Source organism: Schistocerca cancellata, chromosome 1 (assembly GCF_023864275.1).
Source record: "Schistocerca cancellata isolate TAMUIC-IGC-003103 chromosome 1, iqSchCanc2.1, whole genome shotgun sequence".
Lineage (NCBI taxonomy): Eukaryota > Metazoa > Arthropoda > Insecta > Orthoptera > Acrididae > Schistocerca > Schistocerca cancellata.
Window position 1 is genome coordinate 387,327,756 of NC_064626.1, and position 72,089 is coordinate 387,399,844.

Below are 72,089 nucleotides of genomic sequence, written 5' to 3' on the forward strand. Positions count from 1 at the left end.
AAGGTACCACGACGAGAATGCAAAAGAGATGCGCGCTCTCTGGAGGCAGCTGGTGACTGTGTCGACCGAGACACTACGCAACGGTCTGCACACGATAACTTTGGCCTCTGGGCGTCCAGTACGAACACAGTACAGATCGCACAGCACTGTGGCGTACGAAGATGGCTGGCAGGTAAAGGCATGGATCGAAAAACTTATCAATGGCGTCGAGTGCCCTGCAGCCACGAGTGCAGGATTTGCCTGACGATCGCCGCAGAAGAGGGTAGAGGCTCCAGGCGGCAGCGGGGGTTTCAGGCATGGACCCTGGCAGGTGAGAAAGACATGTTTTGGACCAATAGCAGGTATGGACGTCGGGCAGCTTTCAGCGGTGTGGAGGGACCTTGAGGGATGTGGAGTACCCTCCACCCTGCTGCCCAACCCTATAGTCAACATTTCGACGACGGGTTCGTCTCTCAATACCATAACGCACAAACATAGAACGCCCTGGTTTACACAGTGTAGTATAAAATAGGGATAGATGATCATGATTCTTTGAAATGCCAATAACAAGCCCTAACACATAAAAAACACTGGAAAATGTATATATGCTGCGACTTCTTTCACAAAGTTATACTAAATTTCAAACTAGTTTCGGTTTTTTGAGTTATGTAACAGGTGTCCAACCCATGTATCAGGGTTAGATGGCCAGACACGCAAGGGACACATGGCCAGCTGACAAAGCACTTAAAAAACAAAGAGGAAATCGTATTAAAAGAGTATACAATAAGCTTAACATGTTTTATTGAACTACCTGTAACAGGTAAGTTTTGTAGAGAAAATTTTAGGAAATCATTCAAGCCTTTCCTCATTGGCTAAACCCAAACAGGATCTGGACTCAGTGCTGTTTTTGAATCACAACCGGTTATTATATTTCGCTCTAGGGCTTTCCCTAGAATATTCAAAACTGTAAAACCTTTTCTGATCCAATAAGTGTCATCTTATATTTTATTAATAGCAATTTCAAGGTCTTCTTCTTCTCTTCATCTGACTTTAGTAGAACCTATCTTGGGATTGTACTTAGTTGGCATTTGTTAAAAAATCTTTTGCCGTCAAAACTAAAAAATAAACAAAGCTTTACGGGGTGGCTAAAAATCCCAAAGAAGGGAAGGCCAACTCTCTCAAACGGCAGGGAGAGATAGCCATAGCGTGTCATCAAACATGGTGGACGAGAACGCAGAGATAAACAACATGATGGTATGCAGATAGACCTGTACAGCCGTGAAATAAGTTTCGCAACTACTGACAGTCTAGCTTGCGGAAAAATGGAACAGTATTGACATGCTACATAACATTAAAGAACTAAAATCATTAAAATACTTACCTTTGTTGAAATAAAGAGTCAAGGGAAACGCCAACGTGTCACTCGTGACAGACTCGCTATTTACCAGACGCGCACACATTGCGCTTTCAACCCGCCCATGTTAACCAGACAGCCAAGCTGCCGCACGTTATTAGCAGAACGAGTAGGCTGCTTTACCCCCATCCAAGCCAAGCTACGCCCAACCCAATCAGGCTGGTGGAGTCGTGCTTGCCTGCCCGTCTTCCCGCTGTAATATGCTACGTAACAGTTTATTCCGTACGCCCTCATTGTAGTGTTCCCAGTAGGATTCGGAAGTTCATGAAAATGATCGAGTATCACAAGACAAGGTTCAGTGGAATACGTATTCATTTTGGGTTGTCGTAATCCAGAGGATGCTGGATTTTATTTATCCTCTCTTTTCCCTTTGCGGCGTATTTCGGGCTTATTTATTTGTTTCGGTATGAAAGCTTTAGATACGAAATCTTTTCTTTAAAATTTCACCCTGTTTCTGCTAGTACTGGCTGATCCCAATTCGAACCATCATCGGGTCACTTGCAGCACATGTTTTCTCTAGTAATGAGAACAATCTCTGAAAATCAAGATCCTCTGCACCTAACAACCTGAGACGTATTTTATACTGCACAACAAAACTAAGGTGTTCGAAGTCTAGTTTCTGTTATCTTAGTGTGTTCTGACCAAATTTGATCCTAGTTATACCTTTTTTATTACTTTTTACAGGATGCGTAATGCGGGTTCGCTGAATTCATCCTGAGTGGCCAAAACAGTTCATTCAAAGTTCCGCAAATGCATTTTAACAGCCACGAATTTCGTTTTTCTTATTATGTTAATTTAAAAAGCACATGACTCAGAGAAGAATCATTTCTTTCATACTAAGCTTTCTTTACATTACGTTGCATACCACCATAATTTGGTTTTTAATATCCACTAGCAACATTTTTTTCCTATTTCAGTCAATATTTGCCCTAAATTTAGGAAGTCTATATGCAGCTAAATGGCCTCAAGTCTTTAGCACACATTTCCACACATTTGTCAGCCATGGTAAAATGCACAAAAATTTCGCAACATGTTCCTAAATGAGTGTCTTTTCACAAAATTTCTATTACGAGATACCTACCGATTTCTTTGAAGCTGCCTCATAAACATAACTTTTCCGCTGCTAGACTTGCCCTATGTTTCGTGACTGGTATATATTAATCAATTCTTAATTTGTCTTAATCGCTCTTAAGTTCGATTTGTTCATTTTGCTGCTGCCACCATTATGATAAATGAGCTGCGTTGAAACTCCCTACGCTAACATACACCTAGTTAGTCACAATGGATTGATAGTGCAATCTGTTGTCAGGTGTAAGAGGCTAAACGCATCCCTAGCGGAAACCCAAGTTGACCTGCTTTAACCACAGTGCTTCAGTACACATGTACTCTTGTGACTCCGTTGTGGCAAGTTGATCTGTTTAAACTGTTGCGGCTGAGATAGGGGCAGGCAGGCTGGAAGGGGAATTTCCGCAGCTCTGTTATCAATTGACCGTTAGCGCTGTAAAGCGGCTATTTGGAGAACCACAGTCGTTGTCCACCCCCCTGAAGACTATCTATCCCTATTTTACTCTAAACTCGAAGTGTGGATTGATCATTACCAGGATTTCATTAAGTGCTATGTTTGTGAACACAGGTCTGCAGATTATGGACACGTAAGAGTATAAGTGAGGGGAATCCTGATACTTCCAGCCGTTTCCACCTGCATTCGAGAAGAAAGTCTTTCTGAACTTTTTTTTTTTAAATAGATGGTGTTAACCTTTTTGTCTTTCTTTACTCAACTTCCTGTGATTTTCCGGTGCTAGCTGTGGACTCAGCAATGGTTCCGGAAGCTGTTGATGACAACCGATACGGTGAGCCTGTGAATGTCCGCTTAGCTGGCTGTAATGTTATATGAAGGACCACAAGGGCCAGCTCGCGCACAGGCTCTAACGCTAGCAACTGAAAAGTATACTGTGTTAAACGTACGTTGTAATTTACAAAATTCCACTCAATTTTCGAGACTCTTAGTTTTCATTCTACTTTATTCTCCGACAGTTATCTGCAGAATCTGGAAATTAATATATGTCACAGCGTGAGAGTTCAGGAAGTAATGCAACATATTTTCTTCTGAAAGCAGGTTGTTTTTATTCAGAATTGCAATATATCATATTTTTCCCACTCTTCTTGCTAAAACCCCTCTTTTTTACCGTAATCTCCGTTCGGTGAGATGTCAGCTCGCTGGGAGATCCTGTATGCCCGGATGGTATCACTCTACTGGTCGACGTAGGAGCCAACGTGTTGCTCCATCAATAACCTCCCCATCATCCTCGTACTTCTTCCCGTGGAATCCGTCCTTCATTGGGCCATACAGATGGGGGTCGGAAGATGCAACATCCGAACTGTAGGGTGACAGACGAAGAGCAATCCATTGAAGTTTTGCGAGCTCCTCTCGGATGCGAAGACTTGTGAGGTCTTACGTTGCCAGGGAGAAGGAGAAGCTCATTTTAATTTTTGTGGCGACGAACAAGCTGAAGTAATTTCTTCAACCTCATGACGGTAGCACAATACGCTTCAAAGTTGATTATTGCACCATGACGGAGGACATCAAACAGAGTAATCCCTTCCGAATCTCAGGAGACCGATGCCACGAGGTGAGGTAGAGGCTTTGAACTTTTTCTTCGGAAGAGATGTGGTGTGACGCCACTCCATGGATTGCCATTTTGTTTCCGTTTCAAAGCGATGAACTCATGTTTCATCGCCTTTGATGAGCTAGAAAAAACTGTCATGATCAGCCTCGTAATGCGCAAACAGTTCCGCACACATGGCCCTTCATTGCTCTTTATGATCTTTTGTCAGGCGGGGAGAATCCCAGCAGGCACACGTCCTTGAATACCGCAACTGGTGGACGAGTGTGTCAGCCGTAACAACACAGGCGTCCTGTTGCGCAACCAAGTGTTTCATTACGATTTTTGTGTTAGCAGAAGAGCCAACACCGTGTTACAAGTGGAGGCCGAAGTGCACGCGTTTTAGCTCACACAGGCTGGCTTGAGGAGGAAGAACTATACTGACGTGAGGTCTGGAACACGACAAGGAATGAGAATTCAGAAAGCGGACGTAATTAGTTTGATACTTAACTTTAATCCATTAATGATGAACGTCGCTCTTGACGGTACATTATTCAGAATATTATCTGTTCAGAATACATTCATGAAGATAGTAATTATAGTAACTGAATAGGGCGCCTTGCTAGGTCGTAGCAAATGTCGTAGCTGAAGGCTATGCTAAACTCGTCTCTGCAAATGAGAGCGCATGTAGACAGTGAACCATCTGTAGCAAAGTCGGCTGTCCAATTGGGGCGAGTGCTAGGGAGTCTCTCTAGACTAGATCTGCCATGTGGCGGCGCTCGGTCTGCAATCACTGATAGTGGCGACGCGCGGGTCCGACGTATAGTAACGGACCGCAGCCGACTTAGAGGCTACCACCTAGCAAGGGTGGTGTCTGGCGTTGACACAACAATGATCTCTCGGTCACCTGGAATGAGAGCGTCGTCACGTTTCAACATTGTAGGTATCACAGTTTCTGGGGCCAGCCGGCACGCGGGAGATCTGACAGGTTTGCTTCGACTTACTGCCACGATGACAGAGGCCTCGCCCAACGACTCACCGTGCTGTTGTTCAGCGCCATGTCTCTGTAGACATTCTGCAGGCGCCTGTGAATGTCTGCAACGCTCTGGTTTTCCACCGAAGGAAAGTCAATGACTCAAGCTCTCTGCTAGGAAAGCACCTCCGAGACAGATGACGTTTTGAAGGCTACCTATGACGTGTCGCAACTACATGAAACTATAGCGCCTGACGCGGGAATATTCTACTATGTCCCACAACTTCCTCAATTTCTTAACCGAAATTGGCCGAGATAAAAAATGCGTCACATTATGCATTGAACGCCTCTCTTACAAACGCTTCTCGCAAATATTTTTTGTGGGAAGACGACCACCGTGACAGCTCCTTTCGATACGCCCCTGCGTCTAGCCACGTATGGAGGTGCGGCGCGGTTAGCGATTCCGGGCGCTGCCGGTCCCGGCTTGCTGCCACCGGCCGCCGCGTGTAATTGCGGCCGCTGTTCAAATTTGCGCGCCGGGCCGCCAGCCCGCCGGTAAGTGGTCCGCTCGTTACCAGCCATTACCAGCGTCGTTAGCGGCGGGCGCGCCGCAGCCGCAGTCGCTTGACCGCCAAGCTGCGGCCGCCGCTCCCCCTCCCCCGCGGAGACTGCCCGGTATCTCTGCGCTCCCAGCACTGCTTTTATTGCGCAGCCTTTATGCATTTCAGCGGCGTTGCGCTGCTTCGCTTCAGTCCACAGAAGCTCAGAACCTTCTATTTCAGTCGCAACCCCGGCTCCGGTACTTGTGAATAAAAATTGTAAGGTAGCAGATTTTTCACCTTACATGATGCTAAATCAATACTAATACACCGAATAATAATTGATAATTGCCCCACCGCTAGGAGAGAATGGACACAGAAAAGGAAGTTGTGTGTGTCATGTCAATCTAACGGGATGGCCGTGGCCGGACCCCTTTGTCGGCTGGCACTTCAGACCACCAAAGACGTTCGAAGAGGCTGGGCCATCACAACAAGAAGCGAGAAGGAGCTATATGCGAAAGAGAGAAAGACGATTTCGCGCCACAGTGGATTTTTTGCGGAAGACTGTGACGGGATTGGCGCAGAGCGCGTAGAGATACGTGTTAAAAGTTTGGCAGCAACAGTAACCGCGAGAGAATTCTGTGTCGTGGTTGGGTACAAACGCGCACGGATACATGTAAGTCAGTGTCGTGATTGGCTACCAACGCGCACGGATCCATGCGGCGAAGAACGGCCAGGTTTGAAAAAACTCTGAAGGTGGACTCTGGGGTCGGCTGTGGAAGAGAGCAGTCGCGGTGTCTGGCTGCCCTGCTTGGAGAGCGTGGAGAGAAGTAGCTTGAAGAAGTTACCGGCATTGAGTCCAGTGGTTACTCTCCAAGTCTGAATAGTTTACAGCATACGACTCCACACACGTAGCATTATTTGTTCCTCTGAGGAGAGAAACAAATTTGTACTAACTTGTAGCGTTCATATGCAATCTGAAGTGTACCTTTACTGCCGCGCACTTGAGTCGACCAACTACTCTTGGCATATTTGCGAGTAGCTTGAGTATTGACTAGTGACGGACTCCGCAATTGAACACTTACGTACAGGAGTCTAAGCGCGCAAACCACGCCCACGTTGGAGATTAAAGCCAAGCTCGCTCACGGGAAATACGGCAACACGACGTTGGCTGGGCCGACCGTCGTAATCATCACGGAGAATTACGGTGATATTAGCAATCATCAGCCAAAGTAGGGTACTGTAATTCTAAATGAGTTCGTATTCCGCTAGCTCTTTGACTGGTGCTCTCTGAGTCTGTGTCCGTTCAGGCAGAACTGCAATAGAGTCACTTGCGGGTTCAGTGCTGACAGAAGTAGTTAGGAAAAGAGAATGCATTGTGCCAATGATAGGCTAGTTAGGTTAGCGAGTGTATTGTTTTGTCATATTAGGCTAGAAATATTGCTCATCCTGTTTTCTGAATAAATCTTAATTTGGTATCATATGCTAATCACCGCATTATTGACTTCGTAGCTACCAATCACCATATTTTTGTTTAATAAATAGAGTGTAATGGTAATTTCGATGCAGATGATACTGGGGGCATAACCGCGCGTTTAAACAGAACCAACTTAAGTCAGATAGCAACTCATCGTCGACTAAGACTACCAATAGATATTTTTCAATATATCGATAATTTTACAATAAACCCCCGTACGTTGCAAAATTGCAACACCCTCAAGGACAAACTCATATTTTCATTGACGAGTAAGGTGGCAGGTAGGTAATCATTGTTGGACTGTACAAGTGATTCAGCTGCCCCTACCGTTGCCGTTCTATGCAATCCGCAATGTTATTGAATTGGTGCCTCAGTTCGTAGCGTTTCTCCATAACTTAGAGTATGAGGTGTAAATATGGACACCCTCTTTTGTTTTTGACTTAAAGGTACCTTCTTTTGTAAAAATTCTACATTTTATACCTTCATTAACAACTACACTACTGGCCATTAAAATTGCTACATCACGAAGATGACGTCCTACAGACGCAAAATTTAACCGACAGGAAGAAGATGTTGTGATATGCAAATGATTAGCTTTTCAGAGCATTCACACAATGTTGGCGCCGGTGGCGACACCTACAACGTGCTGACATGAGGAAAGTTTCCAACCGATTTCTCATACACAAACAGCAATTGACCGGCGTTGCCTGGTGAAAGGTTGTCGTGATGCCTCGTGTAAGGAGCAGAAATAGGTACCATCAAGTTTCCGACTTTGATAAAGGTCGGATTGTAGCCTATAGCGATTGCGGTTTATCGTATCGCGACATTGCTGATCGCGTTGGTCGAGATCCAATGACTGTTAGCAGAATATGGAATCGGTGGGTTCAGGAGGGTAATACGGGACGCCGTGCTGGATTCCAACGGCCTCGTATCACTAACAGTCGAGATGACACGCATCTTATCCGCATGGCTGTAACGGATTGAGCAGCCACATCTCGATCCCTGAGTCAACAGATGGGGACAACAACCATCTGCACGAACAGTTCGACGACGTTTCAGCAGCATGGACTATCAGCTTGGAGACTATGGCTGCGGTTACCCTTGACGCTGCTTCACAGACAGGAGCGCCTGCGATGGTGTACTCAACGACGAACCTGGGTGCACGAATGGCAAAACGTCATTTTTTCGGATGAATGCAGGATCTGTTTACAGCATCGTGATGGTCGCATCCGTGTTTGGCGACATCGCGGTGAACGCACATTGGAAGCATGTATTCGTCATCGCCATACCGGCGTATCACCCAGCGGGATGGTATGGGGTGCCATTGGTTACACGTCTCGGTCACCTCTTGTTCGCATTGACTGCACTTTGAACAGTGGACGTTACATTTCAGATGTGTCACGAGCCGTCGCTCTACCCTTCATTCGATCCCTGCGAAACCCTACATTTCAGCAGGATAATGCACGACCGCATGTTGCAGGTCTTGTACGGGCCTTTCTGGATACAGAAAATGTTCGACTGCTGCCCTGGTCAGGACATTCTCCAGATCTCTCACCAATTGGAAACGTCTGGTCAATGGTGGCCGAGCAACTGGCTCGTCACAATACGCCAGTCGCTACTCTTGATGAACTGTAGTATGGTGTTGAAGCTGCATTGGCAGTTGTACGTGTACATGCCATCCAAGCTCTGTTTGACTCAATGCCCAGGCGTATCAAGGCCGTTATTACGGCCCGAGGTGGTTGTTCTGGGTACTGATTTCTCAGGATCTATGGACCCAAATTGCGTGAAAATGTAATCACATGTCAGTTCTAGTATAATATATTTGTCCAATGAATACCCGTTTATTATCTGCATTTTTTCTTGGTGTAGAAATTTTAATGGCCAGTAGTGTATAACAAGATTAAGAAATTATGAGAGGCGAAACAGTGATTACTATTCATTATTTTTATTCGAAAACAAAGATGTACTAAAAAGCTTCTAAAATTGAACTTAAAAAGGGGGTGCAAATACGGGCATCCATAAAAAGGTGCAAGCAATCTTTTGAAATATTTAAATGAAATGGGTTAAAACAATACAAATTGGTGGACTAGTCTACAAAACCGCGTGACCGCTACGGTCGCAGGTTCGAATCCTGCCTCGGGCATGGATGTGTGTGATGTCCTTAGGTTAGTTAGGTTTAATTAGTTCTAAGTTCTAGGCGACTGATGACCTCAGAAGTTAAGTCGCATAGTGCTCAGAGCCATTTAGCCAGTCTACAAAAAGCAACTTTCGTACGTTTATGCATAAAAACGCAAGTAGCTCCTTCAGTGCCAACACTATCCAAGTGTACCCACATTTCGCACGTAACACATTTAATCCACACCTCTCCTCTCCTGTCTTGAGAGAACTTTTCATCACAGAAGATGCAGCTTTCATCGCTTGAGTCTGGTGTATACCCATCATTCACATCAAGCACACAAGGTGAAGGCTGCAGGAGCCTGAAGAGTCAGATGATGAATCAGATGCTTTTGTGGAACAAATTTTCTTTTTTTGAAGGCCTTTGGATTTTGCACCTCCATCCGGAGGCCGGCCTCTAACCCCAGAGAAACCCAACGACCTCTTCTTGACAACGCTTTTGTCAAGCGGCTTTGTCAACTGTATGGCATTCCAGTGATGTGGCAGGCGGCTGCTGCTTTTCGTCCCCCGTGTTGTGGTTCTCTTTTTAATGTTGGAGACAGGAGATATGTCGAATGGTGAAACTGCATTTGTTGAAGTCCCTGGAGAACTTCCTGGTGTTTCAGGGGCTTCATCAACTGGCGCAGGTAGTGCTTGATGTGACTGTACATCACGATAACTTGAAGAAGAAGCAGATGATGTCGATGGTCCAGAGATGGCAAATAGAGGAGCTGTCATTCAGAAAAATTACCGGAATGTCTATGTTCCTCTGTGGAGCAAGGTTTTCCTGTAACCAACTCAGCATCTCCGAAATCAGCGTCGGTGAAGATGTAACGGTTCATAGGGTATAACGCAGTTACTTTGAATCGGTTTATTGCTATCTCGGGTGATTAAGTACGAAGGTAGGCTTGGACAAAAACCTCCATAACATCGTAAGGTGTGAGAGGATGCCCATTGTGATACAACCATACTCTCACTGCCTCGCTATAATACGTTTTCAGAGGTCCCATGAACATCTTGTCTAGAGGTTCAAATGGCTCTGAGCACTATGGGACTTAACATCTGAGGTCATCTGTCCCCTAGAACTTAGAACTTCTTGAACTTAACTAACCTAAGGACATCCATGCCCGAGGCAGGATTCGAACCTGCGACCGTAGCGGTCGCGCGGTTCCAGACTGAAGGGCCTAGAACCGCTCGGCCACTCCGGCCGGCTCTTGTCTAGAGGCTGAAGTCTTTGGGTGCAATGTGGAGGAAGTGAGATGATAGTCACTTGGTGTTCTGTCGCCAAGTCAATCAGTTCTGGATTTCGAACATAATTATAATGACCATTCAAGATGAGGAGAACAGGCCTTTGTTCAGTCGGACATGTCTTCTCAATGAAGTAAACGAACCATTCAGTGAATAAATTGTTTTGAACTGATCCTGAAGGATGGGCTCTACGAATTGCTTGGAACATGTTGGTTCTAGGAAAAATTATCATTGGCGGGACATGATATCCCGAAGCGCCCATGCATGCGATAACTGTGATTATAGTCCCTCTTTCTAGATAAGTTAGAGCTGCAATTTGTTTCTTCCCTTTCATCCCTTTCACTTTTGGAATAATGCTTTGGTCTGTGGACGGGCCTGTCTCGTCCACGTTATATACTCGGTCTGCTGGATATGAGTGTTTGTTGAAGGCGTCTGCCAATAAATCAAAGAAAACCATCAAATTCTCTTTCTTGAAGCCTAAGGCTCTGGCATGTAAAGTTCCAACAGTTTTGCGAATTGACAGCTGATCCTTGTTTCTCTCAAGAAAAATCTCGGACCAAGCTCGCCCTGCTTCTCCTCCTTTGAAAGGTGCTGTCAAACCATTTCTCTGGGCAAGTAAAAATGGCATTCTTCTCAGATCCGCCAAAGTGCACCCAAAGATTTTTTCTTCCATTTCAATGAGATAAGAAACTAGCTGCATTTAAAATCGGTTTCCTTACAAACTTTGTCTCTTGCACCGCTTGCTCAGGGACTTTATCAAGTTTCAGAAATCTCTGCAAAGTGGTACGGGGCACTCCGAGTGTTCTTGCAGCACCTTTCACAGAAGCCTCCTTTGCTTTCACAGCTGCTATGGCATGTAACGTCTGAGATTTATCTCACTGGTGCCTCTGGTTCTTACATTCATAGCGCTTCTTCGTTCTCGGCATTCTGCAAGGACGAACAAAAGCATTAGGGTCTATTATTGCAATTTGGAAATTCTATTTGTTTGTTTGTTGCTGTGTGAGTTGTATATATGAACTTTAAACAAAATTCTACCAAACATTTCCCCCATAAAATTATTTAAATGTTTTACATTGTTAAGAGAAGAGATGGTGTAATTATAGGCCCTCCTTAAATAGGGGCCCATTTCTACACCAGCTCAATGGGCCCATATTTACACCAACCATTCTTAAGCAACATGGCCACTATCACGTCTAATCTAAACGCATGTGTAACGTAAAACGTGCTTCTAGAAGTAGCTTAGAATTCCGTTATTGCGGATATCACTGAGAAATTGTTTGAAAATAACCAGAAGGATATAAAAAGAAAACGGTTTCACATGCCCGTCAAACGTTTGCAGTTCTGAACATACACCAATTCACACAATAACCGACGCTGTAACTACACTCCTTAAAACAATGCTTCCAACTGTTCACTGCTACCGTCTATCAACAACAGGCACCGTTTTCAGTCCTGATCGCCAGACTGCAGCAATTCCCATATCCTCTTCATGAAGGATGCCCATAATTACACCTTTGCCCATTTTTACACTTTTTTCCTGTAAATTAACACAACAGATACACATAACAGAGACTTAAGTCATCAATATTATATCCTTCTCCACTATTTACACAAGTCTCTCAATGCTGGGGTAACTTTTCGATTCCACGACTGTATAAATCACATGGTTTTTAGGCGAAAGAGTCGCTGAACCATTTTCGCAGCGCATTTTCACCCAGAAAGGAAGTTCCTTGAAAGTCGTTCAATAGAGAGCGGAAAAAGTGAAAATCTGAGGGCGAAAGATCAGGCCAATAAGGTGGGTGGGAAATGACTTCCCAATCCAAATAGTGTTTTTCGTCAGTCTAGTAGAAAGCGGGCTGACGTTGTCATGGAGTAGCATCACTTCATGCAGTATTCCTGGTCGTTGTTCCTGGACTGAGTCTGCATGACCTCTCAGCTGTTGAAATTAAAGTCTGCAACGATGGTTCCACATCGGGGAAGATATTTGTAATACACCGCACCGTCGCTGATAATCGGATGCATACATTATCTTCCCTGGATGTGCGCAGGTCTTTATACAGGGAGTTGCTACTTTGTCTGGGCTCGGCCATTCCTTTCTCTTCCTTAATTTAAAATAAAGACACCATTTCTTGTCACCAGTAACGATACAGATAGGAATGGTCGATGCTGTTTACGAGCCAATTGATGACGAGCAAGCAGAGATGCAGACCTAGCCACCCAATGATTTCTTTGATTTTGGCTTAGGGCATATGGTACCCATACATTCGATTTTTGGACCTTCACCATTGCAAGCAAATCTCGCACGATGGTGGAATGACAGAGGTCGTCACATTTGATAATTCTGAAGTACAATGAAGTGGATCATTGTCGATTAATATGTTCAGATGATCTTCACCATCTGAACCTGGAGAGTCAGCAACGTCAAAATGAGCCTCCTCAAAACGAGAAAACTATTTTCTTGCTGTGCTCTGTCCAATGGCATTATCCCCATACACGGCGCAAAATGTTTTTGGCTGCCTCCGCTGCTGTCACCCCTCTATTGAACTCAAACTGGAGAATATCTCGGAAATGTTCCGATTTCTCCGCTTGGCACTCTATTTTCTAGCGTCCAAAGTTCCACTCAGTATCTCCAAATGACAGAATGACAATATGTCTTCAGATTGCAACAGTGAACTACAAATAGAAAATGACGATCGATAAAAAGCCCACAGCAACCTAAATACCAACATGCAAAACGAAAACGCTACGAATTTATGCACAAACCTAATACATCTGGTCTTAAAAACCATGCGAGAAATTTCTATATTCTCTTGCTCGCAAAGGGGAAACTAATACTCGTAGAGAAAAAATGAACAGGATCTTTCTTGTAGGAAATTTAATTTGGTGAAATTCTGAAAATAGTACGTTTCCGGTAGAGGCTGCAGTTATAGAATTATTCAAGAAAAACTTTAAAAAATGAGCTTCGGACGCACCTCCACCACCATACTCAGACCCTATCATTTAGAATTTCTAGAATGTTGTTCATGGCACTCCCTCCTGCCACTGTACAGAAGTTTGCGACTGCACGAATAATTTCCTACATTCGACCTTTTTTGGTCTTCATTCACTGAACTTATTATGCCAACGGCTTAGTCGAGCACTTACAAATTGTAAAAAACGCGTTTCTATAAATTTTATCAAACAGTTTTTTTTAATTTTAATAGCATAAAATAAGCAATTACATTGTTGTATTCGTAAGACCCTTTGACTGCGAGATTACGTTGCTTCTAAGAGCTACATGTAATTCTAACTGCCAACGCAATTAGTTAAAGCGCAAAGTTTACAATAGTCATATTTCTTTCTTTAACATCACGGGCACGTTTAAATTAATAATGTTCACGAAATAGTCGACTATGCTCGTGGCGAAATACCTCACTTATAATAGACCGAAAAATGTCGAAAACTGGGAATAGTTTTTGCAGATGGAAATCTTTGTACAGTGGTAGGAGGGAGTACCACTAACAACATACTAGAAATACTGACTGGTTAGGGATGACTGTGGGAGAGCTTTAGTACGTTTTTCCCGACAAACTCAAAAACCTTGAACCCCCGCGAAAAATTACGTCAGTGCAAAATTTAACTACATTAAATTTCCTACAACAAATGTCACGTTCATTTTTTCTGTAGGACTAATAGACTGCGCGTAGTAAGCGAGAGAATACGAAAAGCTCGCGCGTGGTTTTTGATGGCCAGAGACATGTGTTGTTGGTTGCATAGAACTACAGCGATAGGGGCAGCTCAATCACCCTGTAAAACAATTTCAGTCCATATCAAACACTCATGTCACAGTAAATGGCGCTCAAAAAGTCACATCAATACACAGAATTACATCCCCCCTCCCTCACCACGAAGCATGGGTTGGGACCTTTGCGTCGTGTACGAATACAAGCTGGTATAGGCAGCTCTCCAAGTCTATGCTGTAGACGTGAACGTCCATCACTCGCATACAGACATCACTGAAAACACAGCACCATTCACACAACTCTGTCAAGACACCAGCGTAGCCACCGTTGGCGGCGTCATGATGTCAGTAGTAGCCTGGCCAGAGACACAAGTGATGTTAATCCCGGTGTAAGCAGACAGTTCCCAATGGCCCTGATGGTACAGCAGGTGAGCAGGTGCAAGGTGTGTCCCTGGATGACTTCCACTCAGCCACCGCTGCTTGTACAACGTAAAATGTCTAATAATCTGCAAGTGTTGATCGAAGTGATCACATTGTTAAAAAGAAATCTAAAGATACCGGTAACTGTATGCTAATCCATGTTTTGATTACACAAGATGTAGGAATCTTCCTACATGTCTGTCAGAGGGCCTGAAGATTATGTAGTACGATGCCGAAACTGGTAGCAAAATAAAATAAAACTGGAAGTATAGACGACTGAAGGTGTTTCTAATTTGACATTTATACTGAGCAGCAGATGTTCCTCGATCATCTTGAACAAAGATGGACTTTGCCGCAATGCGTCCACCTTTGACGTTCGCCTGTATTACTCGAACGTCCAGGATCTGGTTTACAGGAGTGGCAATGTTTCACAGACTACCATTGTAAGCAGCAACACACTACCGTTCCATTGTGCCCAACATGTGCAGCAATTTGTCGATATATCCATCCAACTTCCCGCAGGCCCACAATGCGGCACCCTTCAAAGGTTTGAAGCAGTTCAGCAAAGGTACGTACCGGCTAGTGGGGCATGGTTGTACCTTAAAATGAGTGTTGCAAACACTTTTCACCTCTAAACTGAACCCAGATAGTGTCTGCACCGTCAGAACAGACATACCTCCTGAACTATGTCTTATCGCCCATAACGTGACGAATAAATCAATAACACTGCACCTCTTCAGTAGGCACATATTATACCCACTGAACACACTTCTTGAGGGTGTTGTATTTTTTTTTCCGGTGGTGCAAGATTTACTGAAGGTGAAGCATCCATATTTGAATTGCAGACTTCAAAAATAAAAACGTCAAATAGCAGTTTTCTGTGCTGAGCAGGACAGGTGTCACGAGGACGACTAGCGGTGACACTTGCAGGTCAAAGACGTCTTGGATTCTTGGAGGTGACCACCCAGAATGCCAGAAAGTTTTTGCAACTGGGATTTCCTCAGCTGCAAGAACAGCTAACGCGTTTCACCCAGAGAGTGACTAACAAAGCTGCACTCCAAATACTGCCTCAACAAATCACAGAATAGAGATAACTGGAGTAATACACTAATGATTAAGACAATGGAATGAAATTTAATATATGTAATTACATCTACATCTACATCTACATCTACATCTACATCTACATCTACATTTATACTCCGCAAGCCACCCAACGGTGTGTGGCGGAGGGCACTTTACGTGCCACTGTCATTACCTCCCTTTCCTGTTCCAGTCGCGTATGGTTCGCGGGAAGAACGACTGTCTGAAAGCCTCCGTGCGCGCTCTAATCTCTCTAATTTTACATTCGTGATCTCCTCGGGCGGTATAAGTAGGGGGAAGCAATATATTCGATACCTCATCCAGAAACGCACCCTCTCGAAACCTGACGAGCAAGCTACACCGCGATGCAGAGCGCCTCTCTTGCAGAGTCTGCCACTTGAGTTTGTTAAACATCTAACCTGGTTCTTGGAGTGCTCACCTCTTAGAGGCTGGGTCATAATACGAATATTAATGGAACTGTCACATTTTCATCCAGGTTTCCCTTGTTGCACGTCGGCCGATGCGTACACAAACCAATCCAGAAACAAACATATGTACGAAGGCATGTTCAAAGAAATTTTGGGCTCGCAACTCGCAACCGGTCGCCGTTAAGTACGGTCCACGATATTTCGACTGGGCACCTGCCAGCCATATTCAGGTGAGCCATCGAAAAGTGACAAGGACTTTTCCCGTTCCACAATTTATTAGAGTGCTGACTCTACTAGACTTCACTCGCCGAAATCAGCTTCCTTTACCTACTATAACAGAGAGAAGTAGTCTAGATATGGAAACTAATAAAACGCCATATGGCTAAAGTTACAAATGTTCTTTCAAGTCAGTCTTTTAAGTGCAGTCGTTCATATCTGTTCAGTTACTCCGTGTGTGAGGTTGCATTAAGCAGCCGCTGCTGAGCCTGAAAAGTATTCTTAATGAAGCTTAAGAGAAGTGAAATTACCTTGGTCAAATAGACACAGATACTAGGACGTATAAACTTTGCGAGGAAAGATGTTCAACAAAAGGCGGTACAGCTACAGATACTACAGTTACAGTGAAACTCGCTACTTGAACCAGTGTAGACGGAAGACTATTTCCCGCCTGGGTAGACAATTGTGTAGAAATGATGTTCAGACTGTAAGCTGCAGGATTTTCGTTGTTAGTAATGTCGCTGTCATGACTTGCCGTTAGGCGCAGGTACTGGTACGTCGACTGGGACCTGGAGAATCAACGTCGTGCAGTGCGAACGGCGAACGTTACTGCGATCTGCTTCGCTAACATGAGATCCCTGCTCTCAGGGAGAGAGGTGCTTTAGATTCAACTGTTTTTATGCACGATGGAGCTGCACTTCACATTGCTCATGAGGTAACTCGGTTACTCCAAAACACATTTGAAGAAAATCGTATGATTGACCAATCGTTCCAAACTGCTTGTACACCAAGATCACCAGATGTGAACCTATGTGAGTTCTGGCTGTGGGGTTACCTGAATGGCAGATTTCCCCAACGGCACACTAACGCAGGTTGGAGATTGCAAATGGTTCAAATGACTCTAAACACTATGGGACTTAACATCTAAGGTCATCAGTCTCCTAGACGTAGAACTACGTAAACCTAACTAAACCTAAGGACACCACACACATCCATGCCCGAGACAGGATTCGACACTGCGACCATAGCAGCCGCTTGGTTCCGGACTGAAGCCCCTAGCAACGCTCGGTCACAGCGGCCGGCGAGATCACAAATGTGTTTCGTGAGTGAGGCAGCCAACATCCCACTTGAGAAACTGGGCAGCACCAGACGAAACTGTAATGCGGTTCCAGGCAGTCGTCGATGCAGACGGCCGTCACATTCAGCAACTTCTGCAACCTGGACCATAAACATGGTACGCAATTATCAAATGGCTCTGAGCACTATGGGACTTAAATTCTAAGGTCATCAGTCCCCTGGAACTTACAACTACTTAAACCTAACTAACCTAAGGACATCACACACATCCATGTCCGAGGCAGGTTTCGAACTTGCGACCGTAGTGGTCGCGCGGTTCCAGACTGTAGCGCCTAGAACCGCTCGGCCACCCCCGGCCGGCAACGCAATTATCAAGTGTTACCCTCTCATATGGAAATTAAAATCTGTTTCTTTAACTGGTTTATACCCTATTTCTCTTACTTTCTCCTTTCAAATGTTTTCAAAAAGTTTTATTGTTTTACGAGCACTCGTTTCCCACGGAGGCCCTCTCAAGTAGCGGAAGTGTAATTAATAACACCCTGCACTTTCTCAAGAGGTATTTAAAATCTTTACCTACTGCTCAGCGTGTGAATGTGGGAAACGTGAAAGTCAAAGCAGTGTTATTTCACCAGACTTCAGAAACTAAGAAATGAGTAACGATGGAAAAAAAATATCGGAAGTAAAAATGGCTCTGAGCACTATGGGACTTAACATCTGTGGTCATCAGTCCCCTAGAACTTAGAACTACTTAAACCTAACTAACCTAAGGACATCACACACATCCATGCCCGAGGCAGGATTCGAACCTGCGACCGTAGCAGTCGGGCGGTTCCGGACTGAGCACCTAGAACCGCGAGACCAAAGCGGCCGGCTCGGAAGTAAAACTGGTAAAAGTCGAACTCTAAATTAAAAGCAAGTAACAAGTTGATTTGTATAATGATTACCTTCAGAATCTTGCATTTAATTTGGTCGTATCTAACTTCGGTGGTTATTAAAACTTCTTTTCACTATTACAAAAGATCGTGGCTTGTGTGAGAAAATCCTAGTATGTCTTGTTATATTTAAGTTGATCCATGTACGCAACAGCCGACATGCTACGAGAGAAAATTAGCTAGAAATATGTCAGTTACATTAAAATTCGTATTATGACCGCATCGCTAGGAGAGTGAGCACACCAAATACAGCCTGTCGTTGCATACAATAAAGTTTCTTACGCGGGGCTTTAGAAACTAAGTCCGCCCCGATATCTGAGTGGTCAGCGTTACGGATTGCCATCCTACGGGCCCGGGTTCGATTCCCTGTTGGGTCGGAGATTTTCTCCGTTCAGGGACTGGGTCTTGTGTTGTTTTCATCATCATATCATCCCCATCTGGCGCGCAGGTCACCCAATGTGGCGTCGAATGTAATAAGACCTGCACCAAGGCGGTCGGATGTGCCCCGCAAGGGGCCTGCCGGCCAATGACACCAAACGCTGATTTCCATTTTTCAGAGACTAAGTTACACACGTCTTCTGTGCTAAGAACATTGTGCAGCCGGCCGGTGTGGCCGTGCGGTTAAAGGCGCTTCAGTCTGGAACCGCGTGACCGCTATGGTCGCAGGTTCGAATCCTGCCTCGGGCATGGATGTGTGTGATGTCCTTAGGTTACTTAGGTTTAATTAGTTCTAAGTTCTAGGCGACTGATGACCTCAGAAGTTGAGTCGCATAGTGCTCAGAGCCATTTGAATCATTTTTGACATTGTGCAACAGGAGTGGCTCATTTTCAGAAGAGAGGACATGGTCCATGTTTCCTGCAGATACAGTTCTGTTTCGGGTACGGATATGAGGTGTACCACATTGCGAAAATGAAAAGACGCTGTAACTGGAAACGTACTCCAAACTTGAAGTAAGCGGGACAGTACAATTCTTGTGGCCAAAACGACTAAATTTCACACTGATCCGCCGTGAAATTGTAGTGGTATAGAAACCAAATTCAGTGTCTCCTCCAACCATAATGAAAGGTGCCAACAATTTGGTCAGGCCGCACAGGCATGGATGATGCTGACCGGAAAGTCCAGACTTTGCACCAAGCGATTTGCGCCTTTTTGGCATGATCAGACAGCATCTGGGGAAAGAGATTTTCGAAGGAAGAAGACATTCACATGATCGTTCAGTAACCAAGAAGCTGATTTCTGTCGTCGAGAAACCGAACATTGGTAGAACGTTCGACTGTCATTTACAGAAATAAATGGTAACCTGCATATTTCTCACTTTGAAGTGTAGAGCTGCATTCAGTGAAAATTACTTGGCCTGCCGTAATATTGTATAGCTTTCTTTTTGAAATCCCGTAATAAATACTCAAATATAATGGGCGATCAAAAATTTTCCATTTGAGGGTGTTGCTACAGCGTGTATGAAACGTAGAGTGACTCCAATGCATGTATATCAGCACCGACATGTAGGATTAGAGAACCATTCGACGTGTGTACAGTGAATGCGGAAACGTGAACTATGGCGAACAAATACGTCCAAACAGGCCAACGTGCTATCATTCTTATCTTGGATGCCGAAGGACAAACACCGCAGACATCCATCGGAGTATGAAGAAGGTGTATGGGCAGCACGTCTGTCGAAAAGCAACTTTGTGGAATGGAGCGCCAAGTTCAGTGGTTGTCGCGATTCGACGCAAGACGCTGGACGGTTTGGGAGGCTGGACGTTCGACAGTGGGACAGTGAGACACTCGAGCGCCCCCACTGTAGTCCTCATTTCTCGCATTGCGACTATCACGCCTTAGGTCCCTAAAAAGGCCGTGAAGGATTGTCGCTTCCTCTAGGAAGAGAATATGCACCAGGCAATTACGGACGTTGTCATACAGCAGAACATGGTACTTTACCAAACGGGTATATTCAATCTGGTGCGTCGCTGGGATGTTTACCTAAGTGCTCACGGCGATTTTACCTGGTTGGCATACCGAATATGGATTATACGGCCATCGAACGGAAACTTTTTGGTCGCCCCTTATACGCTCACGAACATTGAAAATAGCGGACCCAGAGGGAAGAAATGTACAACCGCGAAACTTTTCAAACAAATACGGTGAGATCCGATATGCAAATGCTCCAAGTTAGGTGCCAATGCGCACGCCCACAGACCCTGCACTGGCGCTGCAATCGGGCATGGGGCCCAATTTAAAAGATGCATAGTGGAGATCACATAGGCTCATAAACTAGGGTAGATGTATCCGACGGCATTTCTCACAGTTAAGCAGCTTGAGAGGGGTCTAATCATCGACGTGCAAACCGCAGACTGGTCAACACGCCGTGTGGCTCGCCGGGTCGATCGTTCTGACGGTTCCGTCAGACGATGTTGGGAGCCGTGGGCACGAAATGGCACCCAAGTGCGACGGACCGGGTCTGGAGAGACCAGGAAAACCAAGAGGCGATAGGTTCGAAGGATCGTGTGATAAGCGATCAGGGATTCTACAATGACTTGCTCCATGATGCAAACAGACGTACGGGTGTCAGTTGTTCCACAAACCATATCCAGATGTCTTGTGGAAGCGAATTTGCAGTCCAGGCGACCTTTCGTGTTCTGCCGTTAACACAAATACATCGGTGACTTCATCTGCAGTGCTGCAAAGCCAGAACAACGTGGACTGTCACAGATTGGCAAAATATGGTGTTTAGTGATGAATTCCAATTCGTTTTGGGGACGTAGGACACCGCATATGGGAGCGGAGGCAGCCAGGTGGACGGTAGAGTTCTGCCCACGCTGTCTCGAGCCATACCGCCCGCAGAGCTGGCGTTATGGTCTGGGAAGGGGGGGGGGGGGGAGGGCGGGAGGGGCATAGCCTACGATAGCGGTCCCCTCTAATTGTGGTACGTGAGACCTTAATGGCGCAGTGTTACGTTGATGGTATTCTTCAGACCCATGTGGTATCTTTTCTATTCTGTCTATGAGGACCAGTTTACCACATTTCGAACCGATGCTTCCCTCTTGATGCGCTATTTTCAATATTCCTGACTGTACATTACCAACGCCTTTAGTGAAGCATTGGCAAAGCATTGCAAATGTCAGCATGTGTAATATACCTCTGATTTTAACATAAACTCACAGTAAATCTTTCCACAAAAAATCTCACAACTGTAACAGAAACATAAATCCTTCTCACTTTTAGCGGGCAGAAAGGAGTTTTAACACCACTGTCAACTACCGGCACTGCACGCCACTTCGTCTCCTTCTGTCCATCAAGTCTGCATGAGAAGTAAAAGCCACCAAATCTCCGCATCTCCGATACTCGTAAACTTCACCTCGTCGCTGTGGAAAGAATCCTGGGCAGATGGCACGCTCTGCTGAATCATCACCTCTTAAGAAACATGAAGCAATCACAGTGTGCCTATCTCTTCCCCCCCCCCCTCCCCCCCCCCCCCCCCCCCCCCGCCAACACTTTGTCTACGTTTGCTTTTGCATTTCAATATTTGCCTGTATTAAGTATTAGTTCTCTTGACTCAGACTTGTCTCTAACCTAAGCTACTATTTCTCTCTTCTGACCGTTAGTGTAATTACTGGTGTATGGCTCTTGATATTTCTGCTCTGTTACGATGGCTGTTCAATAAAGAATGATCATAATTTTTTTATGGTCACAATTTCTCGCACTAAAATTTAATCTTGTGATATTCTCTTAGCTTAATGTGCAACAATCACGCTGTAGTATTTTCACTGTTGGTACTCCGGGTTCCCACCTGTGAGAGGCAGGCAGGTCAGACAAGTTCAGTATCGCCTACCGCTGCAATGGAGGTAACACGCGAGGAACAATATGCGGCTTTGAAATTCTGCCTTCGTCTCAACAAATCTTCAGCCGAGGCCTATGCAATGTTGCGACAGACTTATGGAGAGTCTGATCTTCCTTACAACACAGCTCGAAGGTGGTTCACAATGTTTCAAGAGGGGAGACAATCAATTTCAAAGGAAGCTGGACCCCGGTCCTCCAATTACAGCTCTTACGGAAGAAAACATCAACACTGCTGCTGTCATTGTGAGAGAGGATCGATGAATAACCTTAAGATCACTTTATGAAATACTGAACATTTCATTGGGTGTCACCCAAACCTTGGTGCCAGAAAAATTACACATGACACGTGTTTGTGCCCGATGGGTTCGCCGGCCACAGTGGCCGAGCGGTTCTAGGCGCTTCAGTCTGGAACCGCGCGACCGCTACGGTCGCAGGTTCGAATCCTGCCTCGGGCATGGATGTGTGTGATTTCCTTAGGTTAGTTAGATTTAAGTAGTTCTAAATTCTAGTCTAGGAGACTGATGACCTCAGATGTTAAGTCCCATAGTGCTCAGAGCCATTTGATTTATTTATTTATTTATTTATTATTTTTTTGCGATGCGTTCCAAGACCGTTGATTCCCGAGCAAAAGGACATTCACGTGCAGGTCTGCATGCAGTTAGAGTTGATGTTAGAGGAAGATCCGGAGTTTCTTTCAAATGTAATCACCATCCGTCACCCTCCCTATAATCCGGATTTAGTCCCATATTACTTTTTTCTATTCCCTAGCATGAAGAAACACCTTCGTGGGAGGCATTATCAATCTTCAGAAGCAGTGGTGAAGGCTGCGGAGGCGATTTTGAAGCACCCCTCAAAAAATTGTTTCCAGCATGTATTTTGAGACGCAGATACGCTGAGACAAGTGCATCGCATTCATTGGAGACTACTTTTAGAATAACCAACAGAATTATGAGGATGAGTATAGGTATGTTGTCTAAAAAGTTATGATCATCTGTATTGAACAGCCCTCGTGTCTCTGACCCGTGATTTGCTAAGACAGTACGTAGCAGGCAGTCTTTCCTAGCCTGGTTGGGCCATTAGGCGTCCTCTCCGTTCGCGGGAACCCACATGCGGCAATGTTCTGGCCTTCCGGGTGGTCATCTTCGAGAATACGTACTGTCATTGATCTGCAGGAGACAGCAATGTCCGCTCGGAGTACGTGCTGTGCCTAGCGCAGATAACTCAACAAACAGAATACGAGTTCGTATTTTATTTATTTTAATAGCTGGGTGAGAGGATAGTATCGTTACACTGCCAGTTAAGGGAACTTTATTTGTTTGTATTTTTCACTATACGGCCTCTCACTGTATCTTGTAATCGTTAGTTACATAATTAACACTACCTGTAAGAAACAAAAATTCAGACTGATTGTAGTAGTAATACTAGCCGCATCAAAAAATGTTGTCCGTGCTCTGATAAAAGAAATTTTACTATACCAATAAAAGTGTTACACGCATTCAAAGCAGTCTCCCTTGACGCTATCCTCCTGAAATAACATTAACAAAGTTACCGCAAATTCTCATTGGACAGTCATTTTGTATTCAATCCGTCACGTCCTTGGGTGCCCATCGAATTGTTCTCAAGCGCAGTAATGACGGACTTGCAGTGTCAACAAAAGTTCCTGTAGTTTCCACCCTTGTTGTCATGTATCCGTGAGCCACTTTATGTTTCACAGCTACGGAAAGGATCTTGCGCCTTCCTAAGTCAATGTAAATTACGGCATTAGTACTGTGTTTATCTGTCGCCAGCTTCTCCGACATCAATCTCAGCAGCCGATGTTGTGGCTGCATCTACAGTTCCCTGTCCTCTGTCGCTACACTCTCGACGGCTTGTTGATGGCGGGCAAACTCAATTTCACCTCGAACAATTACGTCTTATAATGATACAAACAGGACGTTTGTCTAACTTCATAACAAGAGTTCTCTTTTACGAAGACTTGTGAACCTACTCATGGAACTAAGAGGTATTCTCAGAGAAAAACAGGCCCTAATTTTTAAAATATTGTGCATTGCAATTCCTTTTGAATGTTCGTATTTATCACATTCTGTTAGTATATGCACAGTATGTCCTCTTTTCGTTCTGAAAGCATTAAAGGCAGCCAGAAACATATTTCTGCTCACTGCTTTTCTTCCGCAGACACGCATCAGCAGCCAAGTACATAAATAAAAGTAACTACCGACGTGAAACGTGTGAGTGACAGGCTTGAAGCAATTTCAACACTTGTTGAGTACAGCAAGGCTTCTGATACTGGTTGTTTACGTATGTATGCCGTATGTTGTATGTGAACCGGGGACCTAGAAACTTCAGAGTGGCTCCGTCCCTGCCGCAGCCGCAGTGGTCCACAACCCCACGACGACTACCGGAGTCCACTTCACCCCTCCGCCATCCCACACCTTACGCAGGGTTATTGTGCGTTTCGGCCCCCGGTGGACCCCCCAGGGAACGTCTCGTACCAGACGAGTGTAACCCCTATGTTTGCGTGGTAGAGTAATGGTGGTGTAAGCGTACATGGAGCACTTGTTTGCGCAGCAATCGCCGACATAGTGTAGCTGAGGCGGAATAAGGGGAACCAGCCCGTATTCGCAGAGGCAGATGGAAAACCACCTAAAAACCATCCACAGACTGGCCAGCTCACCGGACTTCGACACAAGTCCGCCGGGCGGATTTGTGCCGGGGGACCCGGCGCTCCTTCATGCTCCGGACGTTTCCATATACTACTTATGAAAATAAAACAGTTGACTTTCGCAGAGGTCCGAAGCTACTTTTAAAACAGACGCCAACGAGTTGTCTGTGGGTCGGACAGGCCATCATGGAAACAAGTTTTCTGAGAACTCCGTCTGGATTCAGCCCGTTCCACTGCTTTTCTCGCTATATATCAATGACGTTTCATCTGTGCTCCATTCCCGTAATTGCTATTTATGTATCTATGACGTTCAGGTGCATACAAGCTCCAACGCTAAGAATATAGTTATTGCCGCGTCAAGTACAAATGCCATTTTTAAATACCTGGATCTTAAACTTAACCCTAAGAACTCACAGGTCCTGCTCATCCACCTAATGTTAAACAATTCCGCCTGTTTTCGGTGATGTTATCCCATCACCCTGGGCAAAAACAATGAAATACCATGGCATAATCTTGATTGGGTACTTAAAATGGAAAGAAAAAATTGTCATAGAATGCAGAAAATTTCTCTCTTGCCTCCTTGTAAAAGTTAGAAAATTATTTTCACTCAAAATGAAACAAACACTAGCCAAACCTTTATCCTACCAAAGTTTTACTACTGTGGTGTAGTTCAGCGTAGAACACACAAAGGAAACCCCAGACGACTACAGCTAGCCATGACTGATTACGTAAGACGTGTGTGTATCGTCGGGTTTTCGTCTCGCTAATCCTTTCTATACATGAACTACACGAACAACTATTAGCTGTGCAAGGGAATGACGACAACGAAAATTTGTGCCGGACCGGGACTCGAACCCAGATTTCCTGCTTTATGCTGAGCGGCCACTAACAGCTTTGGCTATTCACGCACGACCCACGGCCACACACAAATCTTCATGTGTCGTCGTTCCTGAGTGTCTTTACTCGTACGCACATTATGTAATTGCCGTACAGGGGAGGACATGTAATAGAAAGTCGCTGCTTGGTATCGGCAGATAAATACGGTACTGCAGTGCCTGCGTTACGAAGAACGTTGCAACGCTCTTCTTAACAACAGAGCCGCTGCAACAACGTAATAACACCCCCTTCCTGTGGTCAGTGAAAATGGATGCGAGTGGATGTGTAATGTGATTTTGCATGATCTTTCATCGATGTCGGATTGGAGGCAGTGGTGTGTTACTTAGATCATGTGAGTAATTGCCGGCCGGGGTGGCCGAGCGGTTCTATGCGCTACAGTCTGGAACCGCGCGACCACCACGGTCGCAGGTTCGAATGCTGCCACGGGCATGGATGTTAGTTAGGTTTAAGTATTTCTAAGTTCTAGGGGACTGATGACCTCAGAAGTTAAGTCCCATAGTGCTCAGAGCCATTTGAAACCATTTTTGTGAGTAATTAAGTAACAAGCGTGAGATGCTATCTTTATTACAACTCGTTGGTTAAACGCCATCAAAACCAGACGGAGCCAATAACACACATAAAAAACATTGAGTGACGCAGAACAGTCAGCAAGGTGCAATGAAAACAAATTTCTTTGTGTACTGAAGCATGATTCATGAGCTGCGATATGTTCATACGTTCTGTTCTTTTGTACGAACAAATAATAAGTCACATAACTAGCGTGCTTTCGATCTGTTCTAAGTATATTGGCTACACTTCGAGCATGATGGTCCTTCCAGGTTTTGCAATCCATGTGAGGAAGCATCTCAACCGCTTTTTTTCCTATCGATGTATTGTTAATAGTCGTGCTATATGTAATATGGGCGCCGAAATCTGTAGGCTTGATAATGTTGTTGTTTGTGGGGTTGAAGGGATATGTGAAAAAGAAAACTATAAGGTAGATAACCTGCTAGGTTTCATCAGGGAACAGCTGCCCTCGCATGAGAACATACTCTGCAGTATGACATGTAACGCAATGTTCTCAGAGTTTTAAGTGCTTTGAAGTAGATGGTGCGTTATTTGAAAATTTATTGTGAACATTTGAAAAGTATTGTGAATTTTTCTAAATGTACTTCTCACAATATAAGTTTGTGATCTCGACAATAAACAACCAAATAAAACCATTTCGTAGTGGTTCTAAGCATTTACAGGTGCTCATCTGGTTTACAACTCAGTTTAGAGCCAATTCATATTTGAACACTTTTGGTTCAAGTAATCATTTCTGTCATCGCATGAAATTCGCACTTTTCTCTTCAGGCAAAATATATTACGACATGAGGAAACTGCAACAAGCGATAGCTCAGTTGAGTAAGCGATTTCAAATGGTTCAAATGGCTCTGAGCACTATGGGACTTACTATCTGAGGTCATCAGTCCCCTAGAACTAAGAATTACTTAAACCTAACTAACCTAAGGACATCACACACATCCATGCACGAGGCAGGATACGAACCTGCGACCGTAGCGGTCGCGCGGTTCCAGTAAGCGATTTACTTACCCGTAACTAGTATTGCACCTGGGTCCTCCATCAGAAGATGGCATACGTTGTGTGATCAAAAGTATCCGGACACTTATTTGTGCACACTAAAATGGAGCGTATTCACCCTTCATTTTTATGACGGCTTGAACTCTACTGCGGACTATCAGTGAGGTGTGTCTGTCGAGCAATGGCAGCCCGCTATTCGTCAAGAACCAAAACGAGAAAAGTTAGTGATGTTAGGCGCTGGGATCCGGAGTGAAGTCGACTTTCCAACTCATACCAACGGCGGTCTATTGGGTCCACGTCGGAGCTCTGGGAGGTCACATCATTTCAGGAATGTTACTGTCAACGAAACATTGCCTCACAGATGCTGCTTTATGACACGATGCACTGCGATGCTGATACAAACAATAATGGTATGCGAGCTGGCCCTTTGCTGTGCACGGTACACAATGGTGTAAAACATGCTCATATCCTTTCGCATTTAGCGTTTCTTTAAGCTCAATAAAGGGACAAAACCCTAACTACGAAAAACACCTCCATATCGTAACATCACCACCCACATACAAGGTGTACAACTTTGCTTCCGCCGCTTTTTCCCCAACATTTGAGGCTTTATTGTAACAAATTGGTTACACATGCATCATTCAAAGTATTTTCCTTCGCTGGTCACTACTTTCTCCCATCTTTCGGGCAGTTTACGAATCCCGCGTCGAAAAAATTGTTAATCTTTTGAAGCGATCCACGAATCGATGCAATTTGTGACTTCTTCATGAGATCGGAAGTGTTGGTCAGCCAGGCCATGCGCCATTGTTCTAAATAGGTGATAGTCAGAGGGAGCAATGTCTGGAGAATACGGCGGGTGGGGTAGGACTTCCCATTTTAACGTTTCCAAGAGCGTTTTGACCTCTTTTGCAACGTGGGGTCGAACGTAGTCGTGCTGCAAATATCACTTTATCGTGCCTCTCGCTGTATTGCGGCCGTTTGTCTTTTAATGCTCTGCTCAAACGCATTAATTGCGTTCGATAACGAGCACCTGTGATTGTTCCACTTGGTTTTAACACCTTGTAGTACACGACGCCGAGCTGGTCCCACCAAATGCACTGCATGATCTTGAAGCCGTGAATATTCGGTTTGGCCGTCGACGCTGAAGCATGGCCGGGATATCCCCATGATTTTTTGCGTTTGGGGTTATCGTAATGAACACATTTTTCGTCCCCGGTCACAATGCGATGCAGAAATCCCTTCCATTTTTGCCTCTGAAGCAACTGTTTACAAACACACAAATGTCGTTCAACGTCTCTTGGTTTCAGCTCACACGGGACCCAAGTTCCTTCTTTCAGAATCATGTCCATAGCCTTGAGACGTTCTGAAATGGCTTGCTGTGTCACTCCCACTAATCGTGCCAATTCTTCTTGAGTTTGACGCGAGTGTTCACTCAGCAATGTCTCCAATTCTGTATCTTCGAAAACATTCTCTCTTCCATCACTATGCCGGTCCACGACGTTAAAATCACCGTTCTTGAAACGCTGAAACCACTCACGACACGTCCTTTCACTAATAGCGTCCCTACCATACGTACTTGAGAGCATTCGATGAGACTCAGCCGCTGTTTTCTTCGTATTTAAACGAAACAGTAACACCTCCCGCCAATGGCCTGGAAACCCCCATGATTTTTTGCGTTTAGGGTTATCGTAATGAACACATTTTTCGTCCCCGGTCACAATACGATGCAGAAATCCCTTCCGCTTTTGCCTCTGAAGCAATTGTTCACAAACACAAAAACGCCGTTCAACGTCTCTTGGTTTCAGCTCACATGGGACCCAAGTTCCTTCTTTCTGAATCATGCCCGTAGCCTTGAGACGTTCTGAAATGGCTTGCTGAGTCACTCCCACTAATCGTGCCAATTCTTCTTGAGTTTGACGCGAGTCTTCACTCAGCAGTGTCTCCAATTCTGCATCTTCGAAAACGTTCTCTCTTCCACCACTATGTCGGTCTACGACGTTAAAATCGCCGTCCATGAAGCGTTGAAACCACTCACGACACGTCCTTTCACTAATAGCGTCCTTACTATACGTATCAGAGAGCATTCGATGAGACTCAGCCGCTGTTTTCTTCATACTGAAACGAAACAGTAACACCTCCCGCGAATGACGAGAATTAGGCTTGTAAACTGACAATTTCAATCAAGAACAGCTTTATGATTCAGACACAAATCGACTAATGTTTGAATGAGGTTATGTTGACCGACGTCCAAACTAACTGCCTGACGGCTGCGATCTGTTTCTTTCGACCTCTGCTTACCGTTGTCGCCACCTATCGGCAAACGGCGGAAGCAAAGTTGTACACCTTGTATTTCACTATTGGCACTATACAAGATGCCAGGTAAACTTCCTGGCATTTGCCAAACCCAAAACTTTACATCGGATGCGACAGGGTGTAGAGTGATTCATCACTCCAAATCACTCATTTGCAGTCACCTGTTGTCCAACTTTGCTGTCTTTAATAAGATCTTTTCACGACAATATGCGTGTCTCTGTAATCTTCGATGGCAGTACATCTAAACCATTCAGTCTGAGCTGTGGCGTAAGACAAGGCTGTGTGACGGAACCTACACTTTTTGGAATTTTACTCTCGGGTCTGCTCCAAGTGGCTTTCGGGAATTGCAATGTTTGAGTACATCTGTATACTAGGAAAGATGGACGGCTTTTCAATGTCAGTCTTCTGAAGAGTAAGACAAAGCGCTACGAGATAGTCGCTCGTGAACTCCTGTATGCTGATGATGCTGCAATTGTTGCGAACTCCGCAGAAGAGCTGCAAGAGATAGATCAAGATTTAGTCACGCATGCAACCTATTCTCGATGAGTATAAACAGCAGTAAGACCGTAATTATGGTTCAGGGTGCCAACACAAAGCCGAATATCACACTAGATGGCATTACTCTGAAAGTCGTAGATAACTTCTGCTATCTTGGATCTACTATAGAATCAAACATGTCTGTTGACAAGGAAATTGATGCTCGCATTGGAAGAGGTGCGACAACTTTTGGCAAACTCTCTACACGTGTTTGGAAAAACAATAAACTCTGTTTGACCACCAAAATTCTTGTATATCAAACTTGCGTCCTCAGCATCCTTTTGCATGCATCGGAGACATGGACTACCTATGGCAAACAAGAACGTCGCCTTAATGCGGTGCCTGAGATCCATCCTCGGAGTAATGTGGAAGGACCGAGTGACCAACGAAAAAGTGCTATCTAAAACGAACTGCAACAGTATTTCAGCTATCTTGAAGCAGAGACGACTCCGCTGGCTGGGATACGTCCACCGTATGGATCCTGACAGATTACCACCACGTGAGGTGATGCCTGGAGAGATCTCTATAGCCAAAAGACCTGTAGGACGTCCTGTATTCAGGCTCAAGGACTCCTGTAAACGAGATATGGAGAGCTTTGGAATCGACACAAACAGATGGGAGGCACGGGCTAGCTTGAGACCGGGATTGGCGTGATGATATATTATCTGGAATGTCGAAGTGTGATGAAGGCTTGATAGACAGATTAAGGCAGAAAAAGCTTCGCAACGCTACCACTGCTCCTGCCTCAGCAGCCAGATACACTTGTGCCAATTGCGGCAAGAGATGCCGTGCTGCCATTGGCTTGACAAGTCATATGAAAAAATGCAACCCATAAACACACAGACACTGCAACAATCATCTACCAAGATGTCGTGGCCAATATATATATTGTCCAGTGCCATCTCTCCTAACACAACCTCAAGCGACACTTGGCATCGACAATAGAAATGTGTGGTTCGGACGTGCTAGACGACTGTGCCACACATTCTTTCTAACTTCCTAACCACAGTCACTGTGCTAGCAGGACTGCTGCCAGTAGTTTGCAACTCACGAGTGATTCCTTACGCTGATTTCATGCCATTTTTAACGACCACCCTCCGCAATGCGCAACGATCCCTGTCCGTCAGTACACGAGATCACTGTGTTCTTGGTTTAACTGTTATTGTTCCTTCGTGTTTTCCCTTCACGATCGTATTACGAGCAATCGAACTGGCAGCTTTAGAAGTGTTGAAATCTCCATGATACATTTGTTGCTGAGGTGACATCCAATGACTAGTCCTCTCATAACGAACCCGTTCTGTTGTTGATGCTTCTCTACTGACAACAGAATACTCCCTGCCTTCTTTTATATTTCCAGGTCCACCTCTCGTGACACCTAGTGTCCAATTAGGCATTACAGATAATTTTGATCAGATAGTATACTTTGTTTCTATGGGAGTTGGAACTTTAATATTGGCAACTATTTATTTACAGCTCGTACAAAATAGATACGTGTTTCAAAGTTTTCTGACCTTCAAAGTAGTTACTAGCATTGTGTATAACCCATTGCCAGCGGTGTGGAAGTTGTACGACATTCTCAGCAGTGCTAGTTGTGTTGACAGTTCGAGCGTTGCGGTCTACTGCCCGACGAATTTGTAACAGTTCTGAAGCGAATGCCGTGAAGAGTTTTCTTCAGCTTAGAACTTACGAGGGCTTAAGTCAGGGGAGTGCAGTAGGTGGTATAGCACTTACCAGCCCCATCAGTCAAGCAAATCAGTAACAGCTTGCACTTTACCTGCTTGAGCATTGTCCTGCTAAATGATGGTCAGGTCCTGCAGAAAGTGTCATCACTTCTAAGCTGGGCGTATGTTGTGTTGCAAAAATGGACAGCATAGAGACAGAAGTGATGACACTTTCTGCGGGACCTGACCATCATTTTGCAGGACAATGCTCAAGCACGTACAGTGCAAGCAGTTACTGTTTTTGTTTGACTGTTGGGGCTGCTAAGTGCTATACCACATACTGCACTCCCCTGACTTAAGCCCTCGTAAGTTAAACTCGACTTCTAAACTGAAGGAAACAAAAAAATGTTCAAATGTGTGTGAAATCTCATGGGACTTAACTGCTAAGGTCATCAGTCTTTAAGCTTACACACTACTTAACGTAAATTATCCTAAGGACAAACACAAACACCCATGCCCGAGGGAGGACTCGAACCTCCACCGGGACCAGCCGCACATGAAGGAAACACTTCACGGCATTCGCTTCAGAACTACTACAAATTTGTCGGGCAATAGACCGCGACGCTCAAACTGTCAACACACCTGGCACTGTTAAGAGAATCGTACGACTTCCACATCGCTGGCAACGGTTTATACGTAATGCTGATGACTACTTTGATGGTCAGTAAAACTTTGAAACACGTAACTATTTTGTACAAGCTGTAAATAAATAGTTGCCACTATTAAAGTTCCAACCCTCGTATTTACAAAATAACAGAGCCATTGCATAAGTAATTTAACAGTTTTTTTGTCTCGGCCAATGTTGGATATCGTGGGATATCGTGGAATATTCCCGTTTCAGCTCCTACACTTTCATCACTTTCCGATAGGTGGCAGCTATATCCTTCAAAATGGCGTCTATAATGGAGGTGCCTTCCTAGCAGAGATCCATCACTGAGTTTCTTTTGACGAAAAACCATAAGATCGCAGATATTGGCAAGCACCTGCAAAATGTCTATGGAGATCTGTCAGTGAACAAAAGCGCGGTGAGTCATTTGGCTAGGCGCTGTTATCGTGGCAACAAGGTCGCGCAAACCTGTCCAATCTCCCACGTGCCGGCTGGCTTCAGAAGTTGTGACACCTGCAATGTTAGAACATGCGGACATTCTCATACGGGGTGATAGCGGGATCACAATCAAACACCACGCTGCACAGTTGCACGTAATTGTCGGTGTGCTGACACACTCGTCCTCTGGTTGTGGTACTAAAAAATGTCTGCGCGTTGGCTTCCTCGCTGTCTAGCAGAACACAATAAAGACCAACGAAGGACCATCTGTGAGGAATTGCTTGCACGTTACGAGGCTGATCGAGTCAAATTTTTGTCGAATATTGCCACAGGGTGTGGAACATGGAACCTTCAGTTTGAACAAAAATCATGGCGACTGTCTTCTGAGTCTCTGAAAGGGCTATTCTGTTTGATGTCCTCCCTCATGGTGCATCGATCAGCTCCAAAGTGTACTTTGGTACCCTCAGGAAACTGAAGAAACGACTTCAGCGTATTCGTCGCCACAAAAATGCAACTTAACTTCTCCTTCTCCATGGCAATGCAAGTTTTCACACAAATCTGTGCACCAGAGAGGAACTCGCAAGACTTCATTGGACTGTTCTCCCTCATCGATCCTACAGCCCGGATCTCACACCTTCCGATTTCCATCTGTTTGGTCCAATGAAGGATGCACTCCGCGGGAAGCAGTACGTGGATGATGAGGAGGTTATTGATGCAGGAAGAGGTTGGCTCCGACGTCGGCTAGTACCATGCGGTCGTATCGGCTCGCACCCAGTAAAGGGCCGTCAGACCGGCCCAGTGAACGGAGATTATGTTCAAAAATTGGGTTTCGTAACCAAAAGAGTGGGGATTAATATCACGTAGAGAAATCCTAAATAAAACCAGTGTGTTTTTGGAAAAGAGTCTGTTGCATTTATTGTAAACCTTCATCGCCAGTTTTTGTAAAGCCCATGTCGCTATTACTGTGGAGGCCGAGTTGCCGCTGTTGTTACGTACGGCACGCCGAATTTGAGTTCGTGAAACGGTGTCTGCCACTATTATACATCTGTTGCCCAGGGTCAGGTAACAGGATAGGAGGACGAAGTTTCCGCAAGCACCCTCTCTTCAGGCCACAAGTGGCCCATGGGGATCATCCGACCGCCGTGTCATCCTCAGTTGAGGTTGTGGATAAGGAGAGCGTGTGGTCAGCACACCGCTCTTTCGGTCGTTACGATGGTTTTCTTTGACCGGAGCCGCTACTTTTCCGTCGAGTAGCTCCTCAATTGGCGTCACGAGGCTGAGTGCACCCCGATAAAAGGCAATAGCTCATGGCGGCCCGGATGGTCACCCATCCAAGTGCCGGCCACGCCCGATAGCGCTTAACTTCGATGATCTGACGGGAACCGGTGAATCCACTGCGACGAAGGTTCTACAACACTCCAACAAATTAGTAACAAAGTCACACAAACGAATTAAAAAGGTTTACTTATCTTGGTGACTAGTCGAATGGTGATGTCTGCAATACACAACAGTCTGTTTACTTCTAAGACTTCGGTAAATGACGTTCGCTGTCTAAGTCAGCCGGCCGCGGTGGTCTAGCGGTTCTAGGCGCTCAGTCCGGAACCGCGCGACTGCTACGGTCGCAGGTTCGAATCCTGTCTCGGGCATGGATGTTTGTGATGTCCTTAGGTTAGTTAGGTTTAAGTAGTTTTAAGTTCTAGGGGACTGATTACCTTAGAAGTTAAGTCCCATAGTGCTCAGAGCCATTTGAACCATTTTTTGTCTAAGTCAGTCCTGGACGATGACCTATAAAAAAGGGACGAGACCTGCTCCTTTATCTTCCGTTGTCGTCCGGTCGTTAGTGGATTATACTCGGCCGCAATTGGCCGAGGCGAAGTCGATATGTTCATCCTCAGCGCTGCCCGTGGCGCTGGTGGAACTCGTGCAAGTGGCGGGTTGCAATGGCATTGGCACCAACTCGCATCACAGCACAGAGTGTAAGTAGGCTGTTTACGTTTTTATGTTGGTGACGCGACGTAGCGCTCTGTATGAAAACTGTCCTATGTGCAGTCTGTGGCTGGTTGGACTCTTCGTTGGAATATTCGCTAGTGTAGTGTTGGGTAGTTGGATGTGAGCAGCGCATAGCGTAGGGCAGTTGGAGGTGAGACGCCAGCAGTGGTGGATGTGGGGAGAGAGATGCCAGAGTTTTGAGAGGTTACTACGAGCGGACGAAATGGACGTGTGTCCGTCAGAAAAAGGAAATATGTAAGACTGGATGTCATGAACTGATATATATATTATGACTTTTGAACACTATTAAGTTAAATACATTGTTTGTTCTCTATCAAAATCTTTCATTTGCTAATTATGCCTATCAGAAGTTAGTGCCTTCAGTAGTTAGAATCTTTTATTTAGCTGGCAGTGTTGGCGCTCGCTGTATTGCAGTAGTTCGAGTCACGAAGGTTTTTGTGAGGTAAGTGATTCGTGAAAGGTATAAGTTATTGTTAGTCAGGGCCATTCTTTTGTAGGGATTATTGAAATTCAGACTGCGTTGCGCTAAAAATATTGTGTGTCAGTTTAGTGATGATCAGAATAAGTAAAGAGAGAACTGTCTGAGTACGTTCAGTTTTGCACAGCTGTTTGAAAATCAAAGAACATAAGTTTTTGCAGTACTGTCATTCTTTACATTCAAAGGGGAATGTGATGTACCGACGGTAGCAGAGCCAGGATGGGGAAGGTGTAGGCACATTTATTTGGTCCAAGCCTTGTTGACACAAATTTATTATTTAACACTAATTGGTTATACGTAGCCCGCATCTCGTGGTCGTGCGGTAGCGTTCTCGCTTCCCACGCCCGGGTTCCCGGGTTCGATTCCCGGCGGGGTCAGGGATTTTCTCTGCCTCGTGATGGCTGGGTGTTGTGTGCTGTCCTTAGGTTAGTTAGGTTTAAGTAGTTCTAAGTTCTAGGGGACTGATGACCATAGATGTTAAGTCCCATAGTGCTCAGAGCCATTTTCTTTGGTTATACATCCAAGTTAATAGAATTAACAGTTTAAAAGGAAATTTCAGCAATAAAAAAAATTTTTTTAAACATTCTCTAGCAGAACATGCAGCCCCACTCCGAAACATTACATAAAGGTATTGTTAGTAAAAGGTATATTATATCGTACAATAGTGCAACATGAACAAATATTAACAATTACACCAGAAAAATATTGAACTTGTGACTTGTACTGCATGTAAATCAAACCTTAAAAAACCCAATTTGGCAAGAGCGCAACAAATTCCCTAACGCCTGCTAAAAAAAAGTGACAATAATAATCAGTTTTTTTTACCCCCTGATTTCACTTAAGCTTACGTAAACGCTACACAAAGTCAATGTCATTTGACATCAGTTCACCTTTCGTGACAAGTACATAAAACTTCTAAATTATTTTATATCAGTTAAGTAAGCTACAAGACAGAAATAACATTAATGACTGGTGACATGAGTAAACACTGTCAAGTTTTCAATTTCACGACGGTTGTGTTACCTAGCAAATTTTCATTTAAATACTCCACCCACGTGTTCCAAAATCAATTCAGTCAGTCTGGAGAAGAAACACAACTTAATACACACATATGGCAATATCCAGAAGTAGATGGGTTTATCCCAAGCAGTATTGGTAGAATTACGAAATTTGCAATTTAAACGCACCAATTTTAACAAAGTCTAATGTAATAATAGTTTGGACAGAACTTTCATAAAATGATCGATGATAGTGGATACCGTGCCATGACTATGATACAAACTAATAATTATTCACAGTAAACACCTGGCACATGATGATATTCTCTGAAGTATTTCAAATCACGAAATGTTGTCTACAAGTACCAACCCCATAATAAAGTAATGATCATGAAATATAATAAATATGAAAATTTCGGCCTTAGCCAGGTGACGAGAACCACACCAGTGCAGTTTCCTGTTACACTCGAGTGCTAGGCCCAATAAACAACAGCTGGTCATGGAGAACCACGCTAAGCAAGCGAGCATTCCGTCCTCCCCACATGCTCGCAAACAGCCACACTCACCGCAGTCCTTAATCGGCAGGCACCAGTTGACTCCCAGCCGCTTCCGTCCTGTCGCCATATACCGACCGAGCCGTCCTCCCAAAACTGTCGCTTCGCGCACCAGCGCCAACAGCGCTCAGCGATCACGCCCCCTATCGCTGCGGCGAAAACAAGTGAAATAATCTCGCGGGTAAATCAGAAATACTGAGCCTTGACACGGCTCAGGGAAGTTTCAAGAGTGTAAGCTGTTCTCTGTGACAGACTGCCGCAAACCTAGGTCTGGATGAGCGGGTGAGGACCTGCGTACGAATCCAGTGCACATACAGTCTGTGCACCAGCTAGGTCGGTAATAAAGGCGATCGCTTTATGAGCAGGGGTCCCATACACTGTGTCCCGCTTGTTTAGGGCAGAGAGGCTGGGAGCTTTATTCGAGACTCGGCCAGAAGCGCCGGCGGGCCCCGCTTCCTTCCTTCCTCCGGCGGCGCCGGCCTATCGACTGGCGGCGGCTGGCGGCGCGTGCGCTGCGGGCCCGCGGCCCGGCCCGGCCCGGCCTCTGCCGCCGCTTCGCCTCCGCCGTCCTTGGGATTCCCTGCCCGCCTCTTTTGTTTCAGCGGCCGCCACGTTCTCTGGGCGCACAACACAGACTGCAGCTTAACCGCGCGCTCTAGGCTCCTGTACTTCAGTCGTGGATTGTACTTTCAGCGGCTGTTTGTGAGTCGCTCACTCATCTCGTCAAACTGCAAGTATTCAAACAAACAGATGGCCACTTTTCGTACGTACATACGTGATTTTTTTTAAATTCATGTTCCGATATTTCGACTGACAACCTTTCAGCCATTCTCAGCGCGAGTCGCTTGCAAGTTTTTGAATCACTTTGCGGGCTGTGGAGTAAGCGCGCATGCATCAGAGATAACACTGTTGGTAACAAGAGCGTCAGTCATAGATTAACCCTGAGGCGTCTAAGAGCATAATCAACGAATCCACAGAGCTTACGAATATTGTTGATAATTATAGCTGGCAGGAGGACACAGAACATTTTCTTTGAGAACGCGGGCGTAAAATGATTTGTCGGCTGCAAACGCTATCTCGGTTGAGAAGATTGCCTACTACAGGGGTTCCCAACAAAATTTTCTCAAGGACCCCCCTCATCGAGCATGATTGGTACCTTGCCACATCACAGTATCAAGTACTAAAAAAAGCCAAATTAAGAGTCTTTTTATACGTTTTCTATATGTCAGTTGGCTGTAGGAAGACGCTAGACGCAGAAGTTAGCGTTCGCTATAGCTCTGCTCATGCAGGAATCGGCCAAAACAAAAAAAATCTGTTAGAATCAAAAATATGTTACATATATTTCGTATCATAGTAGCTTCTTGCGGACCCCTCTGGCATAGCTCGAGGACCCCTGGGGGTTCGCGGACCACCTGTTGGGAACCACTGGTCTACTAAATGCATTTCCACAGCTTATTTGGCCACTGAATCCCAGTAGGATGAAGCTGTAGCCACTGTCTTAAATTTACCGTAATCCATGGAGTAGTCAGTGGAAGTGCACTGGTGTCCAGAATTAAACAACAAACTGTTATATCCCCGTCCACTGTCTAATTCACGATAAAATGACAAACTGTCAATGACATACCCGTTCGATCGTGTTCTGACTGAAGGTGGTATTCCGATCAACGGACAACCACGCCAGCAATGACGTCAGGGCACCTATCAAGTAGGGTAGTGTTTGCAGGGTAGTCCCAAATCCACAATCACTGAGTACACAGTTCAAATGGTTCTGAGCACTATGGGACTTAAATCTGACGTCATCTGTCCCCTAGACTTAGAACTACTCAAACCTAACTAACCAAAAGACATCACACACATCCATGCCCGAGGCAGGATTCGAATCTGCGACCGTAGCAGCAGCGCGGTTCCGGACTAGAACCTCTCCGCCAGAGAGGCGGGATGAGTACACAGTCACAGACGGTGCAGTGTGCCACATAGAAGACGCCCACAGACAGGGCGATAGGAAGAATGGAAGCAGGAGAGTCGCAAACTGATGTAGCCCGATGGTTTCATGGTAATCGTTCTGTTGTTTCTCAGATGAGGTGACAGTTTATAGAGACCGAAACTGTATCCCGTAGACCAGGACAGGGTCGACCACATCCGGAAGAACGGACCGTTATTTGGCTGTAAGGGCAGGAGGGCAGCGCCTTAGTACTGCAATGCAACTGGCATCTGACCTCGCAGCATCCCCTGGACGAGTGGTATCCAGGCAAACGGTGTACAGAAGGCTTCAGTGGAGTGGCCTTCATTGTTGAAGACCTGCTGCCTGTTTACCCCTGACGTATCTTAACAGAAGGAAACGTCTACAAATGGAGCCGTCAACATGCCACCTGGATGGTCCAACGGTGGGCTCACAGATGAGCCCCGATTTGGTCTGGTGAGTGAGTCTCGACGGATTCGCACCTGTAGGGCACGTGAAACACGATTTCGGGACCCAGACATTGTGGAAAGAGATCTATATTGAGGAGGATCCCTAACGGTGTGGGTAGGAATTATGATGACCACTCGAACGCCTCTTCATGAAAATTGTAAGGATGAATCACCAAGATTTAACTGCTGTCAGGTATTGTGAGTAGATTTTGGGATCTCATGCACGGTTGTTGCGAACTGGTGTGGGCTCTCGTATTCATGGACGATAATGCTCGACCTCATAGACCACGGGTGGCTGATGTCTTTCTGGAAACGGAAGATATTGCATGCGTGGTGTGGCCTGCTCGCTCTCCCGATTTGAATCCCGAAGAGCATATCTGGGCTGCACTATGGAGACTGGTTGCACCCCGTCAGCATTCACCAACCATTCTCCAAGATTTGCGAGCTGCTCTGCGGGAAGAATGGGCGTTATTGTCTCAGTATTAGATTGATGACATCATTCACAGCATGTCCCGTCTTGTCATGCCTGTATTGGTGCCAGAGGTGGTCACATCCCATACTGAGCACATTAACCATTAGTCAGAATGTGTGTGCAAATCCGTAAAGTTGGAAAAAACGAAGAACACTTTTGTCTACCGTTGTGCATGTCGCAGGTCATTACGTTCTGTATTCTTCACATTGTTTTTACTTTACTATCACCTGTTTACACTGCTTTGTGGCAAAATAAACGCAACCTCGCAAAATTTCCGTTTGTTGCTTTAATTTTGGACACCACCAACCGAAGATTCATTAGACTGTAGAAGGTGAGTTCATCGCTTGTTTTCAGTGCAACGATCTCTACAGTGCGTATTGTTTGTCCTGTGTACGTAGATCTAACACACCAGCGAACAGAAATCCGATATCGCTGCAGGGTTATGTCCCAGCCAATTCTTGGGACACCAAGCCGTCCATAGTATGGCTACGTCTAACATTTTTATTTCAGACCTTTGTGGTTTGCATGTGGAAACAGCGAAGAAAGTAGTTACAGCCGGTGTTAAATCCATCACTCTGAATGACTCTGTGAAATGTACCTGAAATTGCAGATTTATGTTCTCAATTTTCACCTCGCGGAAGAATATATATATATATCAAAAATAGGGCTTCATCACTTAATAACTATGTTCTTACAAACTTTCACACCCCTAGCTTGACAGGTAGTTTCAGAGGGCAATTTAATGTGATTGTTTTGGCAAAAAGGTCGCCAGAGCAGCAGCTTCGCGTCCCAGAAGTCACACAAGCTAATGGTGTAGCTGTAATTATGGCAGATTCTGCGTGATGTATTTGCAGAATTTTTTTTGCGATTTTGTTTTGAACTTTACAGTCGTTGGCGTCAAAGGTGAAAGCCCTATGTCAGCTATGACGGTAAATAGTGCAAAGGATGGGGAAAGATTGTTGGTTTTCGTCGACGACGCACGCCTTCTCTGCGAAGACCGTGACTTCGTTCAGTTCTCTGAGATCGAAGGAATGACAGAGCTAAACAACTGCGAAGACGAAAAATACGTATTCCTCGGCCTTACACTTTCTCATTTGACGATAGAAGTAACTTTAGTGACAATAATACACACATCGAAAAAAATTTTGCATCGCCCCAGTTCCCAGGACTCCTGAAGATAGACGTTGACTGTGGATAGAGTATCACACACACAGTCCCTTTGTCTGGTCTGTTCAGACATCGCTAAACCCGCCCAAAGATGTAAACAACCATGCATGAGCAGCACCTATTAGACGGGGGGGGGGGGGGGGGGGGGGGTCAGACAGCCGATTAGTTCCAGTCACTCCAACAGGAAGGAGGTACACGGCTCGTGTTGTCTGTAGTTCAGCCACACATAGGCGGTCAATACCGCGGTTTTATCGCGTCCGCATTGTTACTTTGTACCAGGAAGGGCTCTCATCAAAAGAAGTGTTCAGACATCACGGGAAGCGTCCAGGCGTCTCGGAGTGAACCAAAGCGATGTTGTTCGGACATGGAGGAGATACAGACAGACAGGGACCGTCGATGACATGCCTCGCTCAGGACGCCCAAGGGCTGTGAATGACCGCTACCTACGGATTATGCCTCGGAGGAACCCTGACAGCAACGCCACCATGTTGAATAATGCTTTTCGTGCAGCCACAGGACGTCGTGTTACGACTCAAACTGTGCGAAATAGGCTTGCATGATGCGGAACTTCACTCCCGACGTCCATGACAAGGTCCATCTTTGCAACCACGACACCATGCAGCGCGGTACAGATGGGCCCAACAACATGCCGAATGGTCCGCTCAGGATTGGCATCACGTTCTCTTCACCGATGATTGTCGCATATGCCTTCAGCCAGACTTGTTTGGAGGCAACCGGGTCAGGCTGAACGCCTTAGACACACTGTACAGAGGCTGCAGCAAGGTGGAGGTTCCCTGCTGTTTTCGGGTGGCATTATATGGGGCCGACGTACGCCGCTGGTGGTCATCGAAGGCGCCGTAACGGCTGTACAATACGTGAATGCCATCCTCCGAGCGATAGTGCGACCATATCGGCAGCATATTGCCGAGGAAATCGTCTTCATGGACAACAATTCGCGCCCCCATCGTGCACATCTTGTAAATGATTTCCTTCAGGATAACGACATCGCTCGACTGGAGAGGCCAGCATATTCTCCAGACATGAACCCTATCGAACATGCCTGCGATAGATTAAAAAGGGTTGTTTACGGACGACGTGACCCACCAACCACTCTGAGGGATCTACGCCGAATTGCCGTTGAGGAGTGGGACAATCTGGACCAACAGTGCCTTGATGAACTTTTGGATAGTATGCCACGACGAATACGTGCATAAATGCAAGAGGATGTGCTACTGGGTATTAGAGGTACCGGTGTGTACAGCAATGTGGACCACCACCTCTGAAGATCTCGCTGTATGGTGGAACAACATCCAATGTGTGGTTTTCATGAGGAATAAAAAGGGCGGAAATGATGTTTATATTGCTCTCTGTTCCAGTTTTCTGTACAGGTTCCGGAACTCTCGGAACCGAGGTGATGCAAAACTTTTTTCATGTGTGTATTTTTTTATTTGTGGTAAGTTCCTATGGGATCAAACTGCTGAGGTCATGGGTATCTAGGCTTACACACTACTTAATCTAGCTTAAACTAACGTATGCTAGGCACAACACACTCGCATGCCCGAGGGAGGACTCGAACCTCCGACGACGGGAACCGCGCGAATCCTGACAAGCCGCCTGAGACCACGCGACTACTCCGTGCGGCATTAGTCCGTCGTGGAATACTTAGCCAAGCTATCTCTGATAATTCGGCGGGCTGCCAGTGTGAAACCAAAGCTTTTGCCTTCCGGAAGAAGTATGGCTGCAAAACTGGAGGGTAAAGGAACTGGCGGAAGTACACCAGCAGAAGGGGAACTTGCAGCTTAATCTGACGCAGCACGGTGATCTTCATCATGCCCAGACACCAGACGTATTGACCGACTGATAGCTCTTTCTGAGTCGGTGGATTGTGGTGCATAGTCGTTCAGGGCGATTTTTCTGATTAATTCGGATAGCGCACTAGACTCTAACCTGATAACTATTCAAGCGACATCCTTCATGTCACTGATTACTCTTTTTTTTTTTACAGGGACAGACTGCCTTCAGTCATACGAGAGTGACGAATAATGGGCCTGTTCAAAATCTGTTTTCATTTTCTGTGTATATTAAATTCTTCATTATCGAGTCACACCTTCAATGTAACAGCTGGCATTTAAGATTTAGGACACCGGGGACGATATTAAATAACGAAATTTTACTTATTGTGCATAAACAGTATAGTTGGACAAATAAAAGAATAAATACGTACTACGGTCGTAGGTTCGAATCCTGCCTCGGGCATGGATGTGTGTGATGTCCTTAGGTTAGTTAGGTTTAAGTAGTTCTAAGTTCTATGGGACTGATGACCATAGATGTTAAGTCCCATAGTGCTCAGAGCCATTTGAATAAATACGTAGGTGATATATTGTAGTTTTCTTTACAGGGTGTGAAATATATTATGTCGAGGTGCTATCTCTTGCAGTAAAAATGGCTCTAACACGAATGGGCGTCGAGTTAAATGTTCAAATGTATGTAAATTTCTAAGGGACCAAACTATTGAGCTCATCGGTGGCGTCGGGTCGAAATGACCGTGGGTGACACATAAGTCTACGTCTTTCCGTGCTGTTTCAATAGTAGTGGTCTGTGATAGGTGGCATGCCAGTCTGCCGGCAACCCATGACATTGTTTTTCAATGGCTGAGACTCACCATGGGCAACATGCGGTCTTCCGTTATTTTGTTGAAAGTTAACGTCACGGAGACCTAGGGGATAGGGCACGACCACCAGTCTAAACACGTCAGAAATGTAACGGCTGTTGTCAAAATAACCCAGCAATGTGGACTATAGATGATCGTGTTGGGTACACAACAGCACAGTATAACAACACACAAATACTGAGCCTTTATGACGGCGACGAATACAGTCTGCCCATGTATCGCAGCTCACCATCAGTGGTGAACTTTTGGAGAACGTATCACCAGGTAGAATGCCTCGAAGGAAAATTAAATGGAACTGACACGCGAAATTACACGGTAGAGTCATACTAATGGGACTCCCCCCTATATCCGACGTCAACGTACAAAAGCCACTCACAGAAGGCAGGTGGCAGCACTAACAGTGGAGACTATATAAAGCATGTCGGGGGGACCGGCAAAAGAGTGCAGTCGTTGTCGTAATGTGGAAACTGAGCGATTTATCATACTTCCAAAAACGGCATGATTGTTGGCTTTCGGGCCAAGGGTGGATCCATTTCCAAATTTTCTAATTTTCTAAACTGTTCGCATGCCGCCGTGGTTAAAGTATACACTGCACGGCAAAGTGGCGCTGTCCAGAGCTGTCGCGGGGGCAACTTTGGTGCACCACGGGCTGTAGATCGCAGGGGTGAAAGATGTTGTTGTTGTTGTGGTCTTCAGTCCTCAGACTGGTTGATGCAGCTCTCCTTGCTACTCTATCCTGTGCAAGCTTCTTGATCTCCCAGTACTTACTGCAACCTACATCCTTCTGAATCTGCTTAGTGTATTCATCTCTTGGTCTCCCTCTACGATTTTTACCCTTCACGCTGCCCTCCAAAGCTAAATTTGTGATCTCTTGATGCAAACCTACTCCTGCATTACCCCTACTTGATTTTGTATTTATAACCCTGTATTCACCTGACCAAAAGTCTTGTTCCTCCTGCCACCGAACTTCACTAATTCCCACTATATCTAACTTTAACCTATCCATTTCCCTTTTTAAATTTTCTAACCTACCTGCCCGATTAAGGGATCTGACATTCCACGCTCCGATCCGTAGAACGCCAGTTTTCTTTCTCCTGATAACGACGTCCTCCTGAGTAGTGCCCGCCCTGAGATCCGAATGGGGGACTATTTTACCTCCGGAATATTTTACCCAAGAGGACGCCATCATCATTTAACCATACAGTAAACATGCATGCCCTCGGGAAAAATTACGGCTGTAGTTTCCCCTTTCTTTCAGCCGTTCGCAGTACCAGCACAGAAAGGCCGTTTTGGTTAGTGTTACAAGGCCAGATCAGTCAATCACCCAGACTGTTGCCCCTGCAACTATTGAAAAGGCTGCTGCCCCTCTTCAGGAGCCACGCGTTTGTCTGGCCTCTCAACAGATACCCCTCCGTTGTGGTTGCACCTACTGTACGGCCATCTGTATCGTTGAGGCACGCAAGCCTCCCCACCAACGTTAAGGTCCATGGTTCATGGGGTGGGGGGGGGGGGGGGGGTGAAAGATGGCTGCGGAGATATGGACGGGCGAAAATATGTGCAACTTTTGCGGAACTGAGCGCCCAGATGAAACAAGGAGCTACAAACAGTAAGTGTTGCGGCGTATGGGCCTCCGCAGCAGGAGCTTGGTTCATATACCCACGCTGACCGCTGTTCATCGGCGACGAAGACTGAGATTTATACGCCAGTACCACAAGTGGACGTCCACTGGGTGACCTTTTCAGATGGCTGACTGCCATTGGCGTATACGGCGTGAGACGTCTGAAAATAAACACCCTTGCAACAATCGTCGGAAGTAATTTTTTGGAAATTTGTGGTAACGTCTTATGGGACCAAACTGCTCAGGTCATCGGTAAACTAACTTACGCTATGGACAACACACACACCCATGCCAAACGGAGGACTCGAACCTCCGACGGGGATAGCCGCACGGACCATGACAGGCGCCTCAGACCCGCTCGTAGGAAGGGTCCAGGCAGGAGGAGGGAGCTTTATGGTCTTGGGAATGTTTTCGTGGTATTCCGTGGGTGATCTCATCATTCTGGAAGGCACAATGGATCAATTAAGTATGCATATATCCTTACGGATCATGTCTACCCCAACATGCAGTTTGTTTTCGCTCGGCACGATGGCATCTACCAGCAGGACAATGCAACTGTCATACACCTTTCAGTATACGTGCGTGGTTCGAAGAGCACTAGAATGAGTATACTATAACCCCCAGTCCAACGTACTCTCCGGATTTAAACCCAGTCGAGTGTCTGTGGGACCACCTCGAGCCAGCTGTTCGCGCCATGGATCCTCAACCGAGGGAGTTAGCGCAGCTGGCCACATCCCTCTGTCGGTACCTTACAGAAACTCAGTGACTCTCTTCGCGCACATCTAGCAGCGTCCTGTGCTGCAAAAGATGGTTACTCAGGCTTTTGACGTGTGGTCACATTAATGTGACTCTTCTTTCGGAATGTCCGAAAGAACAGACACCACACAGAATCTGCAGCTGTGGTACATATTATGTAAATTGAAGGTCGAGGGGGAAGAAAGCATATCAGCTGCATCGGGTCTTCCTGTGAAATCAGCGGCCACGAGTGGTTCAAATGGCTCTGAGCACTATGGGACTTAACTTCTGAGGTCATTCGTCCCCTAGAACTTAGAACTAGTTAAATCTAACTAACCTAAGGACATCACACACATCCATGCCCGAGGCAGGATTCGAACCTGCGACCGTAGCGGTCTCGCGGTTCCAGACTGCAGCGCCTAGAACCGCACAGCCACTTCGGCCGGCGCGGCGATGAGTGAAAGTGTGTGCCGGACCAGGACCCGAACTTAGAATCTCCTGCTCACTGGGCAGGTGCGTTAACCATTGCCCCACCCAGGCACAGTGTTTATCAAAAATGCCTGGACTATCTTGGCACGCTCCCTGGCCGGCCCACATTCCCACCTAGTACTGCCTACCTGCAGTCCCGGCCCATGTTCTTCATGCTAGCTAATTTTATACTCCCACTGGAGCTCGAACGTAAAGATGCATCTACACCGAAGGTTGTTGTGGATTCATGGCCCATGGAGGCAAATCACTTATATGAATGCGTGATGTGTACTCTTTCAGTTTTCCTGTAAATTTTACAACTTTTTTCCCCGTTTTGAGTTTATGCCGAATTCGGAGTAAAGATGGTTCTGTTTGATGGCAACAGACATCAAAAATTATCTTTGGCATCTTTCAGCGTCCCACAGCCCTTTTGCGCAACCTGTATTTCAAACATTTCTTAGGTATACTTATAATTCGAACGTAGCTATATCGTTTTGGGATCTAATAGTGAACACTCCAAAGGTGTGAAGTATTATTAAATAGTTTTTGAAAAAATTGACATATGGATTCAACACGTTGAGGATTATATAGGGACTGTATTCATTACGTTAAATCTTCAAATCGTATTACGCAGAACATATCAAACAATGAAAGCATTTTCGCAGATGTTATGGAAATGATAGTATGCCATTGTTGGCTGGGAGGCCCCATTCGGGGGAATTCGGCCGCCGTATTGCAAGTCCTTTTTATGCGACGCCACATCGGCCACTTGCGAGTCAATGATGATGAAGGATACACAACACCCAGTCCCCTGCCGGGAATCGAACCCAGGCCCGCTGCGTAACGCTACCGCTACGCTACGGAGGCCTCAAATGTCATATACTAAAGTCAAAGAGTAAGAAGATTTTTCAAAAAGTAATTATTGTTCCATGTTTCACGCTATATTCTTCAAATTAATAAATATCTTGTGCTGCATACTTTCTAAAGTACTCTATATTCTTCCTCAGTGTCCAAGCTATCTCCACACCAAATTTCATCAAAATATATTAAACTGTTTAGTCATGAAAGCGTAACAGACTGAATGACTTTCGCATTTATTAGTATGGAAGTGTGGATATCTTATGAAGATGCTACTTTGTTTAATCATAGTAGGATAATATGAGGCGTCTTTTGCTTTTTTCAGTTCTGAATATGGCAGTTGTGGTCTGAGACAGAGAGTATGACGATTTGTTTGTGAATATTGACTGGGATTAAAGAGAGAAATTATTATTATTATTATTATTATTATTATTATTATTATTTTCATGACGCTTTCCAAAGATTCCGTGGGGACTTTCCCTACACGTTATCTTCGACGAAGGAGGCCAGGGGTCTGAGAGCAATAATGAATTAAATTTCCAACACCTGGTTGAAGAAAAAAGCGTACATTGTGCATAAATAAAAATATAAATTGAAAAATTATTTTCATTAAAAACATTTATAACAGCGAAAAATTCATTCTGTTCATGGGAAATACAATTGTTTCTCGTGCTGCTTCACGCTTAGAAGGAAAGGAAAATGCGTTCAGTAACGTAAAAAATCTACTTGTATTAGATTCTTAGCGTTGTTTGATACGTTTGTAGATATTTTTTCTAGTAAATCAATTTCGATGTTTTGAAATGTTTGGAGGTCACTTTTCCTACTCTTTCACTTATCATCAGAGTGGAATAATACCTTCAGTAAATTACAGTTTGGATTTCAGAATATTTGCTCAACTGATTTTGCCGTTTACCCGTTCACTGACAAAAATTTACGAACATTAAAAAGAAAAATAGGACTGGTTGAATTTTATGTGACCTATCTGAAGCATTCGATTATGTGACTCACAGTACTCTACTACATGAACTGAAGTTGTATGGAATTGATGGTATGCGAAACAATAGACAATGCCATATGTAACCAACTGAATGCAAAAGTAGTACTCAACAGTTCAGCCTATGTAAATCAAGAAGATTCTTCTGATTGGGGATAAATCATATATTGGGTCCCATAAGGCTCAATCTTAGGTTCAGTATTCTTCCTTAAATAAACTAACGATATTTCGTCTAATATACAATAAGCTGAGTTGGTTGTTTTTACTGATGACACTAATATTGTAATCAATCCAAGCATATGTACAACAGAAGAAATAGTAAATAATGTTCTTAAAAGTATTCTTAACTGGTTTTCTGTGACTAATATTTTCGGTAAATTTCAGACAGACACAACGTATTCAATTGTGCACATCTAAAGGTACTGTACCAACGACAAGTGTAACAGATGGTTAGAAAACAGTAACAAGAGTAGATACTTCAAAAATTTTAATGTTTCATACTGATGAGAATTTAAATTGGAGAAGCACATTTTGGAACTCGTAAAACAACTTAAGTTCAGCCACATTTTCACTTCGTATCATTGCAAATATTGCGGAGAGACAAATCAGTAACTTGACATATTCTGGTTTTTTCATTCAGCAATAATGTTATGGGGTATGTCAGCTTTATGAAAGAAAGTCTTTATTGCTCAAAAATGAGTCGTCAAAATAATATGTGGTGCTCAGCTATGATATTTAGATATCTATGTAAGGAGTTAGGCATTTTGACCACTTATTCCCTCATGAAGTGTCTTGTAAATAGTCCACTGTAGACCAAAAGGAACTATGATGTACATAACTACGGCACTAGAAGAAGAAATGATAAAAGTACTGCACGTTAACGGTGTCTTCAGCACACAAATAAGTGCAAAATGCTGCAACAAAAATTTTGGTTACTTACCGAGTGATGTAAAGTATCTGACAGACAGCAAAGTTAAATTTGGAGACAAGCTGAAAATGTTTCTCCTTGAAGATAGCTTCTATTCCCCATTTCTATTTTTGTAATGTGTGAAAAGTGGTGAATAGGAATTATTAGTTCACATTTATATGTTAAAAACATGAAAAAAAACCTGTAAATGCTCAGTATGTAGCCATATTTACAAATGAATATGCAATGTTAATGTAAAATGACTCTTTCCACATCATTACGATTATTCGCACAAAGGCTCCAGGGAAGATCAGACTTACTTATAACCTGACTTATACCGTTCACTGTAGGATCAAGAGTAAGAAATAAAATAATGTGATTTCTTTTTGTTTATCCATACTGTTATTCTAAAGTTTACATTCATCCAAGCGTAAGACCAAAAACGAATAGACGTTTTAGTCAGAGTAAAAGAAAACAAAGACTATTTATGTAAGTGAATAAAATTTAGAAAAATGTATCAATATATAAACAACTATCTGTCAATTGTTAAACAATAAAAGTCTGTTGAGGGAAGAAGCTCTTTCCCATTAATCCCTCTCACTTGTTAGGTCTTGCAGTACTGACGTAGGTACGAGTCACTGGCAATCCTAACAGGCGACCGCGTATCACGTCTTGTTTGAACATTTCATTTCCATTGGAATCTGTGTCTTTTATTACGAAATCCGAATTAGTGTTGAGACTATCTGAGGTGGAAATTAAGTTAACGCTTTAGATGGGCAACACGCTTATCGAACAACTGTATGTTCTGCAATACCCACGGCCGGATACAATCGGCGGCCAGCAAAATTATTTATTTTATTTCCAGAAGTTAAATCAGCATCAGAGAAGTCATTTAGTAACTAGACGATGAGACTTACACCTTGCTATCGTTTTTATGGTGTGTCCTTTGAACGGCAAACCTTTATTTAAGCACTGCATATCATTGGGCAGATTTAATGATCTTCGCCACTTGTATTCGTTATTTGCTGACAGAAAAATGATACATTACATGGGCTAGGCGAAGTGACGTGTTGACGCCCGCCGACATCTGAGGTCATCAGTCTCCTAGACTTAGAACTAACCTAAGGACATCACACACATCCACGCCCGAGGCAGGATTCGAACCTGCGATCGTAGCAGCAGCGCGGTTCCGGACTGAAGCGTCTAGAACCGCTCGGCCACAGCGGCCAGCCCTCGCGATCCGATGACCTCTATTCTGTCAGTCGACATCATTGATATTAGACTATGCAATAACGCGTGACGATGAAATATGCACTGTAAGTTCGTTAGAAATATGAAATGTGACATAAGCTGGCCTTATTTTGTTTTATTGTCAAACCACGCATACGGTTACCAGAATGAGTCATTTAAGTGACCGGAAGGCGACCGCTGCCAGCATCCTGGCCACTTATGTAAGAGTTCGGTGACACCAGCCGGTGTTTCCGGAAGACGAGACGGAAGTTCTGAAAACAGACGCCAGGCCGGGGGGTAGGTAGGGTGCGCGGCCGCCGCCCATGTCTTCAGAGATGGCGCCGTATTGATCTGGCCGAGTGGCAAGGGGCCGGCAAGAGGAGAGCAAGAGAGCGGAGGAGAGCAGCAGAGGATACGAGAGAGGGGAGGGAGAGGCGGCGGGAGGAGGGGCGAGGCGAAGCGAGGCCAGGCGCGCTCGCCGCCACCTGGCAGCCCCAACGGGCCACGCGCGCGTCTCGTCAAAGTAATGGAGTCCCATATTCCCGAATCTCTGAGAAGCCCTCCGTACCAACCCAAGCCGGTGAAAAGCAAAGATCGGAAAAGAAAAACTGAAAAAAAAGGAGGATGAAGAAGCTCTTTAGCTCCCTCACTTAATATTGTTTCCCGAAACTTTGTTACTAGGCTTTCTTGGGATAACTGGGGTCTATATCCGAGCGTCTGTCAACATTTCAGTGATGCTCTCCCCTGAGTAGAAAAATCTATGACATTCGTGCTGCCCTTCTTTGTATAGCGGAAGGGCGGGCGTAATAGCCAGTGAGGGCGTAACAGGCATATGAATTTGAGTGTCCCTAGAGTACCGCAACTGCATGAAGGTATCAGTCGGTATCTCCCTCAGTTACGAATAGTCTTGTTTCACAGTCACGTTTTGTATAGTTTTGAGACTTTCTGATCTAAAATAAGTTCTGATTTCGGGTAATTATTAAGAAATTGCGCAAGTTACGTTTTTCTAACATAATTGTGTTGTGTAACTTAACGAAAAATTCCTATGTCGACGAACGCTTCATCGGGGACCGTCGGTAACTAACAACAGCTTTTGTGGAATGGCGTCGAGGCAGCTCAGTGACCACCTAGTGGCCAATACACCCGCCGCTGTGGCCAACATATCCGCCCTGAACCTATACCTTTTCCTTGCATTTTATTGTCATTTATGTGAACAGATAACTGTAACAAATTACGAATTACAATAAACAATAATAATAACATTAATCATTAAACTATGCTACTACGTAACGACAACTCGGTGTTTGACATTGTTAACAACAATCTCGAAAAGTTCTTGACCGGTTTACTTCAATATTTTCCGCTGTACTGTAATAAACAGACATTATATATATATATATATATATATATATATATATATATATATATATATATATATATATATATATGTGTGTGTGTGTGTGTGTGTGTGTGTGTGTGTGTGTAAGAGGAAACGTTGTTAGCAGATGTTTCGAGAAGTTCTTCAGTGATTTACTTTAAAGTTCTACACGATAGCCTAATAGAGATTCAGATGGTTATACGCTACATGTTTTTTAAACAGATTTTACAGGTTTTCTATCACAACGCATTGCGAGAAAGCAAATGCTGAGCTACGAAAATGCGTGGTGTCATTTTCTTCCTCACAGCCAGTTTTAAGTATGATAGCAGGGCAGATTAAAACTGTGCAGAATACCATCATTGAAGCTACTATCCTCACAGATCGAGCAGCAGGAGGGTTCTGTCATATCCCATATGCCAATGACCCCGACAGATGTACCCATTGATTTTAATCGACTTCAGTTCTCCTCAAGGTTTCGTTGGCAGTCATAATAAACAAGGCTCAAGCTCAGAGAGACGGGGACTAGATATACAGACAGGGGAGAGGGGGCGGAAACTGACGTAGAGAAGGGAAAGACGGGCAGAGCAGGAGGTGGAGAGAGACAGGAGGGGGGGGGGAGGGGAAGGAGTGCGAGAAAGAGACAGAGAGAGAGAGAGAGGAGGAGGAAGATATGGACAAAAAGAGTGGGGAGGAGGACATGGGCTGAGAAAGGGGGGGGGGGCAGGAGATTAGGACCACATTTAGCAATTTCGAAGCATTGCCAGGTTCGCTAGTAATAAGTACAACAGTTACCCAGCAGCAGTAAATAATAATTATCACTAAACAATCGCCGCGCGGGATTAGCCGAGCGGTCGCGGGCGCTGCAGTCATGGTCTGTGCGGCTGGTCCCGGCGGAGGTTCGAGTCCTCCCTCGGGCATGGGTGAGTCTTGTCCTTAGGATAATTTAGATTAAGTAAGCTGTAATCTTAGGGACTGATGACCTTAGCAGTTAAGTCCCATAAGATTTCACACACGTTTGAACATTAAACAATCCTAATAATTTATTTTTTCAGTACAGCGACGGTGTACACATATAAGCAGGTACTTTATAGTCAAGCATGGGAACCATATGACATGGCGAGACCAATATAGCCAATGAAGGTCGGCACATCCCTTAGAGCAGCTGTAACCACCTATCGAGTCCCAATGAAGGGTTTTGAAGAATAATCAACGCGCTAATGGCAACAAGAAGGTCTTTGGAGAGTTTCAGTCCGTTTTTATCCCATAACAAGAAAATGAAATTACAACCACCCCCTGCTGTCAGAGACGGGATTTTTCTGCATGACAGCTAAGGATCTGGGATGTGCAGCATTTGATCTCGTCTAAAGGAATAACCCTCCTCGTAATATGAACTTAATTGTGTGTTGTTACCAATGGATAGGTAATACTGCATTGTAACGACAAACAATAAATTGAAATAAGTTGTCCTAAAAAGCAATTCGCAAGAAGTAGGTCAGCAGAAACAACGTTACAAAATTTTGCTTGGTGGAAGAAGGCCCTGTACATCACATTATTCTATTACAATTGGCAGAGAACAGGGAACACTTAACAGCCGCGTTCGTTGTCTTTCCTAGTTAGTTACACGTGAGAAGAAGCAGCTGTCTGAGACTGTACCAAGTACTCGTACATCATCATGAACTAAATGGCAAAGCTCTCTCGGTCTCTTACTGAATGGGAATGACAGATTCCGAAATTTCTCTAAAACTGGTTTTTCTTTCAGTTCAGAAATCACTAGTACTTTCCGAAACAGCAAAAATAACAAATTGCTTTTGTTTTATTTTTCAGACTTGGGTCACACAATAAATATCAAACCCGGTTTCGACTACATACAAATCATTATCATACGATTTGTTAAAAAATCAACAAAAAATACTAATTTACAAGTCACTTACTGTGCAACGATTAAATATACCTAGACTATTTAACAACTTGTACTCATTTACATTTCCCCCAGTTTTAAATTGTAAGACTGACACAATTTCCTTTGAGTTACGAACCAACTTCTTTCCTCCTGAGTGATATCAAGTTATTTCATTTTATAAAACTAGGAAACTCAGAAAATCTGTAATTTAAATTTATGCAGGAACCGAGCCCTTAGTGCCGAGATAATTGCGCAGTGGTACGGAACTGATTCTGCTGGATGAGTCGCAGCTGGTGGTGGGTGTCGGCACTCCGCTTCGTCTCTAATCAAGGCCACCAGTGTCGTCGTTCCCGTGCCTCAGCAAATCCAGTGGACATTATTTACGCTACTAAAATCACAGAACCTGATCGGCAAGGATTGAAGCACAATCGTTTTTTAATTTTTTTCATTTTTAAATGTTATGTTTATATGTGCATTTTTATGATTATTGTTTCCATTCTTCAATAGTTGCAATTAATGTATACGAGATCCACTCATAATGTAAGGAAATTTACATTTTTTCGAAATAATTTCATTTATACGGGTACAGCAATGTCGCCTCTCTCAAAATAGACCTCATTAGACATTAAAAACTTACGTTATCACCTTTTATAAGCCCTGAACACCTGAAACTGTGTCCTTGAGGTAGCTGTAACGAGGGGCGTTCAATACATAAAGGAACACGTTTATTCTAGAAGCAAGCTGGTTTTATTCGGGATTTCAATCCACTATATTATTCCCCACTCTTTCGACAACAAAAACGTACTTTTCAACATAATCTCCGTTCAATGTGACGGCCTTACGCCACCTTACTGGGAGAGACTGTATGCTCGCCTGGCACCAACGTCTTGTTGCATCAGTAGCCTCCCATTATTCAAGTACTGCTTGTCGTGGAGTGTATCCAGCACTGGACCGAAAAATTGTCACTATCATCCTCGTAACAAATGCTCTTTCCAGTCTCTGTTCTTTCAGTACCCCAAATGGTGGACAAGTGTGTCAGCACTACGAACAGAGTCGTCCAGTTGAGCAGCGAGGTGTCTGATTGTGATCCGCCGATCACTTCGAACGAGACTGTCCGCACGTTCCAACACAGGGGCCCCAGCTGTGTGCAGTCGACTGACACGCGGGAGATCGGAGAGGTTTGCGCGATCTTGTTGCGATGATGGACAGACGCCTCGCACCACAACTCACTGTGCTTTGGTTAACTGTCAGGTGTTCATAGACACTTTACAAGTGGCTATGAATATCTGCTATGCTCTGGTTTTCCGCCAAAACAAACTCAGTGACAGCTATCTACACGGAATCCACCTCCGTTACCGATGCCATTTTGAAGGCTACGTACAGTGTCGCACGTGTCGGCTGTAATATAAGGGCTGTAGCGGGTTCTTCTGCGATATCCCACAACCAATTCCACACTTTTTCAACAAAAATTGGCTGAAAAAAATTACTGCGTTACTTACTGAATGCCCTTTGTAAATCTCTGGGCGATGCTTTTTTAACCTCGTCTATGCTCCTAGAACGACGACCCTTCAAGTTCTTCTTTATTTCTGGGAATAGAAGAGAACTACATTGGGCCATTTCTGGCAAATACGGATAGCGAGTCGTCACTACAGTATTGCAGTATGTTTTTTTGGCCAAAATTTCACGAACAAACAACGAAGTCCGAGAAGCTGCATTATCATGGCATAATAGCCATGAATTGTGTACGCATAAATACGATCGTTGTTTCCTTCGGATTGCTCTACGCAAATGGTGCGAACTTGTAAGTAGCGCTCCTTATTGATCGTTCGGCTATGTGGGAAGTACTAATATTGCACTATTCCGTCAAAATCGAAGTACACATGAAAAGAATCTTCACAATTGACCGGACGTGTCTAGTTTTTCTGGGTCTTGGCGATCCAGAGTGCTTCCACTGGGACGATTGCTCAATCAAGTCTCTGTCCATACTTGTGATCGATGCTGTGTGGGACTTCTGCTGTTCACTTACGTAATAAAATCAAACACCCGCAGCCGTCGTTTTGTTATTATTTTATTATATGGCAACCGGTTTCTGTGACTCAGTACACCATCGTCAGGCTTTAGCTAATGCCGAGGAAGTGAACTCCGATCGTATACACGATCCCATCACTGGCCAACATCTATGAATTAGCTTTCGTAGAATACTGTAACAGCGACATTGTGTCTGCAACCACTACCTACCAACTCACTCCCTCAGCGTCAGCTAAAGCCTGAAGATGGTGTTGAGTCACCGAAACTGGTTGCCACATAATAAAATAACATCCATACGACATCTGCAGGTGTTCCATTTTATAACGTGATTGAGCCTCAGTTTCGATATGATACTCCGTCGTTCATCGCCTGTTACGACACGTTTCAGCAGTTCGCAGTTGATTTCATACAGCGATTCCTCAGCAACTTGCAGCTTCTTTTGTCGGTATTCAGCAATTGTGGAATAATATTTGCTGAACTCTTTTCATACCTAAAACATCAAAAACAATTTCAAGGCATTAGCTAATTTACATGTTGACGTCATCAGCAAGATCATGAGCGAATTCTCTGATAATGATTCGGCCATCGTCCGTAATCAATTCTTTCATATTCTGCACGTTCTCGTCGGTAGGTAATGTTCTGGGGCGACCAAAGTCCTCGTTACCTTCAAGGTGTTGACGGCCTTATTCGAAACGCTTATACACCTTTGTGTTACTCATAGCAGACCCTCCAAAAGCAATATTTTACGTTCCTAAACTTTTCTGCATGTTATTCCGTGCTTATAGGAAAAGTTAATGTAAATTGTCTGATCTATTTTTATACGAGGGCAGTTCAATAAGTAATGCAACACTTTTTTTTCTCGGCCAATTTTGGTTGAAAAAACCGGAAACTTCTTGTGGAATATTTTCAAACATTCCCGCTTCGTCTCGTATAGTTTCATTGACTTCCGACAGGTGACAGCGCTGTACGGAGCTGTTAAAATGGCGTCTGTAACGGATGTGCGTTGCAAACAACGGGCAGTGATCGAGTTTCTTTTGGCGGAAAACCAGGGCATCTCAGATATTCATAGGCACTTGCAGAATGTCTACGGTGATCTGGCAGTGGACAAAAGCACGGTGAGTCGTTGGGCAAAGCGTGTGTCATCATCGCCGCAAGGTCAAGCAAGACTGTCTGATCTCCCGCGTGCGGGCCGGCCGTGCACAGCTGTGACTCCTGCAATGGCGGAGCGTGCGAACACACTCGTTCGAGATGATCGACGGATCACCATCAAACAACTCAGTGCTCAACTTGACATCTCTGTTGGTAGTGCTGTCACAATTGTTCACCAGTTGGGATATTCAAAGGTTTGTTCCCGCTGGGTCCCTCGTTGTCTAACCGAACACCATAAAGAGCAAAGGAGAACCATCTGTGCGGAATTGCTTTCTCGTCATGTGGCTGAGGGTGACAATTTCTTGTCAAAGATTGTTACAGGCGATGAAACATGGGTTCATCACTTCGAACCCGAAACTAAACGGCAATCAATGGAGTGGCGCCACACCCACTCCCCTACCAAGAAAAATTTCAAAGCCATACCCTCAGCCGGTAAAGTCATGGTTACAGTCTTCTGGGACGCTGAAGGGGTTATTCTGTTCGATGTCCTTCCCCATGGTCAAACGATCAACTCTGAAGTGTATTGTGCTACTCTTCAGAAATTGAAGAAACGACTTCAGCGTGTTCGTAGGCACAAAAATCTGAACGAACTTCTCCTTCTTCATGACAACGCAAGACCTCACACAAGTCTTCGCACCCGAGAGGAGCTCACAAAACTTCAGTGGACTGTTCTTCCTCATGCACCCTACAGCCCCGATCTCGCACCGTCGGATTTCCATATGTTTGGCCCAATGAAGGACGCAATCCGTGGGAGGCACTACGCGGATGATGAAGAAGTTATTGATGCAGTACGACGTTGGCTCCGACATCGACCAGCGGAATGGTACCGTGCAGGCATACAGGCCCTCATTTCAAGGTGGCGTAAGGCCGTAGCATTGAATGGAGATTACGTTGAAAAATAGTGTTGTGTAGCTGAAAGATTGGGGAATAACCTGGTGTATTTCAATGGTGAATAAAACAACCCCTGTTTCAGAAAAAAAAATGTGTTGCATTACTTATTGAACTGCCCTCGTATAAAATTAATAATCACCAATATTACACAAAACACACGAAATCTTTTCGACATCTGAAAGCAGACTAAATATACGATATGACTCAGACTATACAGATACTTCTCAGACATATTTACCGAAACAACAACTAAAGAAATCGCGCGACTTGGACTAGAACAATACACGAAATTACAAAATTCCGCCACTTTCTCAAAACATCCCATACTTTCAAGATCGAGTATGTGCAGTTCTTTTTTTTTTTTTTATTAGAGGCAGGTGTGCGGTTGTATTCTGAAGACACAGCGGGAGGAAAGTAAATATCATTAAAGTTACAATGGTCGCTTGGGGTTTTTACATCTGACCCATGCCAGATGTTTTAGTTTGGTGCACAAGTTCGTAGAGTTTTTGTTTTGCATTTTGGTATTCCGGTTCGTATGGGTTTATTTATCGATTTTCATTTTTTGTTTGTAGTTCACTGTTGCTATTTAAGTTTACATACTGTTGTTTTATCACTTATTGATTGTGAGTCGAGCTGTGAACGCTACAAAATGGAGCGCCAAGTGGAGAAATAGGAACGTTTCCGACATATTCCTCTGTTTGAGCTCAATAAAGGGGTGACAGCAGCGTAGGCAGCCAGAAACATTGGCGCCGTTTGTGGAGATAATTCCACTGGATAGAGCACGGCAAGAAAACGATTTTCCCGTTTTAACTGGGATCGTTTACACGTTAGCGACGCTTAACGTTCAGGAAGACCCTCGAGGTTTCATGAAGATAGTTTATAAGCATTAATCCACAATGTTCCATGTCAGTGTACTCGAGAACTGAAAAATGTGATGAACTGTGAACATACCACCACTGCCGGCCGAAGTGGCCGAGCGGTTCTAGGCGCTACAGTCTGGAGCTGCACGACCGCTACGGTCGCAGGTTCGAATCCTGCCTCGGGCATGGATGTGCGTGATGTCCTTAGGTTAGTTAGGTTTAAGTAGTTCTGAGTTCTAGGAGACAGATGTCCTCAGAAGTTAAGTCCCATAGTGCTCAGAGCCATTTTGAACCATACCACCACAGTGCGACGTTTGAGTGCAATGGGATAGGTTCAAAAATCGGATGTACGGGTACCGCATAGTCTAAGCCAAAACCACAAAACCGAGCGAGGTGGCGCAGTGGCTAGCACACTGGACTGGCATTCGGGAGGACGACGGTTTAATCCTGTGTCCGGCCATCCTGATTTAGGTTTTCCGTGATTTCCCTAAATCGCTCCAGGCAAATGCCGGGATGGTTCCTTCGAAAGGGCACGGCCGACTTCCTTTCCTAATCCGATGAGACCGATGACCTCGCTGTCTGGTCGTATTTACATCTCTGCCTGCTCGTAATCAATTGGCTCGTAAACAACATCGATCATTCCTATCTTGTATCGTCACTAGTAAGGAGAAATGGTGTCTTCATGCTAACATAAACAAAGGAAAGGAATTGTTGAGCATAAGCAAGGGAGCAACTCCCTGAACAAAGATCTACGCGCATCCACAAAGGATAATGTCATGCATCTGGTGGAACAGTCTGCGTGAAGTGATGCTGTTCCACGATAAAGTCCGTCCGCTTTCAGCTCGATTGACAGGGGGCTATACAGGGGCTGTGAGGATAATGTCATGCATCTGGTGGAGCGGGGGGCTATGCAGGATGTTCCACGATAGGGTCCGTCCGCTTTCAGCTCGATTGACAAAAAAGTATACAGGAGCCGTGTTGGGCACCCACCTTATTCACCTAATCTTGCGCCCTCACATTTACTCTTTTTCTGCTGTCGAACAACTGCGAGATTCGTCCTTTCCGGATGAGAATGCTCCACAAGTATGGCTCGATAAGTTCCCCGCCTCTGAATCAGTTGATTTCTACAGTCCGGTAACCGAACAGTTGCCTCATACTGTTGTACGAGGGTGAGTCAAATGAAAACCTTAAATATTTTGTTAAATATTACTTATTGAGAAGAAGTGGTACAAAGCTGTATCACTTTTCTACATCATCTCCCCCACGCTCAATGCAAGTCTTCCAGCGCTTACAAAGTACATAAATTCCTTAAGAAAAAAATTTTTTTGGCAGTCCGCGCAACCACTCATGCACAGCGTGGCGTACCTCTTCATCAGAACGGAACTTCTTTCCCTCCATTGCGTCTTTGAGTGGTCCAAACATATGGAAATCACTTGAGGCAAGATCTGGTGAGTATGGTGGATGAGGAAGACACGCATAATGCAGATCTGTGATAGTTGCAACTGTTGTACGGACAGTGTAGGGCCTTGCGTTGTCATGTTGCAAAAGGACACCTGCTGATAGCAATCCACGACGCTTTGATTTGATTGCAGGCCGCAGATTTTTTTTAGGAGATCCATGTATGATGCACTGGTGACAGTGGTCCCTCTAGGCATGTAATGCTCCAGAATGACGCCTTTTTCGTACCAAAAGAGAGTCAGCATAACCTTCCCTGCAGATGGTTCTGTTCGAAACTTCTTTGGTTTTCAGGAGTCAGCTGCCGTGGCACCCATGTTGCAGACACTTCGTGAAAATGGAGCCTATCATGCACAATGTGGTGTGCTGACCCATGACTAATCTTTAAAGATGCTGCAATGTCATTCAATGTCACTCGGCGGTTTTCCTCCACTATGGCTTCAACTGCTGCAATGGTCTGTGGCGTCACAACTCTTTGTGCCTGACCTGGACGAGGAGCATCTTCCACTGAAGTCACACCATTTGCGAACTTCCTACTCCATTCGTAGACTTGCTGCTGTGACAAACATGCATCACCGAACTGAACCTTCATTCGCCGATGAATTTCAATAGGTTTCACACCTTCACTACGCAAAAACCGAATAACAAAAAAATGGTTCAAATGGCTCTGAGCACTATGGGACTTAACATCTTAGGTCATCAGTCCCCTAGAACTTAGAACTACTTAAACCTAACTAACCTAAGGACATCACAAACATCCATGCCCGAGGCAGGATTCGAACCTGCGACCGTAGCAATCCTGCGGTTCCGGACTGCAGAGCCTAGAACCGCACGGCCACCGCGGCTGACACCGAATAACAGAAGGCTGTTCTTCCCTGGTGCAAGTCGCAAGTGGGGCGGCCATCTTTATACTGATACTGCAACGGTATGTGTGCATCTGCATTATGCTGCCACCTAAAGGCCATTCTGCAAGCTGTTTGTAGCACGTTTACCAACTTAAAGGATAACGGGGCGAAATTTCGATATGTTAATGCAAATTTACGGTTTTCATTTGACTCACCCTCGTACATAGTGAAGGAGAATATGTTATTGATGATTAAAGTATCTGTTATGTGTATCTGTTACGTTTATTCAACTTATGAAAAAACACTACGAACTTGTGCACCTAGCCTACAGAGTGATAAGATTGAAAGATTATGCATCTCAATAGTCGCAGGAATCCTGCGATGGCTGCTTGGACGTGTCATCCACGCGGCAATACACACAACGACTGGGCAGCTCCGCGGCAAGGTCGTCGTTAAAAATTACGGAATCGCGCTGCCGTGCTTATGGGGAGGACCTGCACGGGCCTGGGGTCGCTAAGTAAATATGGCGGCGCGGGGGCGTGCGCGCGCACAGCGGGCCGCGTGGCTCGGCGTGGCGTTGCGTGGCGGGCGCGCCGCCGCTCAATCGATACCCGTCTCCACAACAATGGAGGCTCGGCCCCACACCTGCAGCACGCGCGCGAGCTGCCGAGTCAACCCTGGTCCTAAAAGACGGCGAAACTAAAACTTGGCCGGACTGCGAAATCACTCTCCCGCCCTGGCTCCCGAGCACTGTATAGCAGACCCGAGTGTCAGTGCTTTAAATAATACACTACTGGCCACTAAAATTGCTACACCAAGAAGAAATGCAGATGATAAACGGGTATTCATTGGACAAATATATTATACTAGAACTGACATGTGATTGCATTTTCACGCAATTTGGGTACATAGATCCTGAAAAATCAGTACCCAGAACAACCACCTCTGGCCGTAATACTTGCCTTGATACGCCTGGGCATTGAGTCAAACAGAGCTTGGATGGCGTGTACAGGTACAGCTGCCCATGCAGCTTCCACACGATACCACAGTTCATCAAGAGTAGTGACTGGCGTATTGTGACGAGCCAGTTGCTCGGCCACCAATGAGCAGACATTTTCATTCAATTGGTGAGAGATCTGTAGAATGTGCTGGCCAGGGCAGCAGTCGAACATTTTCTGTATCCAGAAAGACCCGTACAGGATCTAAAACATGCGGTCGTGCATTATCCTGCTGAAATGTAGGGTTTCGCAGGGATCGAATGAAGAGTAGAGCCACGGCTCGTAACACATCTGGAATGTAACGTCCACTGTTCAAAGTGCCGTCAATGCGAACAAGAGGTGACCGGGACGTGTAACCAATGGCACCCCATACCATCACGCCGGTTGATACGCCAGTATGGCGATGACGAATACACGCATCCAATGTGCGTTCACCTCGATGTCGCCAAACACGGATGCGACCATCATGATGCTGTAAACAGAACGTAGATTCCTCCGAAAAAATGAAGTTTTGCCATTCGTGCACCCAGGTTCGTCGTCGACTACACCACCGCAGGCGCTCCTGTCTGTGATGCAGCGTCAAGGGTAACCGCAGCCATGGTCTCCAAGCTGATAGTCCATGCTGCTGAAAACGTCGTCGAACTGTTCGTGCAAATGGTTGTTGTCCCCATCTGTTGACTCAGGGATCGAGACGTGGCTGCACGATCCGTTACAGCCATGCGGATAAGATGCCTGTCATCTCGACTGATAGTGATACGAGGCCGTTGGGATCCAGCACGGCGTTCCGTATTACCCTCCTGAACCCACCGATTCCATATTCTGCTAACATCATTGGATCTCGACCATGCAAGCAGCAATGTCGCGATACGATATACCGCAATCGCGATAGGCTACACTCCGACCTTTATCAGTGTCGGAAACGTGATGGTACGCATTTCTCCTCCTTGCACGAGGCATCACAACAACGTTTCACCAGGCAACGCCGGTCAACTGCTGTTTGCGTATGAGAAATCGGTTGGAAACTTTCCTCATGTCAGCACGTTGTTGGTGTCGCCACCGGCGCCAACTTTGTGTGAATGCTCTGAAAAGCTAATCATTTGCATATCACAACATCTTCTACCTGTCGGTTAAATTTCGCGTCTGCAGCACGTCATCTTCCAGCTGTAGCAGTTTTAATGGCCAGTAGTATATTAATAGTGTAGTAGGAATGCAACAGACTGTAGATCGGAATGCTTTGTGGGCTACTAAAAGCTGCCACCAGAGTCGCTTATGTCCGTCTGATGAGAGATGTTAGATATTCAAAACTAAAAATTTACGACTTTAATGGAGGAAAACTAGCTTTTATAGCCGAATCAGCACGGATAAAGGTCTTCACTCGTGTACAACATGATGCAAATAACAGATGCGTTTGGACAGCTAGAATCTGCCTTCGCAGATTTCCGAAAGTCAGTAGCCACCGGGTACATAGTCGACTACCGACCAAGATAGACCATGCAGAGTGTCTTCTCAAATATTTAACGGTCACGAAGAATATTAGTCTGACTTAATCCACTACGATACACAGGACAGCGAATGTTGAGCGCAAACAAAAAGTGTGTCGCAACGAAGCGTAATAGGACATGTAGAGTTTTCAACATACATAAAAGATTTATGAAAGAAGTTCAGTATGACTAGACAGGGATTAGATCCACAGTGCTCCCAAATATGAATATAGTGTCTTAACTGCAACCTCCACTCACGCGTACTTGTTTAACATAATACGAGGGGTGTTCAGTAAGTCACGCAACACATTTTTTTTCGCCCAGCTTCTGTTAAAAAAAGGAGGAGTTTGTTGTGAGATATCGAGGCATATTCCCGCTTGAGCCCTTATAATTTCATGAAGTTCGATAGGCGGTAGTGCGACAGGTAGCCTGCAAAATGGCGTTTATAACGGAGGTGTATTTCAAGCAGAGAGCTGTCATTGAGTTTCTTTTGCAGGAAAAAGAGCTTTGCAGATATTCATGGGTGCTTTCAGAATATCTACGGAGTCCTAATAGCGAACAAAAGCACGGTGAGTCGTTAGTCGTCTGTCATCCTCGCAACGAGGTCGCGCAAACCTGTCCGGCCTGCCGCGTGTTGGCTGGCCGCACACAGCTGTGACTCCTGCAATGTAGGGACGCTCCAACACTACATGTCGTCTCTCTCTCTCTCTGTATCTTTTTCTTTTTTCTTATGAAAGGTACCGTTTTGTTACGTTCGGAATCGTGGATGAAAATACGAGGGCTGTCCAGAATGTAAGTTCCGATTGATCGCGAAAAGGAAAGCACAGTGAAAATCAGAAATGTTTTATTTGTAACAGTTAGCTACACCTTCCAGCTACTTCTCTACTTAGTCGCCGTTCTGACTTAGACATTTGTCGTAGCGTTGTATCAACTTTGCAATACCTTCATCACAGAAGGCAGCCGCCAGTGCTTTCCGCCAATTCTCTACGCTGGCCTACAGTTCGTTGCCTGTGCCAAAATGTTGTCTTCATAGCCAGCGGTTCATGTGAGTACAGATGAAACTCAGAGGGAGACAATTACGTGCTGTATTGTGGGTAAATAAATGTCGTGTGACGAGGGCCTCCCGTCAGGTAAACCGTTCGCCGGGTCCAAGTCTTTCGATTTGACGCCACTTCGGCGTCTTGCGCGTGATGGGGATGAAATGATGATGATTAGGACAACACAACACCCAGTCCCTGAGCGGAGGAAATCTCCGACCCAGCCGGGAATCGAATCCGGGCCCTTAGGATTGACATTCCGTCGCGCTGACCACTTTTTTTTTTAAATCTCGTTTTGTTCGTTTTAGTTCGTTGCATTTGCTCGGGGCGGACGTCGCAAGACACCCGTTTCAGTTCGTCGTTTACTCATAAAGTCAGTTTTTTTTTTTTTTATTTATTATTACCCTCTGACCGAACACGCTGAGCTACCGTGCCGGCATACTGCTGAGGTCATCAGTCCCCTAGAACTTAGAACTACTACATCACACACATCCATGCCCGAAGCAGGATTCGAACCTGCGACCGTAGCGGTCGCGCGGTTCCAGACTGTAGCGCCTAGAACTACTCAGCTACCGGGGGTGGACTATTGTGGGTAATTAAACATTCCCAATTGAAAACGATGCAGGAACATCATGATTGCCCCTGCAGAATGCGGCTGAGAATTGTCTTGAAGAAGAAAACGCACGACAGTTATGTAATGTTGGATGTACAGCTTTAGGCGAAATTTCTCACCGGACCCTCGTACTTGCCGAGAGACACTATTTTCTAGACATCTTTACTCGCTCACTGTGAACTCAGGAATGAGAAGAGCGACGTGATGTTATCTAGGGTCATACTAGAGACACTGCCCAACACATCTGTGCAAAGCTTTATCGGATTTTCATAGTCGTTTCCATTTCGCGACCGAACGGAACTTACTTTCTGGACACCCCTCGTACTTATAATTCATGACGTCACGTATATTTCGCCCACTCGTAGTACCGGATAAAATATACTGTAACGATCATCAATGTTGCTACGTACGCAAATAATTCTGAATAAAGATACCAGCTTAAGTTGTAACAATTTATTTGTGTTGTCAATACACACGACTAGCTCAAAAATATGCGTGGTTTGTTTAAAACTGTATTAGTTAATGCATGATAAATAAATGTTGTTGCAGAGAGAGACAAGATATAATCACCTACGTAGCTGCACTATTATTCTCAACGTTACGTTAATTCTTTGTTAAACACTGACCTTCTGTATTGTTAATTATAATTTGAATAATATTTACGGCAGTGAAAATAAGTTTTTTTTTATCAATCAGCGATTTACTCTTATAAGCCCAAGCCTCATACATTACCTTTGGGTTCTTTGTTCACATTTATTGAAAACTTTTCTGCAAAAAACCTGTTCTCTTCCCGATAGCAAAATATTTTAAGAAATTTTTTTATCTTGTGAGTGAATCATGAAAATCATGTGATTATTTATATTTCACGTAATGGCTGGCAGTGTGCCACTACGACAGAAGAATGGCAGATGGCTAGTAATAAAACTTGAATTCTAGCGATAATTAATTACTTCCACTTAATTATATTCGCATGGAGGGACACGTATGAAATGAAATTAAAAGGAGAAATACTTTTTATGCATATATTATTTCAAAATAATCTTTCATCATCGATAGCACATTTATATACATAAACACGCATATTTTAATACGTTATTGACAGAGTTCACTTGTCGTTATCGTAAAATTTTACTGCAGTTTTTAGAAGAGTTTCCAGGAGACGGTACAACTCTCACGTGCGTTCAGAAGCAACCTCGTCCAAAAACGTCTGAGGTTTAAGAACTGACACCAGAGTGATTCGTTTTATGCATCCAAGTCTTTATCCCACAATTATATAGAAATTCCATGAACTGATAGCATTTGTTACGAGGAATATTTTTATTACCAACAGTTTTATGTTCGAAACACGTAAGGGTGGAGAGTTTTCTTATTTCAAAATAATCTTTCATAATTGGTAGCACATTTATATATATAAACATATATACAAAACTAGAATTCTAGCTATGATTAACTACTTCCATTTAATTATATTCGCATGGAGGGACACGTATGAAATGAAATTAAAAGGAGAAATACTTTTTATACATATATTGTGAAAAAACTTACGTACAATTAGCAAACTCGTGCGTTCAGAGGCAACCTCGTCCAAAAACGTCTTATAAGTTTAAGAACTGACACGAGAGTGATTCGTTTTATGCATCCAAGTCTTTATCCCACAATTATATAGAAATTCCATGACCTGATAGTATTTGTTACGAGAAATATATTTATTATTAACAATTTTATGTTCGAAACACGTAAAGGTGGAGAGTTTTCTTATTTCAAAACAATCTTTCATCATTGGTAGCACATTTATATACATAAACACGCATATTTTTATACGTTATTGACAGAGTTCACTTGTCGCTATCGTAAAATTTTACTGCGGTTTTTAGAAGAGTTTCCAGGAGACGGTACAACTCTCACTCGAACTCGAGGTGACAGACGGATTACAACGAGACACTTCGCTGCACAACCGTGCGTCTCTGTTGGTAGCGCTGACACATTCATCTACTCTAAAGTGTGTGCCTTCTGGGTTACTCGCGCTCTCCACGGAACATTTCCATTTGTCTGACCCGATACAGGGCGCACACTGCGGGTATCAGTACCTGGATGATGGGGAGGTTACTGACGTAGCAAGACGTGGGCTCCGACGGCAACCAGCAGAGTGGTGCCATGCGGCCATACAGGCCATACCAGTAAGGTGGCGTAAGGCCGTCGCATTGGACGGATATTATGCTGCAAAATAGAGTTCTGTAGCCAAAAGAGTGAAGAATAATATAGTACCTTGAAATCCTGAATAAATTCAACCTGCTTTCAGAGTGCTGCATTACTTATTGAGTGCTCCACGTATGAGATGGTTGGTGGTACCGAACATGATTACGGCGGTGCAATATTTTTCGCATTGGTAATTTCTATAAAAGACTCTCATTTATGTGTAAGCAGTTGTATTCGTCAATAAATGTTTATGATACAAGTGCGGGTTTTTTATAATTTGTCTTCATGAATTTCTGGGGTTACATCTCGCACATTTAACATCGCAATTACGTTTATTGTACACTACTGTACATTAAAATTGCTACACCACGACGATGACGTGCTACAGACGCGAAATTTAACCGACAGGAAGAAGATGCTGTGATATGCAAATGATCAGCTTTTCAGAGCATTCTCGCAAGGTTGGCGCTGATGGCGACACCAACAACGTGCTGACATGAGGAAAGTTTCAAACCGATTTCTCATACACAAACAGCAGTTGACCGGCGTTGCCTGGTGAAACGTTGTTGTGATGCCTCGTGTAAGGAGGAGAAATGTGTACCATCACCTTTCCGACACTGACAAAGGTCGGATTGTAGCCTATAGCGATTGCGGTTTATCATATCGCGACATTGCTGCTTGAATGGTCGAGATCCAATGATGTTAGCAGAATATGGAATCGGTGGGTTCAGGAGGGTAATACGGAACGCCGTGCTGGATCCCAACGGCCTCGTATCACTAGCAGTCGAGATGACAGGCATCTTATCCGCTGGCTGTAACGGATCGTGCAGCCACGTCTCGATCCCTGAGTCAACAGATGGGGACGATTGCAAGACAACAACCAACTTCACGAACAGTTCGACGACGTTTGCAGCAGCATGGACTATCAGCTCGGAGACCACGGCTGCGGTTACCCTTGACGCTGCGTCACAGACAGGAGCGCCTGTGTTGGTGTACTCAACGACGAAATTGGGTGCACGAATGGAAAAACGTCATTTTTTCGGATCAATCCTGGTTGTGTTTACAGCATCATGATGGTCGCATCCGTGTTTGGCGACATCGCGGTGAACGCACATTGGAAGCGTGTAAGCCGGCCGCGGTGGTCTAGTGGTTCTAGGCGCGCAGTCCGGAACCGCGGGACTCCTACGGTCGCAGTTCGAATCCTGCCTCGGGCATGGATGTGTGTGATGTCCTTAGGTTAGTTAGGTTTAAGTAGTTCTAAGTTCTAGGGGACTGATGACCATAGAAGTTAAGTCCCATAGTGCTCAGAGCCATTTGAACCATTTTTTTGAAGCGTGTATTTGTCACTGCCATACTGGAGTATCACCCGGCGTGATGGTATGTGATGCCATTGGTTACACGTCTCGGTCACCCCTTGTTCGCATTGACGGCACTTTGATCAGTGGACGTTACATTTCAGATGTGTTACGACCAGTGGCTCTACCCTTCATTCGATCCCTGTGAAACTCCACATTTCAGCAGGATAATGCACGACCGCATGTTGCAGGTCCTGTACGGGCCTTTCTGGATAAAGAAAATGTTCGACTGCTGCCCTGACCAGCAAATTCTCCAGATCTCTCACCAATTGAAAACGCCTGGTCTATGGTGGCCGATCAACTGGCTCGTCACAATACGCCAGTTACTACTCTTGATGAACTGTGGTATCGTGTTGAACCTGCGTGGGCAACTGTACCTGTACACGCCATCCAAGCTCGGTTTGCCTCAATGCCCAGGTGTATCAAGGCCGTTATTACGGCCAGAGGTGGTTGTTCTGGGTACTCATTACTCAGGATCTATGCACCCAAATTGCGTGAAAATGTAATCACATGTCAGTTCTAGTATAATATATTTGTCCAATGAATACCCGTTTATCATCTGCATTTCTTCTTGGTGAAGCAATTTTAATGGCCAGTAGTGTATTTGACGACTGACTTCTTTCATAAAGCTTGAAAATGGGCACGTGTCGAAGTTTCGATCGTAATAAATAATTATTTAACAGCCTAAAGCGGAATGATTTCATTTAAAAATTCAATTCTTCTTTAGCACTTAGCATGTTATAATTCTCTGTGCACTTGTCCTTGTTAAAGGTGTTCCGCGTCGTCCTTCCTTTTTGATGAAATCTAAAGTGAGTTAAGAATTCTTTCAAACACTTTTGATCACGAAATTTCCTTTCAGACACAAAAACTGTGTGCCGGACCGCGGGCAAGTACTCCAGCAACTGAACTATCCAACTCACGAACCACCCTTACATTTTCTGGTTCGGCCCGGCGCGCGGTTTCAATCTGCCGCGGAATTTCAAATCAGAGTACATTCCGCTGAAAAACGAAAATTCGTTCTGAACATTTGATTATCTCGTAAATCTTGACAAGACTGTGCGATTCGCTTATGCACTTCTTCAGCCTTATCGACGGCAGTGCTGTACATTTCACTTTTGAGGTTATCCTAGACAGATAAATCCAGACAGCTGATGTCAGTACTCTTAGAGGCCAACATACAGACCCTGCTCGACATATTCGTCTTAGACCATATTCGCGAGTTACATATCATCTTTCATCAGCAGCGTAATGTGCCACTGCTGCACTATGCGTATAGCCCTACTACATTCCCCAACTGTAGACCATGAGTGGAGTTTGAGGTCAATTAGACACAGACTTAACCTAAAAGTTTACATTTAAAATGTATTTGTGATAAGTAGAACAATATTTGATACTGAAGCCATTGGGGGCTCATGAATACACATTCGCCGTTATTTCGCAATGTTTCTTGTTCTATTATCATCCCGGTTTTGGCTATTAATTATGATATGCCCATGTCTGGGACAAATAATTAACTCTGGGTAGATATCTAGTAATTAAATGCACATTTTGTTGCATACTGAGTTTTCGGAGTTTTGAGCCAAATGGTTCATTACAGCTTTTGTCGCTTTGTACTGTTTCTACACTGACGTAAGAAAACTCCCAACACCCAGAGCGAGTCGTTGGAGATAGACGAAATTTAGTAGGCGAGTTTCTACAACTGAAAGATGACGTCTATTCAAAATACACACCAGTCGCTTAAGAGTAGCGCTAGTGGCGTCACAACGTGGACGCAATTCAGGCTTGCTTGAAATACAGGATGTAGTGGTAGTAATTGGGGTAAGCTATTGGGAGAGACGGGTAATATACAACATATATAAGAGCCAAGAGGGAATAATAAAAGTGGCAAACCAAAAGTGAAGTGCTCGGATTAAAAAGGGTGTAAGAGAAGGATGTAGTCTTTCTTCCCTACCATTCAATCTATACATCAAAGAAGTAATGATGGAAACAAAGGTTCAGGAGTGGAATTAAAACTCAAGGTGAAAGGATATCAGCGATATGATTCGCTGATGACATTGCTGTCCTCACTGAATGTGAAGAATAATTACATGATCTGCTGAACGGAATGATCGGTCAAACGAGTATAGAATATGGATTCAGACTAAAATCGAAGAAAGACGAAAGTAACGATGAGCAGTAGAAATCAGAACATTGAGAAATTTAACATTAGGAGAAATGGCCACGAAGCAGATGAAGTTAAGGAATTCTGATACCTAGGCACCAAAATAACCAGTGATCGATGGAGCAAGGAGGACATAAAAAACAGACTAGCACTGGCAAAAAGGGCGTTCTTGATTAAGAGAAGTCTGCTGGTATCAAACATAGGCCTTAATTTGAGGAAGAAATTTCTGAGAATGTACGTCTGGAGCACATTACTGTATAGCAGTGAAACATGGACTGTGGAAATACCGGAACAGAAGAGAATCGAAGCATTTGAGATATAGTCCTTAGACTAATGTTGAAAAATAGGTGAACTGATAAGGTAAGGAATGAGGAGGTTCTATGCAGAATCGGAGAGGAAAGGAATATGTGGAAAACACTGATAAGAAGAAGGGACAGGATGATAGGACATCAGGGATTTACTTCCATGGTACTAGAGGGAGCTGTAGAGGGTGAAAACTGTAGAGGAAGACAAAAGCTGGAATACAGCCGTCAAATAACTGAGGACGTAGATTTGCAAGTGCTACTCTGAGATGAAGAGGTTGGCACAGAAGAGGAATTCGTGGCGGGCCGCATCCAGCCAGTCAGAAGACTTTTGACTCAAAGAAAATAGTAGTTACCTTTGAGATTGGACGTGATGAGTTGATGATAATCAAGAATGCCTTCAAGACAACGAAGACGCCATTATCAACAACCTACTAACGATGTCATGTAATAGGTCTGCGAGAAGCTGGATGTTCCTTCCGCGATATTGCAGAAATACTTGGCAGGAATGTGGCAACTGTACACGACTGCTGGCAGTTGTGGTCACGGGAAGGTACGGTAGCAAGAAGTTTGGTTTCCAGACGGCCACGTGGCATTACCGAGAGGAAAGATCGCTGTGCTCGGCGTATGGCTGTGGCGCATCACACTGCGTCTGCAGCAGCAGTCTGAGCAGCAGTTGGCACTATTTGTGCCACAATGACTCAACGAATTACACTCCTGGAAATGGAAAAAAGAACACATTGACACCGGTGTGTCAGACCCACCATACTTGCTCCGGACACTGCGAGAGGGCTGTACAAGCAATGATCACACGCACGGCACAGCGGACACACCAGGAACCGCGGTGTTGGCCGTCGAATGGCGCTAGCTGCGCAGCATTTGTGCACCGCCGCCGTCAGTGTCAGCCAGTTTGCCGTGGCATACGGAGCTCCATCGCAGTCTTTAACACTGGTAGCATGCCGCGACAGCGTGGACGTGAACCGTATGTGCAGTTGACGGAATTTGAGCGAGGGCGTATAGTGGGCATGCGG